This window comes from Fulmarus glacialis, unplaced genomic scaffold (genome assembly GCF_000690835.1).
Source record: "Fulmarus glacialis isolate BGI_N327 unplaced genomic scaffold, ASM69083v1 scaffold7411, whole genome shotgun sequence".
Taxonomy (NCBI): Eukaryota; Metazoa; Chordata; class Aves; order Procellariiformes; family Procellariidae; genus Fulmarus; species Fulmarus glacialis.
In genome coordinates this window covers 1-58,694 of record NW_009193342.1, presented here as the reverse complement: position 1 = coordinate 58,694, position 58,694 = coordinate 1, and the positions used below count along the sequence as shown (strand labels likewise).

General features: G+C 39.4%; 1 protein-coding gene across 3 annotated transcripts; it reads right to left on the bottom strand.

The window, feature by feature from the left end:
* Positions 1-11,048: 11,048 nt before the first annotated feature.
* GRM5 (glutamate receptor, metabotropic 5) lies at positions 11,049-56,527 on the bottom strand. 3 transcript variants are annotated; one of them, XM_009587402.1, is made up of 7 exons: positions 56,284-56,527; positions 50,725-50,893; positions 47,179-47,305; positions 35,937-36,876; positions 21,147-21,242; positions 19,408-19,569; positions 11,049-11,871 (listed from the first exon to the last, which is right to left on the bottom strand). In XM_009587402.1, exons 1-7 carry the CDS (start codon positions 56,523-56,525, stop codon positions 11,049-11,051), a joined length of 2,559 nt encoding a protein of 852 aa, XP_009585697.1. In that variant the 5' UTR covers positions 56,526-56,527. The 3 variants fall into 3 exon arrangements, with proteins under 3 accessions (XP_009585697.1, XP_009585698.1, XP_009585699.1); XM_009587403.1 differs by lacking the exon at positions 19,408-19,569; XM_009587404.1 differs by lacking the exons at positions 19,408-19,569; positions 21,147-21,242.
* Positions 56,528-58,694: the final 2,167 nt, after the last annotated feature.

Here is a 58,694-nt window from a genome sequence, read left to right as displayed (position 1 = left end):
TGTAGGGAACATGCTTCACCTGTCGGGTGCTGTGCAATGTGAGCTGCAGAAATACAGCATCAGAGGTGCTGATCTGCTCCAGAAGGAAGTTGTGAAGACAAACGAGAAAACAAAGGTGATGAACAATTAGAATATTTTTACTGCTATCTAGAGTTTAAAAAATCATAAATAAAAGAAGTCGATTCTAGTGTTTGCATAAATGGCAACTTTAGAAAACACAAAATGCTGTGAGAAAGAGTAGCCCTTATTATTTGCTGAAGGCTGCATAAAATGCCACCTTGACCAGTCATGTACCAAACCCCCTAATGCAAAAAGCATATAACATATACAAAAAGTACATGTTTATTACCTAGCCAGTGAGTGTTAGGAATTAATGACATGTGTTTAACCCAACTAAATACTCTTCCATTCCCTGATAACTCCACTGAAACCATTGTCATCGCATCGCTGAGGAAAATGAGATTTATCTGTTGGACCGATGACTGGGGTTTGATGTCCCAGCAGCTGTAGCAAAAACTCCTTGGGGCTGGGTTTGAATACTGGTTTGGAGCTCTTCCCCTCTTCCCCGTGGGGCAGAAAAAGAGAGGAGACTTGAAATGTCTTAAATTCAGAAAGATTTTGACCACAGAGTGATCATTCCCTTCAGTTTTGATCCAATTGTGTTGACCTCTTAGTGTTCCACCCTGATTTTTTCATGTTTCAAGTCTGAATAAATCCTAAAACAGAGAACATGACTTTATATCTAGTCTATCCTAGTAAATTTAAGATGAATGGGAACATTTTCTGGCACTGAAGCTGACTGGCATGATGTGGCCTTTGGCTATCCTAGTGAACTTACTCTCCAGGAAAACTAGCTTTGTATCAAAGGTAATTGGTGCAGAATAAAACAAGGTATTAGTCAGGAGGAACTCCAGCTCTAGTCGGGAGCTGTATTTCTGTGAACACGCAGTCTGCAGAAAATGATCCCCCTTCAGCTGTTACTTACCAGGACCAGTGCCCCTGCTGATGCATATGGGCTGTTATCAGCTCCAAAACAAATAGGGTTAACAATAAACTTCAGACTTACACACTGGTTAAGTAATTCAATGGCTGAATTCCCACTGGCTTAATTAGAACTGGGATTTGTTTTTCTGGGTTTTAGTTTAAGTAAAAAATAACCAGTACTGGCAGTACTAATACAAAATTACCAAGGGTTGATTAAAATAACAAAAGTAAAAGGTTTTAGGAGATTTCCAATGGAATTCAGGTACACTGTTTTTTGTAGACAACTTTTGTAGGAAAATTCAAAGAAGTTATTGAAAATGATCAAATATAGAAGCTGGGAAAACAAATACTAATTAGCAAAAGCTGCACATTCTCTGGCAAACTTCTGCTATGGAAACATTTTAAGAAAAACCAAATACAGCAAGTATTACACTGCCAGTCACTCTGAACACAGCCTCAGACTCTGATCTGTTACACACTCACAAGTCTCATTCACACTCATCACCAGTATTTTCTGTGAAATTATTCAGGATTGATATTGCTGTAATCCGAGTCTTTTTTTTTTTTTTTACCTTGTTTCGTAAAACATATGTGGTGTTTTGCTTCATTCAGCTGCCTTCATGTTCCCTCTCAGCCAGTGTTGACTCATTGCTTGTATCTCCCGATCTGTTTTGAAGACAACTGCTATCAATGCAGCATGAGATGATCGAACATCCCGTCAGTTATCATGTTGTGAATTTGTTGTCTGCTTGGTGTAGTGAAAGGATAATGAAGGAATTAAAAACTCACTATCCCATGGTCTGTCATCAGCAGATAACTGAGGAATAATAGAGCAAAAGATAATTCCTATATTTTCATGTAATCCATCACAGCGGAGTTGGCCTTTTCTATGCAATCCTTTCCTTTTCTTTGGCATTCAGCCTGTTTTAACAAAGCCACAGGCAAAGTTTTGCCGCATGGTACAAGAAATGTGCACCTTTTGGACTGAATTCAAGCTGTCGGTGCTCGATGAGCTCCCCTTTATTTCTCTGGGTATTTGCAGCAAACGTGACTTCTCTGTAGCTATGTTCAACTATGGATTTTCATCTGTGGTTAGGGGGTTTTAATTCACATACACATCTTGTTATATCTGGGCTATCGTTGTGCTTTTTCCCAGCCTGAACAGATGCTGTTTGCTGTTGGAGCAGCAGTGCAACCAAGAAGCCTGGTATTTTGTAACCTGATGAAGTCATCGTTCCAAGCCTCCCAGGGCTATTTGGGAGGCAGCTGGGATAAACTGTAAGTGGCACAAGCCAAGGCACTTTATTACATTGCTTTAAGATGGAGCTTGGTGAAGCCTTCTGTTTGGCTGAACGCTTTCTGACATTTAGTATTCATATATGGGCAATGCTTGCCAGCCTTATCTTCCCAGAGAAGAATGTGGCAAGTCTTTGTGTTTTCAAATTTGCTGCACTAACTTGATACCAGATTTTCCTATGGCAATTATCTAACTGTCCAGCAGCTTTCTGGTCAGAAAATAACAATGAAAAAGACACAGAAGAGGAAATGGGGCAAGTTAATCTGGAAGGAAATACTGGCATCTCACACAGTGTATAGCTTGTGGTAGGATTTCAGTGTGACACTGGCATGAAAATCTGGCGATCTTATTAAGATCATTATAGGATTTCTCTCCTGCTCTTTAATGCTCTCCCATCCACAATCTGTTTCATGACAATGTGCTACTTAGCGCTTTTGACCAGTCTACCTTCAGGTGGGCCTCCAGAGTAGTGCTGGCCTCTTTAGTTGCTTCCTAAATTCATAGTCTCATGATTACTCTTCCAGTAATATCTCAGCAAGCACTTCTAATACAGTCTTGAATTTTTGGTTTTTTGTGTCCTTTTCCTTATTTGTCTTAGTCAATTTATCTCAATATTCCATATGCTACTTTTATTCTTTCTACATAGATACAGGACATCTCCTTTTCATATTTTGCCTTTGCTGGCATTTCATTTGTAAGCTTGTCATTGACACCTTAGTTTGTCACACACCCTGTAGTGGTTTATTGTCCTTGGAAGCCAATCTTGTCCTTTCAGTCTTAGACTGAGATTCTTAGGAGTCCATGTCCTCTTTGCATCTTCCTCTACAGATTCATCAGTGATGTATCTACACAGTGAGCTAAATCTGAGTCTAAAGTGATTCAAGTTTTGCTGAAACAACTGTCGTGGAATTCTGCACTAAAATAATTTACTTTGGGATGTGGACTTTTCGGTGGTTCAAAGACACGATGTAAATTCACATTATTTTTAGCTGGAGATGGGCACTTTATCTACCATTTTGTCATGAAATTATTCCCCTTAATTCTTCAACAGCAAATGAAACAAATCAGCAGTCTCTATGGAGATGTGTTTAGAAAATAGTATGTATGATAGTCTTTTATCTGAGGGCTGCAGTTCACATTCTGCTGCTTCCCTGCATGCAATGCAATTATTCCAGATTCATGCCAGTCTAAGTAAGACCAGATTTTGGAATGGGTTGGAGAGAATTTTGAAATAGGAAAGCTGCTGGTTTTGTTTTTGGTTTTTTTTTTTTTGGGGGGGGAGGGGGTGTTGGCGTTTGTTTTGTTTTGTTTTGTTTTGTTTTTTCCATTTAGCAGGGGAAGTAAAACAAAATCTATTGGTTGGAAACAGAATGTAGCCAGACTTGAGGTAAGACATTGATTTCTAGTGGTGACAATGGCAAAGCACTAGAAACCAAATTGTTAAAGGATATAGAAAATTTTCTCAGATGTTCTGTTTGCAATTCAAGATTAGATGCGAACCTGCAATGGTAGGAGTAATGTGGTTTCTTACAGCAGCTATAAAAATAACACTTTGATATAGGACTTCTCAGTTGAACAGCTTTGTTTTCTGTTGTTTGAGACTAGATTGTTATACTATTTCTTCTCAACCTGAAAATCCACATATGCCTCATCAATGAGATTGTGTTTTTTTTGAAAGAGAAAGATCAAACTATACTAGAATGGCGTGTAACTATTGTTTATCAAGGTAAAGTTAATCCTTTAAAACAACAGAGAGAGAGAGAGGCAGAGAAAGATTATAATTGTGTATAGGTACACCTGGTTTGCAGAAAAATGCACTGAAAACATAGCTGTAAGTATTTGAGAGAAAAAAAAAAATCCAGTTTTCAGTCATATCACAGAATTTTTTTAATACTGTTCAAAAAGTACCTGACTCTACATAAACACCAACTATAACATGATGTAGACAATCGAGAAACAAGCAAATGTATTTTTCAATGCTAAAATAAATTACATTTTTACAGGTAGAAAGCAAAACCAAAGCTGATAAAAATGTTAAATTTTATGAAAAATCATTTTCAGTTCACATCAAAATAATAACTTTACATTCTCTATTTTTTAATATTATAAGCAGCAACAACATAAAAAAGAACAAACGCTCACAGAATGTTTGAAACCAGTTGTTCATAAATTATTAGCAAATTAAAAAAAATAATTACAAGCACTTGTAGCCCACACAAATCTTTTAGAATTGGCACCGTCTCTCTAAAACATCTATATTCTATATAGATTTCTAATTACAAATACCACCAGCAGCTGCCATATAATCCTATTAGTACATGTAATATACATAGTATATTTGTTCCCATTTGGCAGATCGGAGTGACTTAATGATTATTTTTTATTTGTACTGTCCTTACTTAGATGAGACAAAACCAGCCATATACAACAATTCATCACCTAGATGAATTTTTTACTTACCTTTATGCTTCACTGGTCTATATGTTTTTTCCTTTTCACAGTATAAAATTCTAAGTGGCAATTGCAGAGGTTTGAACAGAGGGTATAATAATAAACTGTAGCAAAAAAAGTGAATTCAGATAATTCAACTGAAGTCTTTTATACGTGCAGTGCACACTGAAATGGGTAGCAGATGAATGATTTTATTGTTCATGAAGAGTATTGACTTCCTTTTATGAGATTCATGAAACTGCCAGAAAACTGTGACCTATTTCTTATTTTTGGACATGTTCTCTCACATCCTTTAACACATTTAGTCAAAGTACGATTTTCCCGTTGGGATACCTGCTAGAGTAGCAATGATAAAGAAGAATGGTGGGGAGGTACTATTCACCAAGCCTAGCAAGTTGCTTCAAGAATGAACCTAATAAAATACATCTGCTGTTTGATTCAAAAGAAAGTGGGAAGAACATCCCGTCGTTATCATTCTCTGCTGAAGCAAATAGCCAAGATCTAGACTTGGTTGGCCACTGTCAAACTTTGATTTTCTTTACATGGATATTAATCTGGAGTGAGTCCATTGACCTCAATAGGTTAAGGGCCAATGCCAGTAAAGGACTTCAGCACTTAAAGTTATGCAGTGTAATACCTATTTTTTTATACTATTTGGCTCTAGTGTGGAGACCAGAACCCTTTGTTAAATGTCTAACCTTACTGTGAAGTTTGTGAGAAGAGTTAGGTGCCCAGGAAAGCGAGGCAACAAGGAAAGAGTTGTCTGAGATTACTCGAGCCAGTATGGAAATGCAGTGCACAGAAAATACTAATTTTCAACTGGGACCCATTTCTGGACATGGCTATAATTTTTGTTTCAAAGATGGATGGCCTTTGTGAAAGATGGCTGGAGGAAAATGAAATGAGTCCCTTTTTTCTGCAGTCTCAGAGAAGTGGGAAGCCCAAGTTTAATTCCTTCACCTATCCAAGAAGACTGAGACTCTCCCTTTCCACGGAGGGGTCTGAGAACTCCAGGTGGAAGACAAGATGGTTGCAGACACAGAGGTAAGGAAGGGCGCATCCTCCCCTCCTGTCACTAAAGCACTTTTCAAGGAAGTATCTAAGGTTTTTTTGAGCCAATACATAGCACAGAAAAAATGTTGTTTCCACTTCTTTGTGGTTAAAATACTCACCTGGTTCCTGCTCCCGAGATTTTTAAAGTATTTTATATTAAATGGTCACATACCATGCCTAATTATATCAAGTGTATGTCCTGTCAGGGTGCAGAGTAGCTGTTCCTTTTCTACTCTGGGACTCTTGAATTTGTTTCTATCTTGTGAAGTTACCTTACCAAGAAGAACAGAGGGTGCCCCAACACAGATCATTAGAGCACTTTCCAGCCAGGAGGAAGATTTCAATCACCTCTGGCAATGGTTGGGTCTGAATTTAGGTCTCTCGCCTTCTGCCTGACTGCTCTAACCTCAAGGCTATTATAAAAACAGCAGCATAACCAAACCGACAGCCTTAAAACAAAGGATGATTTCTACTCTATTTTGTAGGGAGTATGATCCTGTTGGCCTATGTGCTGTGCACTCTGTGTACTCGCTCATGGGATATACAGGGATTTAACCGAGGAACTGCTGTTTTCTGGATACCTGATGGGTTTTAGCATGAGTTACGTGCAAAGATCCTTAGATGTGTCAAGATCAGGGCAGTTCTGAGCATTCACAGACATACAATACTAGGTGCCTGAGTAAGGTGGCAGTTGAATAGTGGTTTTAAAATTGAGTTTTAAATGTAGGTATTAAATTCTGCTGAAATCCTAACTTTAGGCACCAAAGTCCTTTTTTGAGTCAGCCCTAACAGGTCTCCAATACAATAAAAAAGTCACGGTCACATTATTAATCCTGAGCACAGTGCTCTGATTTCCCTAAGGACCCGACATTTTTTGTATGCTGTCTGTTGCTGTCGTGTTTTTTTTCTCTCACCTCATAAATGATGTATTAAGCAGAATAGCAAAGTTGCACACTTTCCTCTACAGATTTACACCCACAGCTATGCTGTCTTTCAGAATGGTCTTGGTCTCTCTAAAGAAAACATCCCCAGGTGAATTCCGCTATTATCCAGAGTCTGAATCATGGATTTGCCTTCCCATTTACTCTCTTTGGAGATCTTATTCTCCCGGTTTTGATCACAAAGTTTTCCTTTTGCAAACACAGCAACTGAATAAACATCCAAGCAAGCTAACATTTTTTTTCGCTTTTAAAACTTTTAAAAGTTAATTTTTAATTAGCATTTAACTTTTAATTTGCTTTTGTAGCTGGAAATCAATGGAAGAAGCCAGCACCTTGTGATCAACCAGGCTCCCATGAAAACTCAGCAAGTGCTTTGTGGACCGTGGTCTAAAAATCTCTGGTCTAAGGTATCTGTATGAGTCTAGGCACCAAATGTTCAGATAGAAGTACAAGGAAGCACATCTCCAAAGTCATGCAATTATTCTTCAGAGCCAATTAAAAAATACAGTTCTTCTTCAGTATTGCTAACACTTCTTCCCAACTGGCCTGCCAGAGTGATTCACTTTATTTCAAAAGCACAGATTCCAGAGGTGGTTACACCTTCACTCTTCAGGGTTGGCCTCAAGCACAAAGGAAACAAGTGATTTTCCGAGGTCCCTGTGGTCAAGAATGACAATAGTTTCAACTCCTTTAATTCCCTTTCTGGCAGCAGCACTAAATGGAAAGGCAATTTCAAGCCATTCAGTTGGTACTTGCACATTCTTTAGTTAGATTGGAAAGTGTTCATGATTGTAACCTTTGCTTTTACATCTGAAAAACCCTGCCTTTATATCTTAATGTCCTAAACAGAGACTAGCATACAAACAGCATAATGAAATCATAATGTCTGTCACTCATAATTTTCTTTTTTCTTGTGTCAAACCCACTGGCTTCTATCAAAGGACTTTCCAGTCTTGCAAATCTCCCACTGGGCTCCTTTGAATCACTACAACAGTCACTACATAATTGTTATCTTCTTCCCCAAAAAACCTTTCCTCCCTTTGTTGAAATCCAAACATATCATACAAGGTGACATTGGCACATTCCAGCCTGTACAATTAAAATGGATTCTGACTTCTTTAAATGCCACTAAGGCTGACCTATCTTTCATTAAAGATAGACTGACAACAGGGAGGTAAAATCTCAGCAGGGTCCATCCTTGGTTCCTTGTGCAATTAAAATTTCTGCTCTGGCTAATGGATATACAAAATATGCATGACTCCTCCCAAAATGAGAGTGAGCAAAAGTGTTTAAAATTTGGGTTGTGTAACATTAGGGTTTTAGCCTCTTAAAACATGTATTCAGGTGTTAGATTGAGGGTTTTGTATGTGTGTGTGTGTGCATGCGTACACACACATACATTTATCATCTTAGCAATATGTATGAAAGTTGTCAAGAAGCTTTGAGCAATAGCAATAGCCAGGATTGTGCAGAATTGCAGTTTGGGAGCAGAAGGGGTATATTTATGCTGAGTCATGGTTTGGCAGTTTCTATTTCTCACTCCTTTTTACTAATCTTATTTTTAAGAAAAGATTTTTATGTCTGTCTGTATAATCCTTATTTCCACTGTTGATTATTTCATAGTGCGGTGAAGCCCACAGATTTTAGCAGGAATACATTAATATTTTGTCCACCAACATAAGAAAAGACTACGGAAATGGGAACCTAAAAGGCTAGGTGAAGATCAAGGTGGAGAATGTTCTAGTAAGGACATTGATCAACAGCTTAAAGTATAAGAGAACAGATAATAATAGAATCCCTTTGAAATTCACATTAATTATCTCAGTACGCTCTGTATATATCAAAACAATATTGCACTGATGGGAAACATATATTATTATATGTCTTCCATGAACAACATTTAAGTGGTCTAGACTCCCTAAATGAGAATGTTTGTGTCACAGACTGATTGGATATGCCCTTCCCTTAAATCTGGGTTGTAACCTGGGAAAGAAGACGCTTTCTCCTAAAGACATGGGCAGGTAGGGAATGATGAGACATGCTAAGACTGTGAACCAGGAGGGCAAAACCAAGCTCTGGTCTGGAAACCGAGTCTGTGCTAATCAGTTGTGTGAGGAGGTCAGAACTACATATAAGCAACAAGGACCTACAGTCATGACTTAGTGTATCCACCTGCCTTCTGGAATAGAGCTGTTTTGTGACCTGCCGGTTCATGCTATTGGCATAGCTAGTAAGCGACTGTAACTGGCAAAATAAGCATGCCCACAGATTGCTGTTGGATAACACTGCCTTGTGCAGGATGTACAGAATCACTAGAGTATCTCTGTGAGGTGTTAGCCTGGATTCAGTCATCTATTACTTTTATTTTTAATGTTGTTGAGCAGCAAATTGGGGTGCAGCACATAATGGTGAAACTAGCTTCCCAAAGGAATAGAAAATGCTTTTTGCTAAAGTATGTGAATGTGCTTTCTTTTTTTTTTTTTCTTTGATCAAATATTTATTATTTTGGACTTGGGGGAGAAAAAGGGGTTATGAATTTTGATTGCAAAATATTTGTTGTCTTTGAAGAAATAAGATCTAAAGGTTTTGAAAATGAAACATAGCAGCCTTATTTCAAGGCTCCCTTCCATGATGCTGTCTTCTATATAAGGCTACATCAACTCAACTTTGAATTGAAGTACATCACTCACCACTTCATACTATCCTTAAATAAAATAAAACAAACCCATAAAAGTTTGGCACCTGAGGACAGCTATGTCATGAAGGAGGGAGCCAATACAGTGTGCGTTTAGGGCCTGAATTACAAGTTCTATGTAACTACACCTATCAAAAAGTATTTAGCTTCTATTCAAACTTTAAAACTCTTCCCTGCCTGTATTAGAAAAGTGCTGTGACAGTATGAAGTGCACTAAACTGTACTACCTTGATATAGGAAAAAAATATGAGGAATCCCCTTGCTTTCTCTGTGAGTTGCTAAGAAACAAAGAAAGACTCTGTTGGTTCATACCTCATTAGGTCTTCTCTGTTTTAACCTTTACTCTGTATTGCTTTGAAAGTATTTTTTCTTTTTTTTTGTCACAGTTCATAGCTGCAAGGCATCAGCAGCTAAATAAAGTTAAAATTGTTGCTTATTAAAGAGTAGCTAAATCACCTCTAAGCAGATTTTGAGACAGGGTTTTTTTTCCCTATATGTGAATTATGACAACATTACCACTGACAGTTAGCATTCATCATAATCCAGATTGGACTCCTAGAATTCTGTCATTCAAAGTATGGAGAAAATCCGTAGGGAGTTTACCTGTTCCTTACAAGCAAAGACTATGGGAGCCCGAATAAGTATTTTAACTGGTAGTGTTAGCATAAGAACGTCCATAAAAAGGTGTTAATTTCAGTAGGGAGTGCGGCTATAATATAGCTTGGTAGTGCTGCTAGAAAGAGAATATTCACCTCAACAACTTGCCCTGATAAGGGAATTACAAAACAGTACTCCAGAAAATATTTTTTGCTACTTCATTATTAGTTGGCAACACGGTGAAATAGTCAGGAAATCTTCCTTGGGGTTTTTGCTGTGAAGGTGAATCCAATGTTAACAAATCAAATTTTTGATACTGATAGAAGAGAACTTCATAAACAAATGTGTAGGTTGAGAAGTCACTTGTAAAGCCCTCCACATTGCAGTCACTCACTGCAAAGCCTCAGCTTAGTGTTATCCACGTGTAACGTATCACGGACACAATATGCTTCAGCAAAAAGTTTGGTAGTTATTGAACATACATTACTGCTTTTTGAGATCTTCATAGAAAAAAAAAGAAAGAAAGCTTGACAGCTTGGTCCCAGATTTGAGTCTGTTAGAAAATGTACATTCAATGTTTGGTCTTCTATTCTTGATAAAAGATCAAGGTTCACTTCTGGGTAAGGAATCAGAGTAAACAAACAAACCATTGTACAGTTGTTTACAATCTAGTTTCCCCCCGCCCCGTATATTGTACACACGGTTCATTGTAATACTAAAGCAAAGCACTTGGTATGTAACTGATTTAACAGACTCCTTATAAGCCCTCAAAAATAGATTCAGTGTTTCTGAAAAGCCCATGTTTTTTTAAGGCCACGATAATCTGCCAAGAGTAATTTTGTCTTTAAAACAGCATAAGTAATCTGATGTTTCCACTTCTTAAGTAATTCCTCTTCTTCCTCTCTGTTTCTCACAAGATGACCCAATGCCTCTCACTCTATCTGCGTAAACACTGGAGGTCTTGAAGGCTTGGTTGTCCCCTCACTACTTGCTTGTAGTCATTGAGATCCAACGTTGTCTTGAACTACATTCACAGCGAAGAAGAACTTTGAGTATAATCTCTGATGAGGAGCGTGTCATACTTTGGGGAGGACGGGATACAGAGAGCTGATTCGGAAACCGGAGAGCTGGGAGATGCACTTCCAGAGTCGATGGAGTCTCTAAAAGGAGAAGGAGGAGTTAAAGCTACCAACTCCTCAAGGTCTTGCTTGGCTGATGGGGTCTCTGAAGTGCCTTCTTTGACACTGCCATTTGAAGGTTTCCTAGCTGACTGCGAAGCGCCATTGACTTCAATGGCAGGAAGCGGTTGGATCTCTGCAAACGTGGTCATTGTCGTAGGGAGCTGGATTTCTCGTGGGATCAGGTATGAAGAGCAAAGAGGAGTGGCCACCATTGTCCCTGGAGTGGCCGTTGAAAGCATCATAGAGTTCAGCTCGCTGATGTTGGCTGTAAAGCGAGTAACCACGCTACTGATCTGCTCCATGAGGGAGCCTTGAGAGGAGCTACTTCGCTGAGGAGGCTCTGACTGGAAGGTAGGGGCATCATCTTCTGTTCGGCTAACAGAGGCAGTTCTGTGGCTCAAGGTGCTGATAGGCGAGGGAGTCTGCGGTCGGTACTGAGCTGGGTATTGCTCTTCTGCTTCCGAAACGTCGTAAAGCGTTTTGGCACTGGCCTCAGGAAATGTAGCGCTGCTACTATGTCGGCTACTATCTGTGCTTTTAGAAAAAGGCTTGATCACTGCAGTTTGATTTGGATTCTCTTTTTTGTTGATGTGGATTGACAGCCGCTGCCAAAGGTGTGCTCCTCTGCTGCTTTTCTCGTTCTGGGCCCAGGAAACTGATTTCCCATTAGAGCTGGAAACAGAAATGAGATAAAATGGTAACTTGCATCAAAGTTAAAAATGTAATCACTGTACCTATACCATGGGTATGTGGTGTCCCCGAGCTTATATGCATCATAAAGCTGACTGTAATTTCATCTATATCTATCTATTGCGATACTTCTATATCTATAATTTATACCTATATGTTCTAGGAAAACCAGCAGAGTGTGCCAGCTCATTTCATTTATGAATTTGGCCATTTGTGCATCCAGCCCTGACCTACTCTGTGCTAGTTCATGGCCACTACTGACGCCTCTGTTGCTGCCCTCGGGACGTAGGCAGTGTCCATCTTGGGGGAGGGAGCAGCTTGATGATTTGCCTTCTGTTGGATTGGTGTCAGGAAGAGGGTCTGTGGGACTGAGGGATGCTTGGAGGAGTGAGGAAGAGGTAAATGATTGAAGGGAATAGATGAGAGACCTGGACTGGCTGGGTTGCAGGCAGCAGGTATGTAGGCTGGCCTGGGAGCTTGCTGTAGGGTGATAGCCATGGATTCCTGGTATGGGGCGGGGAGTGTAGATTGGGAGATGGAGAAGCGTAGTCTGTTATGGCTGGGAAAAAAATCTGTTTATATCCCAGTACTTGGAAGTACTGGAGCAATACTCAGAAAAAGGCTATACTGGTTGTGGGTGGAGAGACGCTTCTAATGGGTGACCTCTTCTTCATCAAGGTACTTGGTAAGTTAGCCACCCCTAGCTTAAAGAAATTAATTTTTTTAATTGCAGGTCAACTCAGAGAATAAAATTATATTCCTAGCAGGAAAGAAATAGTGCATAAGCTATACAAGCAACTCCTCATGATGACCTGAGTTTGGAGACAGCAATAAACATTTTGCTCCACTCTCCGGCAAAATGAGTCCTCTTAGGGTAATTTCTCTTCAGATCCCATCATACCTTACTCTTTATCAAAATTGCTTATTTTTCTCCTTTTGCTACCTAAAGAAAGCTAGCTGGAGCATTTATAAACACATAGTATGAAGCCACTCCTTTCCTTTTATGTCTTCCTTAGGCTGATGAGCTGGTGTTTATATATACATTAACCTGTATTTCTTGGGATTAAGAAAGACCATTAGACATATTTCTTAGCTGAAACAGACAATGACTCTGAAATGATGTCAACAGGAAAAACATAGTTTCCACATGTGAGTAAGTGTGACTTATATATAAAATGCAACAGAACTTTAAACAATTCACTTTGGTTTCCAAAACATTTGCTACAGCCATTTAGGATTTTTGGAAAGACAACCACATTGGAGACCCTGGCAGAGTATCACAAATTTGTTTTGTTTGTTTGTTTGCTTTTTAAGCCTGAAATAGATATACTCAACACATGTTAGCCTGCAGTGTAGCAGTTTGCAAGACACATAGTTTACTAAACACAGATGACTTTATACCAGCCTTCGTGCGGAGGCTTGCCACACACTATCAGTTTAATAGCTCTTTCAGTCATCTAAAAAAACAGTTGTGTGCTGAGTGTAAATAAAGACTTTCTTGTAGGTTCACATCCACAATTACATTACATGGAATTACGATGGATCATGTAACACAACATACGCCAACAGCTTTCTCTTTCAAAAGCAGCGTGACAGAATCCAGCAGACGAACACAACGTAAACCAGTGGTATTTTAAGAGAGGCTAGACTGGGAGATGATCTGTATGCGTATATAAGGGCTCACCCCTTTGCTGCAGTGATCATCAGGCTGTGGTCTGGATCTTGGAAGTTAGCTGTTATGCACCTACCCTCAACATGCCAGGCAGGACAGCTGGTGGCTTGTAACTTGCTCTTCAGACAATCCCTTCCTTTTGCTGTACCTCAATCAGAGCAAGCAGGAAAAGCAAAATCTAACCTGTAGCACTGAGCACTTTGACTCTTTGCGTCTCTGTGGATGTGCTTCTGAGCTGAACAGGAGCTGGGACTAACGTCTTCCAGAGGAAAACTGTTGCCTCTAAGGATTGCGTGCTCCTCTCACTGGAACACATACTCGGTGGGTGTTGAGAACTGTTTGAGAGCCCTTGCTCTTTGGTCATGCTGAGTCCTGAGCTCAGCAGGAGCTCAGTGCCAGCAGCAGGAGCAGGATTTGGATCCTTTGGGAGGCAAGATCTTGCCTCTAGTTATGGTATGATGACCATGAGACCTCCTCCCAGCTCCTGCTGAGTTTGAGCTCTACCAGGAGGCTGGGTGACCTGGCACTCTTAACCTTTATCTGGCAGAAAGAGAGGGCCTAGTTCCAGTCCTGGGTGTCCTACCTGGTGGCGTCTCTTAAATCCTGCTGAGTTCAGAGCTCAGAGGGGTCTTTCACAGAGCCTTCTTTCTTTCTGCCTGCCACAGGGGCTAAATAAATGCCATTAACATGAAGGAGTAGCCAATGCAAATAGAAACGCTTGCCTGAAGAAAGAGGTATATTCTAGCACCCCTCCTGACTTCAGGCACTGGCTTAGTACAGATGTTTAAACCCTATGGCTTAGTGTGTACATGAGCACTAAATGCAGGTAGACATTTTCAGTTGACTGAAGGTCAGATTGTGGTAAGAGGTTGTGAAGGGAACATGTCATTCCCTCCCTGGTCACCGTTCAGGAGACAATTATTAGGGGGGGACACAAGGCTGAGGAGCCTGGGGAAAGGAAAAGGATGAAATCTGGGGATACGTCCAGCCCTGGGCAAGGGCAGCTGACAGTTAAATCTTCAGTGGAGCAGCTGTCACCAGCCCCCCTGAATCCCAGTTTGGTTTTGGGTCAGTCTTGGCTGATGCACTCGTTTACTGACTTTGAGCTGTGCCCAAGAGTAATCAAGCTGTATGCATGGCTCTCGTGGAGATCCTAGGGCTCTAAAGGAGACCCAGTGGCTGTTTGATGTAAATTTTGTGCAAAAGCCTGAAAGACTTGACCCTTATTCGTTGTAAATTCCTTGATATAAAAAACTGAATTGGAAGCAAGCAGCAATTAATCAGTAAGGAATGAACTCTATAGTTAAAATCTCAGTAGTTTGCCCAGCAATAATTGGAATTGTTATCTCAGAAATGTATCATCCACTTTATCATGGTGCACCTACTCACTACAAAGTCAGCACTGGACTGAGGTGTGCAATCATTTATCACCTCTGTGAAAGGAGCACCGCTTGTTTTCATAGTGATAGTGCTTTACGATTGACGGGTAAATTCCAGTGATAGTGCTTTACGATTCTGCTCTAACTGCATATCGCTACTCTGACAAGTTAACTGGAAACCACTGCAATGCACACAATTTAAAAAGAGAGAAATAAAGATAGATCAGAGACATAGACTATGATGTCTACTAATGGAATTGTTTACATTTATTATGCCCAGTTCTGCCATGACCCTTTGATGATGGGAAACGTTAGGTCAGTGAAATTTTACAGTTTTCTTGCAAACAGATTTTGGCTCCCTCACATGAGAACAGCAGAATTACACTTTTGAGCTCCCAAAGGTATTCCACTCTTAAGTTTGGCTGAATACATATTTTTCTACCCCACTCTGCTTTTCTGCTGGCACATTGCATTGAGTAGAGTAGAGCAGAGCAGAGTATAGGTCATATCTGGACAAAAGCAAACTCTAATCAATCAGTGACATAATTTCCAAACCAAAATGTTAGCAAAATACTTTTTTCTTTTTTAGTAAAACAAAACCTTCTGCGTGGCACATTTTTTGTTTTCTTTCACTATAAGTTAATTATGTTCATTTTTATGTATGAGAGGATTTCCTCAGAACCAGTCACACTAATTGTTTCTCCAGTCTCTTTACTAAAAGCTGCTTTGATTTTGATAGCTAGGCTTTTTCCCAGCCTGCTAGACCTACCATGATATAATATGTACAAGAAATGAAAGTGGTATAAACGAGAGAGCTTTTGAAGTGTCTGACATTTCAAATATTTCCTCTACAGTTGTCCACTTGCTGAAAGAATAGCAATTAGTATTCTTTCTCATTTTCTGCCCTTACTTAATCTTTTTAGAGTCCCTTAAGTTTTGTCTTTAGGACTTTGTTCTGTATTCATAAGGGATATTAACTGCTTTTTATCCACTTAGGTGTTAAGAAATTACTTCCACTTTTTTTTTTTTTTTTTTTTACTCTGTAGAATAGATCACTTTGTCCTTTGTTTTGGTTGAGGGAGCAGAAGTTTTGTTTCAGCATATCTTGCTCTGTGGTATAATTATCTATGAGATGGTGCATAGCTCTGCCACAAGGGTTTCTGTAGCCAGATGTTATTAAAGCAAATGTGTTTTGTGAGGTATGCGGAAGAAATGAGAAACGGGAAAAGGAATTGACAGTCACAGCAGCTGAAAACTCTCATATTTTAGCAAGGGTGTCATTCTCATTAATTACCTGAAGTTGCTAAAATTAATTCTGATGATGAGTGCCTAGGGACTAGTATTGGGACAGTTACTGAAAGCATATGTAATTTGAAAATAAGTCACTTATTCTCTTGTTAATATCTCTAAATAAAATAGGAAAATAAGTTTAAAGTTATGGAATTTATTATTTTCTAAGAAAGCTTGGAATGCATAGCTACATAGTATTATTCGCCAGTGGAAACTGGAATACAAGGGGAATCAATAGAGATTAATACAAAAATTTGAGGGAGTATTTGTTCTCTATCACGTAGCAATATCAGTATCTGATTCCAGATTTGAAATGATACAACTGAAAACAGATACTGGAAAATAACTTGATGGAGGCCTGTATGATCTTTTTGCAGTTGCAAACCTGCAAAACTCATCAGTTTGCAACCTGTCCTCACATGAATATAATAAAGAACGATTTCAAATTCTTTAATTTATAAGTCCATGCATGAAAGTTCATATTTCAGAACACTGGTCTAAATTTTATTGAGCTAAAATTGGCAGCAAAGTTATGCTTAGTTATTTCAATGGCTGAAGTAGAGTGTTGCATTCAAACTTGAAGCAGAATCTTGTTTTTTAAGAAGATGACATAGTTAAGTTATTGCTCCAACACTGTGCAGACCAAGCCTGTTTCTTAAGGACAGTCTTCTCCTGTCTTTAAGGGAGAAGTCCTTCTGTCTTATCGACAGAAGCAGCTGGCAATGGTAAGCAGGATAAACTTCTGTACTTAACTTAGTCCATACAACTTTCTGCCAAGGAGAGCTCTTGTTATTAAAAAAAAATAGCAAGAAGCTGTTGTCCTTTTAGAGTCCTCTGCTGAAACCTTATTAAAGACTCAATGATATAATTACTCTGCCTGAAAAGGATTTGTGTGTTATCTGTAGATTTAATTAAAAACTGACTCTTCATAAGGGATGATCTGTGTGTGTGCCTGTGATGCATGCAAGCACGGGCGCATGTGCATTTTATTTCTCCAGTCTTGTCACTTGAGCCAATCTCAGATCAATAGACATTTTGCTTGTAGTGACCCAAGTTCTTCATCCTTGGGAGAACGCAAGTGCCTTGCTAAAAACACTGAAATGAAATAAGTGGTGGAAGTGGCGAACTCCAGTATACCTATATGAAAAAGTCATAGTTTCTCCTGGGACTGTAGGACAGCCTAGATGACTGGCTAAAACTGGACGCAGAACTCTAAAGTGTCTAAACTAGGTCAGTTCTATCACTGTAATGGTTTATGTTGTTGCCATTTTGAATAGCTTTTAAGGAAACCTCTACTTGCCTATATAATTTTTTCCCTGGGTGAAAACCAATTCTGCCACACACAAATAGTCTGCTAGTGATATATCACTCAGGTCATATAGCTTAAATTATTTCCATGTTGCTTGTTCTATGGAAATAAATAACAACAAAGCATAAAAGAAGAATGATACAGGGCAAAGATTCATTTTGTCCTGTCCTGAGTTCTAGAAGTAAACAACATATTTTGCAATTATTTTGCAGAGTGAGTTGTTTTCTGTTAACAGCAGCAAGGGCATTTATTTATATTACTCCATGAACTGTAATCTGTTGATAACTCCTTTCCTTACAAAAATCACAGCTGACATTTATATGAATGACTTTAATCTATAAGGATGAAGGAAACTACAAAGTGAGAGAGAGCCGATGGACAGAAACTTTGCCAATGACCTCCCAGCGCAGCCGCCAGCGACACTAATGTTGGCAGCTATTTCAGGTTAGAATGGGAAATGAAGTGTCTGGTATCTGAATGAAACATTTCTAGGACACCTATTATCATGACCCAAAATGCAAAAATGATTTTGATGCCAGATGTAACTTCTTTCCTCTATTACTGTGACCTCATTGCAATTGTTAATTAAGGCAGCTAGTGCTGGGTTTTGCTTCTCGTGCGAAAAATGTCACTTCAAGCATCTCTGAGCACATCTCTGCTACACTGGAGCATCCTATTCACAGGATGGAGAGTGGACAATGACACCTCTTGAACTGTGAGTTCTGCTTCCTGAGGCACAAAGCTTTAAGATGCTTTCAACATTGCTTAGTCAACATGTTTTTTCATTTTTTTCATTGATAATTTGCTAAAGGTATGAAAGGAAACTGGGAAAACCAGGAACATTCAGCTTACCCAACCTTGAAATTAGGAGCACAAGCAGTGCACAAGAAAAAAACAAAACAAAACAAAACAAAAGAAATAATTAACTCTCCCAATGTATCTCCAGAGTCAAAGGTTGATTTGAATTCTATCCCCTGCAAAGAGCATACAATTGAAGGAATTTCACGTGTTTGGCATGCCTGATAAATAATTACAGAGGTATTTATTCACATGGGACTTACCAGCAGAAAAATTACTCTTGTGAATTATTAAGCAGTTTCTTATTTGTTGCATTTAATCAAATCAGAAATGCAAATATGATGCAAGAAATGCAAAAAAAAAAAGATGTTGTGATGTCTGCTTTGTGAAAGCCCCATAAAACATCCCGTTCCATAACTGATTTTATCAGATATATGTGAATGATGCTGACAGGTGATGCAGGACATAGTAACTTCTCTTAATCAGAAATAGCCTTACAAAGCATCACATAGTGTACCCATAACGGCTATTTTTATGTCACTTTTCATCCTGAAAAATCCCAAGCCATTTGTAAGGCTAATATATAATGATAGTTAGGCCCTGATGCGAAAACTATCCACACTAGGGTTGGAACACAAAAATAATATTGCACGAGGGATTTTAGAACATGAGCTGAACAATACTGCCCAGTATGAAATTGCACAGCATTTTTTAGACTGAAAGGATGTAAGTGGGATTTGGTCAGTATCATGGGACCTCTTCGTCCCATGAGATGATGAGATTTTTTCATTAGTCACAAATGGTCAGACCCCTGCATTTGTCTTTTTCCATCTGCACTTCATCCCAGTGACTTCTAGTGCTGGTCTGATACTGAGACCGGAGAATAGCACCTACTTTACTTGCTGCAACATCTACGTTCTCTCTGGGTGGTTTCCAGGCTATTCCGTGGCAACTCTACTTAGGTCATGAAATTTGACAAGGACCACTGGCCAGGACACTGTGGCTGGAGACAACAAAACACAGCCATCAAATGCAATTGCACTCTCTGTTAAGCAGCAGGTGTTCTTAACTGTTTGAGTAGGTCTTGCAGCTGACAGTCTTGCTGTGGAACTATTAGACTGACACAGTTTCCAGTCTTTTTGACTGTTAGGGCATCCTCTTTAACAGGAACCTTTTTCTCCTTTCTACTTGACTCAGATCGATTACAGTCTGGAATGCAAACAGATTCTTCACTGTGAAGATATAAAATATAAAAAAGAAGTTTTTCAAGTGCATATATATGGCCAGGCAAAACAGAGCTGAATACTGTACGACAAAATACAGTTGTTTGACATTTACATGGACTTTTCTTCTCTTCAAAAGTCTCTTATATAGGACTCCAGATAGCTTTTAAATGAAGAATAAATATCACTGAAGGCAATGCAATGTAGGAAAAAAAAAATCCAGACAACACACAGACAAGAAACAGAATCCCAGCTGACAAAAAATAACAGGCGTGTATACATTTTGTACAACACTCAGCGAAGAATGTTCCTGATGTCACTTAAACAGCAGGAGTCCCCCAGGTGTGTGCTATGTGGCGTTATTGTTGATAGCCTTATGCACATGAGTGAATATTGCTGTACCCAAGGGGAACATAACACTGCGCAAGTGTTTCACTGAACACCCTCCTGGAATGATAAAATTCACCTGTGATGTAACGCTTGGGAAAAGTAAAGGTATAATTTGGTCATGCTGTGCTCTAAGGTTACGTTTATAAATACCTTACAGGGGTCGATAAGGAATGAGTAGATCTTTTAATAAATGGTAAACAAAATGCTTCTAACTTGTAGTAGTGTGTAACACAATGATGCAATCTTATTAAGATCATTGTTTCATGAAAGATTTATAACCATTTGTAACACATGTGGCTTATTCATTTATTAATGGAGATGTCTGGAGAAATGGATTTTCTGTCCTATGGGAGAGTTCAACATTTGGAAATCTGACTGGACTCAAAATGAGATGAATAGCTGAAATCTCCAAGTATTTCACAGACTTAAATAGTTTGAAATATTTCAATACAAAACCATCAGATTGGCCGTATTGAAACAGTCCATCCCAGTTACACTGAAAAATTGTAGTATTGGATATTCATTAAAATTATAACATTGGTGTATATTGTTATGCAATATACAATGGCCAAAAAAAAAAAAAAAAAAAAAAAAAAAAAAAAAAATCTAAATTAAATGAAATGGAGAAGTTAAGAAAAAGATGTTCTGAACTCTATTTAAAATAAGTTTGAAACCTTTCCTTAAAACCATTGTAAAACTCAACACTTTCCCACAAGGTATTTTGATTGAGAAGAACCAACATTTTCATATTGAAAACGTTCTCATCAATCAGCTTTTCCCTGCTCTTTTTAAAAGCTCTTTTGATTAGAGCTAATATGTAGTGGGACCACCATTCCAGGGGAGTTCTGGAGCTGCTTACTCCAAGTTTGAATGCTGCCTCTCTTCAGCTGGTCTACTGGATTAATGAGTCAGGTATAAGGTTTCTCCTCCCCAAAGCACCATATTACAACAACATCACACAGGACACGTGGTTTGGATCACTCAAATGAACACGGTGCAGGTTTTTTTTCAAGGTCAGATGGAACATAGAAATCAGCAGTGGCCATGTGTTTTCTTTTTTCTTTTTATTTTCTAAACATACTGTATGGGATGCACAGGAATTACAGACAGAGGATCTGGCCTGGCATTGTCCCAGGGCTGCTCCTCTTGTTCACAGACATATCACACTGCCCTAAGGCCACTTGCTGTTTGCTTACCTGGTCATTGTAGCTCTCCCACCATTCCCCATACTCCCTTTTGGGGTGAAACACTCTATTTCCGACTTGTGCGGGGCCAGTCTCCTGCCTTTGTACCTAATAAATCACGACAACAACAGGAGCAAACAGAAAGAAGTGATTGTGTGCTCAGCTTTCTGTGACAGCTGCTGTGCAAAGGGCCATGCACATGAACGTTACTGTGGCAGTGGTGGGGTACAGTGCAAAGCAGCCGTGGGAGTGGTGGAATAGCTGCATAAAACCCCAGACCTCTGCTAAAGCAAACAGGGCTATGCAGGAGAGGTGCTCACCATTTTCTCTTTTTTAATATATAGGAGGAGCTAAAAAAATTCTACAGAACAGATAACATGCTAACCTTTTGTCTTTAATACTTTTTGGAATTAGACCAAAATGTTTGGCTAAACAGTTTAAGGGAAACAACACTTAAAGATCAGTGAGAAATCAGTTGGTGGTCACGTTCTCAATTCTAACTTAATCTTTTTCTCTGATCCTCCATCTCTGTAACACTTGACTTGTTCCTCTGCTTGTCAAAGCAAGCACCAGTGTAGTTGAGTGCAGGGATAAAATTTAGGTGGGCTCACAGTTCATGTCGTGAATAGGCCTTTCTCCATTGGCAATAAAAGGAGGCTAGATGACTTGCTGAGATGTAGACATAAAGCCAAGTGAGATCAATCCCAACCCTAGAGCCCAGTGCACTACTTTAAATGTTTTAAATACCATACCTTGCACATGGATGAAAAATTCACTTGGATAAACAGTTTAATACTTGAAGATCTAATTAATCCCTGGATAGGATACTAGGATAAGACCTGGGCATCATTTACTTTCTGAAGCACTTAACTGGGATGTGAGCATTGGAGAGGTCTTATGCTGGCTCTCTTCCCAGTGGTGAATTTCACCCTAATTGTACAAATTCTTGTGCTAGATGTTGAAATACCTATTTAAATGCTTTAATAAAATCTGGACAAAATACCTGCAGATGTCTTCTGAAAGAGTTTGTGATATCCCATTCCCATGTGCTATGAGGTGCATTGTGGGTATTTAACACACTTGTGTGGAGAAGCCTGCACATTTTGACACTGCTAACATTACAGAATAAATGACTTATTTATTGCTTGTCCATTAACCTCATCTAGATAGCAAAAGGTACCTTGAAGAGAACAACCCTGTAAAAGAGAAATAACCTGAGTACACACAAAGTCAGGCTAAACTTTGGATGCAGTTGTAGTAGATCCTCAGAGGCAGTGTATACTGCATAAATAACTGAAGAAGAAGTTTCGTGAATCTGAGAGTGAACTGGAGGCAGCAAAATGAGGTGTGCTCAGTGCAGAGAAGTCCTTTCATTTACAAATTATAACCTTACTGAAAGAAGGAACAACAGGAGCTTTGTGGACTGGCTACCAAGGTTTTAAGGCAATCCAGAGTGCGGTATATGCAGTGCTCCCAGATAGGCATGAAGCTTGCGCAGGACATACATATTAAATGGAAGTCGATTCCTAGAGCAGAGGAAAAAGTGGAGGGCCTTAGAGAGTAGAGAAATTCACTGAAAAATACAAAGGAAGTCAAGCTGGATCATACAAATTCAGTTAGAGTAAAAAGAGAGAAAGAGCAAAGAGCAAAGAGCAAAGAATGTGTAGAAACTTGACAGGAAAGAAAAGGAAATAAAGTTGGGGTGAAGGTGTTAGACATCAAAGAAAGTAGAGTTTAGGGAGAGCAGGAAGGAAACACAGTTACATTTAGACCTGATAACCAAAAGAGGTACTCTGTGCCCAATAAGACAGAAGGAGAAAAAGTCAAGACTAAGAGAAGGAATTTGGAAACTCTAAATGCTCACAGAAAATTGAATACTAAAAAGTAGCCAACAGAAGGAAACAAGAGGTAAGTGTCCTTGGTAACTCCATCCTGAAGAACCCCTAGTTAGGATGCAAGCGACCCAGATTAAAAAAAAAAAAAAAACCAAACCAAAATTCCCCATTCCCCAGTCATTAGCATAAATTTCACTGCCATGAAAGTCAGTGGAACGGATCTCGGAGAGACTGATATGAATCTCTCAAGTTTTTCCATCCACTCAAGAGCAAATTGCAACCTCAGAAATAATATGTGGTCATAGAATGCCTCAAAACCTTGAATCATAATACCTCTTCCACTGCCATTCATGCAGTGCTAAATATCCATGTAATTATGAAAAGAGTGACCAAACTCTAATCAACCCTCCTAATGTGGAAAGTGCATCTAACTAGTGCACGGAAGCTGCAAAGTTCTTTGGGTGACCGTTCTGGAAAGGGACACCAGAGGTTCTGACTAAAAAGGGTTTTCAGCTTTCAGAGCAGATAAAGGACATGATTTTGCTTCAGGATATCTTGCATTAGAAAAATGTCCCCTTTCTGGTTGTTCAAACAAAGGATTGCTTTAAAAGATTTAATCTGAGGAGAAAAAAACCCCTCAAACATTTCTTTGCAGTTGTCATAACAAATGCTAATGTGAAAATTAATTTGGTATTTCAGCTGGTGTATTGGAGGAGGCATAAAACACTACAGTGTGAGCAGTGTTTGCAAGAATAGATTTCTTTTCTCAGGGTCAATTCCAGGACTATGTATTGGTTAGAAAAGGAAGAGAAGACTTTGCTTCTTTGCGGAAAGGCAGCTACTATATTCTGTTGAAGGATTTAAAAGATTTTAGGTAATTTTTAGTGTTTCTTTGGGGTTTTGGGTGTGGCATTGTGGGCTGTGTAATTTTTTTGCACAGGGGTGAGTTGTCTTAAGAACAAATGCTTAATGATACATACTAATCTGTTTTATAAGTGTTGGTCAGCGACAGAAAATTTGGGAAGTAATTCGCAGTAATTCAGTCACTGTGGTGCTTGTCCATTTGCGAAATACTTTGCCACATCACTTTACCTTACACAGCAGTGCTCTGTGCTCTCCAGAGGGGATCCGTAGAGAGAAAGAAATTTACTCCTGGGCTGAGAGAAACCGTGTCTGTACTGCCCTGGCTTTTAGTGCACTAGATGTACATGTGATACATGGCAGGAAACACCAGCGTGACTGCTTGGGTTTGAAGGACTGTTAGACCTTTTCCTTGCCTTCTTCACCTCCCAACAAAACTCCTCTTGTAGACCAAAATTGATGGATGCTATGGGAAATAAAGGGGGAATATGGGAATCATCATCCTGAATGAGACCAATAATCACCCACTACAATGCTGTAGAAACCAGTTTTTGATCTCTTAATGTGTAGATTCCTTTTTTTTTTTTTTTTTTTCCCAGTGAAGGTGTGGGCCCCTGTACTGACAAGAGGTGACAGTCTTTAGATATATTTATTAGACTATGCCTAGACTTTAGAACTAGGTGCTGGTATCCTGGACTTCCTGACTTCATGTTAGGGTGAGACCCAGGAGTGCTCACGACCCCTCCTGCCCTCTCCTGGTTTCCATGCAGAGGGTCTTGGATGCCTTGACCAGCAGTCCATTCCATATGGTAGTACATCCCCTAGCTGGAGGATGTTGGTGGGCCAGATGTGCCATAGCCCACATTTCTGTATAGTTTGGTCAAAGACTTAGTCAAATCCTTGAGAAATAATCTATGGGTAGAATGGGGTAGTAGTACACAGATTATATTAAAATGTCCACACTACACCAGTTGAGAAAGACTAACCGAAAGACAAGTGCTTGCAAAAGCGAAAAGTAATTCGTTTAGATGATCTGTCCTCTGTAAAAAAAATCCCTGCAATTAGAAACTGGCTTTTACTCTTAGACATAAGATTTTTTTCTCCTTTTTCAGTAAAAAGTTTAACTAACTAAAAGATATCTCAGGATATCTTTGGTTTTTTTAATGCAATGCAAAGCAAAGTTAATTTGCTGTGTAGGAGATGGAGAGCTGTCATCAATCCGTATCTCAAATGCAATCTCATACTGTCACGCAGAAATGTTATTAATTATTGAGCACCAAATGTGTGTGTGGCACTGTTAACCCCAGAGGAACAGAAGAGCTCTAATCAGCACAGGAGTAATGTCCTGGTGAAACTGTACTTTGCAAGGGTGGAAAAAGTGATGTTTCCACAGAAACACTTGGAGGACAGAGATTGTACAGCCAAATCTCATTGTAGGGCAATGGCTAATTGTGTATTGGGGACTTAAGTTCAGCATTGCAGCGACTAATTCTGAAGGGCCTTGTTAATTAAGAGGATTCCAATTTTTGGTCTGAGATTCTGAAAATGGTATTAGGTGTCTAAAGCTCTTTCTGAATCAAGCTTTTCCCCATAAGTTAAAAATAAGCAAAGCAGATAATAGCTATTATTTCAGCCCCAAACCTCTCATTTTGGCTATTTTGGAATGAACCTGAAGCAAGACTTTTTTAAAGCCCTGAAAGGTGAAATTAATGAGAGGAGAGGAGAGGAGAGGAGAGGAGAGGAGAGGAGAGGAGGGCGGGTTGAGAAAGCTTTACAGTATATTGATGAAATATTGTCTCTTTGCTTTCCACCACTTTTACAGAGCCTTTTCAATGTGCTTATGTGTGGAACTTGAACACGTTGCTGAATGTTACAAAGCCATCCACCTTTCCAGACCCAGTTACCTATTTTAATTGTCAGATCTTACATACAAGTAGTATTTTTCACCTGCAATATTACTTGGTCTTGATAATAAGAAATGATGAAGAACTTGTATTTCACAGCAGGAGAGTTAAGACTGGCCTTTAGACTAGGTAAGATATGTGTATGAAAATTTCTGCATAAATGGTAAAAAATGAAATATGAAAAATATTTAGCATTGTTACTGTAGGGACTGCTTTGAACTACAAACATACTGTGTTCTTGAAAATCAGTTCTGTGAGACTGGTCATGCTATCTTGACATTGCATCACATTGCACAGAATACTTTTAAAGGGGTCTTGGCTTATTGTGTGACATTTTCCTATTTATATAATGGCTAAAATAAATTATATATTATTAAGCATGGCACATTTTGTTCCTTTTAAAAAAAATCAGCATATAAATATTGTTCGCTTAATAGCACAATTTCAGCAAGCAAAATTACTTTAAAGCCAAACTCACAATTTTTTTTTGCAAGTGCAGCATAATCTTTTTTTTTTTTTTTTACAGCTTATTCTAATTAAGCAATCATGTGTAATTGCAACTGGTGAATTAAAATGACATTTTTGATGGAATGATATACAAAGCACCATACTGGCTCAAGGGAAGATTAGACCGATTGCAAAATATTACCAGTATGTTTATTTACCTTCTTCCAGAAAGGGTATTTCTGAAATGTTGGACAAACCATTGTATAGGATTTTTGTACAGTAGGGTCTTATTTACACAAGACTTTTTGTTCTACTTATTCTATTCACTATGCTGAATTTCTATTCTGTCTTCTTCAGGTATATATAACTAGAGATGCCATAGGAGTGTCTCACTACTTTATTCATTATTTCCTTCATCATGTTAAAAAGGGAAGCTACACCTCATTTGCTCTGAAACATTTTAAATGTTAGAAACTTCTCTAGGTTTGTGAAATGGATGGATGGGGGTTTGCTTTGCAATGCTTTACCTTAGCATCAAGTTTAACGTGACATTTTTCAATTTTGCTGACTTATAAGAAAGAAGTTTCTCTTTTCTAATGCTTTTGATTGCTTGGATCTGTCTATTTAATACATTAACTGTATTTTGTTTTCTAGTGTTTTGCATCTTTAGTGCTTGTTTATTAGATTTTTAACCTTTCTTTTTCTGCTACCTCATTATTGGTTAGTGGACTGTAAAATGACTTAATTTTTTTTTTGGCGGTGTATAATTGTGTTATAAGTCATCAACTGGCAGCAAACCGGATGATCACTGCAATATATGCTATAATCAAAACTACAGCAAATTAAAAGAGAGTTTTGTGTTTATATGTTTTAACAGATACCTGCCTTGAATTTCAGCCACAGTTATTAAAAATCGTCTGTAACCAAATGCAGTTCTATGTCAGCTGAAATTTCAGCTCTTTCACCAGTCCACACCAACTATCGGTATTCAAGTACAAATGCCATTCTTCATAATTCATACAGGTATTTCCATAATGGCAGACTGGCTCATGTCTTGTTTGGACCTTGGAAGGAGGGTGGATGTCCTAGTCTTCTGTTTGTCAAATTAATTACAATGCCAGTTCATATCAAAGTTTGCTCTAGAAAGAACCAGAAGTTCCTTTGGTAGACAAACCTGTGCTGAGGTTTGTCTGTGCTGAGGATCTACATCATGGATGCTAATGGACATGAGACCATCTGCATGGCTTGTCTGGATGCTCTTCAGCATGACTGAAAAGGACAATATTGATATAGTATATGGTGACATTTATTTGTCACCAGAATTTTGGGAGCCAGACTTGAAGATGAAAAAAAATGGTAAAAGGGGTAGACACTGCTGTTAAAAAATAGAAAACTCCTCCTCAGCTCTTTCTTCCCCTAAAAAAAAAATCAAATTGCTGGGTCCCATCTTCGCTGTTTCTTCCTTTTCTTTTTTGTAGTACACTAGCAAGACTGCATTTTGCAATCTAGAGCATATTTGTGTAACAGGCAGGGAACTGTTTACAATGCAATTTAATTTGCACGGTTCAGATATATTTGGTTCAAAATGATTGGGATGCTGTCTTAATATATAAATAATTCCAAAAATTAGGCTTGAATACATGTGCTCAGTTAATGCAGCCAAACAATTTATATCAATCAAACAGGATTTTAATTAAATTTAAGTTGAGGGGAAAATTCAAAACAACAACACTAACACTGCACACAAATGAAAAATCATTGTAATCAGGGCATTCAAGAATATAAATTCATTATACAGATGGAATGTTTTAGCAGCAATTTATCAAAATCTTTTAGACCTAATGCCTTTCACCGTGTTTCATAAAATATTCTTCAGTCATTTCACAATATTTGAAGTTTAATTAATCACAATATCAAGCTTGTCCAAAAAGACACCAAGACTAAATTATTTAGGGAAAAATGAAGGACTCAAACCATTCAGTAATCTCTCAATCTAAATTTTTGTGGCATATTAGATTAAAATAGCTCTGAATGATCCATTTGATTCATTAATAAATGCAGACTAATCAGTCAAAAGGATAATGACTTCCTCTGAAGAGTCAAATATTTTTTTCCTGCATGCATCAAAATTCTTTTCTAGCAAGGCTATGAAGCAAACAAATAATATCTTTTTGTATCACTATGGCTAGATTTTGTTTTTTTAAATAAAAACAATACTCATTGAGCCAAACCTTCACCTCATATAAATTGTTACCTGCTCTAATGACATTACACATGTAAGAAGCTTACCCTTCACTTTTTTGCCATCGCCTCATAGTACAAAGCCAGCTAAGCGCTTTTGTGCAATTTGTAGTCGATGGTCCCCTTAAAAAGCATCTGTAGAAATTAGCTTTTTTTTTGGTACATGATGATTTCTCAGTGACATCTTTTGCCTTACAGTAATCTCTGGTCCTGTTTTGTGCAGCACTTTCACTTTTAAGCTTTCACTGGGATTTATTAAACTGAGATGAGCAATGGCTGAAAGCTGGTCAGTGCTACAGATCAAGGATGGTGCAGGTCATCTCTATAATGTAACTTCTTAAGCATTAGTTCTCCTGATTCACATTCTTCCATAATCTCCTGGTTAGTTCTTCATACACGCGAGAGTTGATTTAAATAATTAAAAGTCACCAATAAATTATTTGTCTATTCTATAAAACTTCAGGATTTCAAATAATGTCCCTTTTTTTCTGCAGCTAAATAAAACCAGAATTGTGATGGTCTTTTAGTGTAAAGCTAGTAATAAAAGCCTGGTGGATGGGGCGCTTGTGGGGTACAAGAGACCCAGGCTAGAATCTCTCCTCTGCCATTGTCTGACATTAAAAATCATTGCCCTTTTCAACAAGCTAGAAAATAACTCTCTGCCTTTTCCAATCAGTGTTTATTTTATACACGACAGAATGGCTCCATCAGGCTCCAGTAGGAAAGCAATCCATGCTGCCATATACCAGGCTGCTGATATAACTCCGTACGAGAGGTGATACACCAGTCTTGAGCTCAGTATTGTGAGGTTACAACCTCTTCTATATCCTGTTTCATGTTTCTGTGAGTAAACCAATGCAACTACCTGCAGAAACTGCAGAACTAGTGATTTTTATGAAGTCTGTGACTGTTATTCTACAGATTGGGAAAGTGGTGTTTTCCCTTGTTTTGCCAGGCAACAGATCTGATGGAGTGTAGTCTTAGTGTACCATATGACCAATCAGATCACCAAGAGCATCTCAGCCCTTTGGCTGTGAAAATTGTGAGTATGAACCTATAACCCATGCCCTGACAAAGTCTGGTAAGTAAAAAGTTTTTACAAATTAGTTTGGAAGAGAAGTGTAGTGTTCTTTTATCATCATTCAAAATGTGTCAAAGAAATTGTTCAAGCTGCATATAAATGAAGACAAAATTGGCACTTGTACTATAAGAAATGTGTCCCAATAGAATGTGCTGTGGCAGAAACTCATGATCAGTATCTTTCTCAATGGGCGTACACGTGAGGAATGCAAGCCAGCTTCAGCTTTCCACAAAACTTCCCCAGATTTTCTTGTATTCCATCTTCTTTACAGGACTGAAAGCTCCATGTCAAATAACAGCCCTGTTTCACCTCTCTCAGGCAACTTATCTTCCTGAGGCATAGGGAAATTGAATCTCTCACATTTACATCTGAAATCCTCATGCTGGTAATGCACACACATATTCTAAAAACATTTGATCACAGCTTGATGGCCATGGCTTCAAATCTACCCACTTATTCATGAATGTGGCTTTCAATCGGTCAAAATTTCATATCTGGGCAATGGGAATCGCATGGACTGCATCTTGGAGCCCCTTGGCATGGTGTGTGTGACAGTGGGAGAGGTTTATTCTGATGGGGATCCCCATTTGTCTGGAAACTCAATGTCTTCCCGGGGCTTTCCTGATAATGGAACATAGCAGTAGTCAGACCTTGAAGAAGTTGTTGTAACAGCTAAGATCTCTCAAGTTAGTTCAAGCCTGAAATTTTTGGTTCAATTGTTTTTTCAGTGCTTTAAATGGATTTCAATCAGAGTCAGAATTAGAAGGGATGTTTGAAAAATTTCCTGAGAAAAAAAGGGTGGGGAAATTGGAGAAATTTCAATTCAGGCTTCTGAAAAAAATAATCTCAAGATTTTGATGCTGAGATACGACATGCTGATGTATGATATAATATTTAGACTGCAATATATTTAAACTGTAACTGGCAGCTTCGAGACTGATCCAAGCATATTTTTCTTATCTTGTGGATCAAAATAGCTCCTGTTTGAATTGTAATGAAACAGATATAGTCAGTCATAAGAGGGGAAAAAGAGATAGAACAGATAAGGGGGAAAACGAGCTGTTCCTTGCATAAAACAGAACACCCAGTGTGATGGTAGACACCTGTTTCCAAAATATTTAATTATGGCACAGTTTGGGACTGTCTGATGTAAACACTAATTATAGCCACTTGGTGGTCCAGGGCTGAATCCAGTCCACCGGAAAAATCTACCTCGCTTAACACGTTTTCCTTATAGGAGACAGGGAATGGCGTTTAACAGCACGTGAGCCTGGATACCCCAACACTTTCTCTGATGCCTGTGCAAGGCAGGCACTCGGTCTCTCAAGCTGATATTACTGTACCAGTGTAGTGCTTGAGAGGGAGAAAAAATGCTCCCAAATGACACCTGATTCTTAGGTGGATGTGTGAGCATCTTTGTCTAAGTTGGGTAAGGAAAAACAAGGTTAATAGCGATTTATACAATAAAAATTCTGTGGTTCACCTGAGGGTGAGTGTTGGCTCACTAGAATTCCCACTCCTGAATGAAAGCTGTCAGTCCTATCACTTCTGCAGATGTATACAGAGCAATGCCCAGTTCTGCAATCACGCGGTGGTAGACAAACTTCTTAAGAGGACAAGATAATACATTAAAAAACAAATGAGTAGTTCATTTGCTTTGACAGCCACAATTTATGTTTAATTATTTAGGAAATACTGCATCATGTAGTAAATCCAGGTGGAATAGAGCATCACTGCCACACCGAGCTATTAAGCTTTAATCTCAATGAGATTTGTGAGTTGCTGTGGATAAATGTCTATGATAAGCTGCAGAAATCAATGTGCATCTTTTTTCTGTTGTCTAGTATTGTGCTGTTCACATCTGTATGGAGAAATTATGCGCAATACCACAAACATCCAATGTATCTTGAATATGGCTAACATTATCTGACTTTGCTGGTGATGATTCTTTCCTGTTAAGTGATCATATCTACCTGGCTGGGTAACAGATTGAAAGTACTGCTCAGTCCTTTTGCTTAAATGAATAGTTACTTTCAGCGATCCTAACTCATTTAGAAGATGATAATCTCTCTTGTATTGTTTCAGGAAAGTGCTTTTGGCTTGTACTCAGCACCTACCAGCTTCTGTCTTTTGAGAACGTGGTAGAAGAAACCTAAATGAGTCCTACATCATCACAGGGAGAATGGCCAACTGGCAGTTAAAAAACACTTTAGCTGCCTAATTCCTTTCTTCTGCCTCTCACTGTCACTGCAAAAATAAATAAAGGGGGATGCATATGAACTAAGCCTCTAATCTCCAAGCGGAGAGCCTTACTTTGGGATTGCAATGGTGTTTTCTGACCTCATGCTTCTTTCAGAGGTTCCCAACAGCTCTGCTGTTTGTGTCCAGGTAACAGCTTGATCTATAGGAGGATGTCAGGTTCCTCTTTATTTTCCCATAACACGTTACAGGCTGGAACAGTGCAGAATTTGCAGCTGAAGCAACTGAGGAACTGTGAAGGTGGGTTGGGGACCTCCAAAAGAAGCAGCTGAGGGCAGGAACCACTGTGGCATCTACAACCAACAGTGAGAGAATTGGAGAGGAGGAGCATTGGCTGCACCGTAAAGATTTGGGAGCAATTTAAAGGGCAGAGGGAAAAATATTGGTAGGATTTTTAAGACTTACTTAGTACATATGTGTGGGAGAGACAGTGTTTAGGGCTGTTTTTAACACTTTGCTGGTCACTCAGAACAGTTTATTACCTGCTTTAAAGGAAAGCAAACTTGCTTTTCTACAGGTAGGTGGAAGGAGATGTATGTGTTTAAAGGGTCAGTATATGTAAGCTTGGAAAATGGAGCATGTGTGGTTTGGGCCATTTAAAGACATGTTCCAGAAGAGATAAACACCTACAGTGGTTAAATTACTGTGTGAAATCCAGGGCTAAAATATTAGAAAGGTAAGAGAAACTTTGGAACATCTGCTTTATCCCCCAGGCTAAGGTAGCATGACTGAGACCTTTTGGTGTGCAGTCCTAGCTAGAAATATCATAGTAGCAGCTCTTGTAGCAGAAATATACAGTCCTTATCTTACCTGGGATACAGTTATTTGAGAGTGAGAGGATAAATTAGCCCTGTATTTTGGACTCTTGCGAAAGGGCTGTGTAGCATATGTGATAAAAGTTACTGGGACATTAAGGTAAGATTTGCTCAACTTATTCATGGCCTTCCTAGTCCCTATGATATTAACTGGTAAGATAACTGGAAGCAGAAGGTCCAGATGCCTCTCCACACAGGTTGTGTGGCTTTGACTCCAGCTATGTAGTGTTCGGCATTCTTCTTCGTGGAGTTGCTTCTGATAATGTCTGATTTGTTAGCCCTACCTTTAAATGAGGATAGAATATATTTTGGTGCGTACTGCTGAATCACAATAGCCTACATGAAATGGTTTTCATTTCACTAGGTAATGAATAGTTTTATTTTCTCCTTCTACATTATTTCAGCACGTGAAGATTCATTCCAACACATATCCACAGCTTGCCTGAGTTCTCTTAATCGAAGAACACCCCATGCAAAAAGTCATTTAGGACTAACAGATGCATTGCTTTATTTAGGCAAAAGCAGTCTTGTTATCTGTCATTTTGCAGCTGATGTGAAAGCTCTGAATGGAGCATTGGCATTATCTGTTTGACAATGATTTGAAGCAATACTACACTGTGCTATAAATTAGTGTCAAGAAGCAAAATGCTAATGGTAGGGGCCCCTCTATGGACTGGTGACTTAAATAGCATGTTTCTTTAAAATTCAACAGTGACTCACTCTCTTTTAAATAAAACCCCTCTGAGCTATTTAAATAATGCCATGTAGTTCTAGTGCATATTTCCTTTGACTCTGAGTACTTCAGTGTTTACTTGAATAACTATCCAACAAGCTTTTGAGCATTGCACTGAATAATGTCTTGAAACATATTACTTTGTGCAACAAGATTTTTTAAAATAAATGTTTGACTATTAAGTAAAATGGTTGGATTGTGTTCGCTCGTGCTCTACAGCAAGCAGAATTGAAGCTGAAAGTGGTTTTCTGTTCTTTCTTGGAGGTGATATCAGACATAGGTGAAGTCCTGAGCAGCATTTTAAATTGGTCAGCTCAGTTCAGGACTGTTTTGTTTTCCTTTATGCAACCAAATAGGCATCGATTAGAGAGAATTTCCCATGATTGACGGACTCAGTTTGCTCGTGGATTCTCAGACCCTTCAGGCACACACTCACTGAGCACTGCTAAACTCACTGGCACCATCACAGTTTAACCAGCTGAGGATTCGGACACATGCATTTAGGAGTGTCTTCTTTGTTGCAGGTTTAAGTGTTGATGAACACTGCTGATGACATGAAAGTTTTTCTCCAGGTTTCAAATGCAATGTTCTAGGTCTTTATATCTAGGTAAATTTGTCAATATATCAGCTTTGTGCTGCGTTCTTCATTCCTACACACACATATCGGGTACTCTCAATGCTCTTCAGGATTGAAGACATTTCCAAGACAGTGCTATTGAAAAAGAAGTCATTGTCGATGATGATCTATTACATTCTGCTAATAACTCTCTACCGCAGGTGTTATCTACACATTGAGGGATATAAAGAAATAAAGAGTCCTCAAAAAGAAGAAAATACACCTTTTCTGTTAGGATATTTAATAGAAGGGTACACTCCTTATTTTTCGGAACAAAACAAAGATTTTAGAGCAATATTTTTCAAAACTGGGCCTTAACAGATGACAAACAAATCCTTCCCAAGCTCGAGATCTTCCCGTCATCTATAACTTCATCTTGTTGAGTAAAAAAGTTGTGAGATGGCAAATGAGCTCTGCAGCAAAAGTGAGGGAAAATAATAATGATCTCAAAGAGGAAGAATGCCCTCCTATTGAGGACATATTATGAAGAACGCCCTCTTAGCTGGCCCAGAAGTGGTTATAGGGCTTCTAACCTGAACACCTCAGGTCATTCAGGCATACAGACAGATGTTGTAGAAAAGGATATTTCAGGTAACCATCACTTAAACTGATAAAGGATTTATCATTTTAAAATAGCATCCTACTCTGCCCCTGGAAATGAACTGGAAGATACCATCATTAGCAGATCATAGGTATAAAATATCTTGTAATAGACTGGCCATTACTGTACCAATTCAAAGTGACTGAAAGAGAAGCATTAGTAATAATCTGACAGAAACAAATCATCACTTTGGCATAATCTTTTGTGCAGGTATTACTAATAAAATCCTCCCTCGTGTCTAAATTGTGGTTCACACAAAAATGGAAGTACATGCACTTGTTCCATGCCAAGTCCAGTTGTGAACAATGGCATGCCTGGAAATATTTGTATTATCAATCCTAAAATCCACGTGTGTTTCAGCAAGGAGGAAAATCTAGCTACTTGTCACTTCCAGGCTAGACATATATAGCAGAGGAATGACAAAACTGTTTCTCTGCACTTTCATGTAGGCAGAACTCTTTGCTCATGCCAGCAATTAAATAGCCCATAGCACCCGTATCAAAAGTGAAAGGGATCAAAAGATGAAAATGAACTACTGAGCTGGGTGCACTTCTACATGCTCTGTCTATGAAGCAGGACAGTATTTCCACTCCAGAGCTCTCCTTTCTCTTCAGTGTTCACTTACTTTAATTTTTACATATTGAACATACAAGTTGTCATCACGATCACTGAATTCAAATAATTCCTTGGGAAGAAACAAAGAAATATCTCACAAGGGAGTATCTGTTCAGTGGCAGGAAGGGAAGCAAGAGCGGGGCCTGTGAGCACCTGAATTTGATGGAGTTAGGAGGATGAATACAGAAAAAGGTATCAAGAAAGGTAAAGAAGAGAAGATAGGTGAGGACAAAAAGAAAGAAAGCAGGAAGAGATAATACAAGAAAGGAAAATCAAGGGAATAGGAGAGAAAAGTATAACAGAAGAGTCATATGAAACAAATCCTCAGATGCCTGAGAGTGGCTGCTCACGATGCCCCTTGCGTTTATTATTCCACCTTGATTTTGTAGCACTAGCAGCAACCCTGTTGTCTTACTGCTGTGACTAGAGGCAAAATACAGACACTATGCATAGAGATTGTAAATGGTTGCATTCAGGACAAGGCAATGAGTTATATTTCTCGTTCGGTTGTTTTTTTCTCCTGAGATCTTGTTTCCCTCCCTACATTAAGTGTACAGTTGACACAGCCAATACTTCCAGCCTTGTAATTGTTTGCCCATTGTTCTGTCCCCTGTTTTTGCACAACGTTTTGACTAAATCAAACCTGAAACTGTTACAGATGTGGAAGAGAGGACTCACTCCTCTCCCAGTGCAGAGGCAAAGGGAATTAATATATTTCCCTTTGTCCTTCCACTGTTAGTAACTCTCAGAAGATCATAATTGCTTCCCCACACTCCCACATTAGCAGACTTTACCTAAGGGTTTCACCAGATGATCCCCTTCTTTTCCACAGGTTCACCAGGCTGCTTGAGCGGCTTGCAGCTGAAGATGACTTTCCATCCCCTACGTGCATGCGGACCACGGTCGATGTGGTGAATGCACTGCGTACGTTCCTCTCAGGCTTAGCAAGGATGATATAGACCTTGGGCACAAACATACAGCCGAGGGCCACCGTGGCACTCAGACTCACTGAGAAACACATGGTGATTATCTTGTAGTTGCTTCCAAAATATATTGGCACAAAAGCCAGCCAAATGATGCAGGTGGTATACATTGTAAAGGCAATATACTTTGCTTCATTGAAATTAGCTGGGACGTTTCTCGTCTTAAATGCATAAAAGGTGCAACTCAAAATTAATAATCCATTATATCCAAGGGGAGTTACAACACCCAAGTTGGTGGTGTTACAAATCAGGTAGACCTCTCGGATGCTTGGGTAATCATGCATTATATCTGGTGGCTCCATTATAAAGAGGGCAACAATTATGCCTAATTGTATACATATCAAGATAAATGCAATAACCAGTTGGGCGCAGGCACTCATGAACCTAGGTTTCTTTGTACAAATTTTCTTCTTGCTGCCAGCCAGGATTCTTGCAATGCGGTTGGTTTTAGTTACTAGAGCAGAATAACTCATAGCTGGGGAAAGGCCAATGCCAATTCGTTGAAGATAACAGTAAATCTGTTGAGGTTTTGCGATGAGACAGAAAGTGCACAAGTAACCCAAGCAGATGCCGGCTAGAATGATGTAGCAAAGTTCTCGGCTGGATGATTTGACCACTGGAGTATCACGGTACATTATGAATATAGCTGTAACAAACAAGGTGGCCAGCAGACCCAGACATGCAAAAACAACTGCTGCAATTGGTTCAGGATCACCCCATCTGAGATACTGGACTGGGATGAGGTCACAACCTACAGAAAAAAAAAAAAAGAAGGTAGACTGAAACACGTAGGAGTGAGATTCTTTAATGATACAGTTACAGATTTTCCTGATATTTCTCTTCTTTTCCTCTTCAAGAAGGTGCTATTGTAATGAGTATAGGCTAAGATTATGTTAATATAATGGCACAATAAATACTTTTCAGTGACAGCTTATTTCAGTAATACAGTTTATCTGGAGTATAACATGATGACCGAAAAAATGGCAAAGCTGATTAAGATAAGTCACCTTTCTTCACAGTGGAATTTTCCTCTTAATTTATTTTAAATATACTAATTTATGAACAAATTTCAGAATCCAGTTGCATTACCTCAGTGCAAAATGCTTCAGAGCTGTCTGCATACTATATGCACTTAAAGGACAAGATGTCAATCCTAATTATTTTGTACACTATGAAGGATATTGGTACTTGTTTAATGATTATGGACAGGAATCTTACAGATTTTAGCTGTCAAGAAAAAGAGAGTGCTTCTTTCTCAGATATGTTACCTTTTTTCTAACAAAAATTTTCTAGGATCAGAGTTGCAGATAATAGGTAATTTGGGATGGCACACCTTGCTCACTTCTTTATCTGTCATTCATCCTTTTGAGACTTCTGAGGAATTAAAACCTCATCTAATTTGTGAAATCAAACTGAATTCAATAAATTAGTGTCAAAGCTGAATTAGCAGTGCAACCTACCTAAGGACACTTGTTTTTCAGTCTATGTATAGGTTTTAATAAGTCATTCTACATATGCATGTCTTAGGAAGTCAAAGAAGCTTTTCATTCCACAGCGTGCAGATTAATGGACAGGAGTAAAAACTGGCAAAAAACTTGTTGCTGGCATCCCTCCTCCATCCCTCCTTTCTTTTTGCACTGTAAAGCCTGGATAGGAATAAGGGGGGAGGACCTTGATGTCCTGGAATGCAACTTCCCAACAATAGCAGACACGCTGGCACTGCCAGCCAGGGCAGGACTGGAAGGAGGCAGGAAGGAGATGATGGAGTGGAGGAAATGCAACTAAAAGCTTTTATTTCCCCTATGTTTGCATTAAGCTTGACTAATCTTGATTACAAAATCTAAATTATCTCAAAATTTAGGATTGTTGTAATCAGGTTGCTGTCTTCTGGTTAGGTCAGACAGAAGAGTGTCAGCCTGACTCGGGGTGGGTGGTGGCAAAGCACTTCACCCCGTGGAGACGGAGCGCTGGGTGCTCGTATCTGTATTTTCAGCAATGAGGGTAACTAGCGCTGTCTGAAGGGCATCTGGATGCCAAGCAATCCCAATTAATTAGGGAACCTGGGACCTCAATGACTTGATGAACAGGAGTAAATGTAGACATCAGGACTATAATTTGGGCATTTCTACATGCAAGATCTACTCTTTGTCTTTTCCTTTATTTTAAGTGGAGCTTAAAGTTTTTCCAAATCTGCCGCTGACATTCTTAGAAGTAAAAATCCTTTCATGAAATGGTATGGGTGGATACTAGGCTTAACTCCTCTCTTCTCCCAGTATTTCTGTATTCTATATCTCTACAATTAATATTATAAAAAATATAATACCTACAATAAGGTGGTATACTCAATAGATTGTGTGGCAAAAGTACAAGGCAGACAGTTCCGTATTCTTGCAGAAAAATCAGAAGGATTAGGGTGAACAAATCTTTGACATCAGTGCAGTTAAAGGATACAAATTTGCAGTCACTCCAGCGTAACAGAATTGTGCTCTTGGTTACTAAATGCAGATTAATTTGCCATCCATATTTTAACTGCTTTGGTGTACAAAGCTTTCTGTTGCAATAATAAAATTATTACCGCATCTTAATGTAACAAAGACGTTTAGATTTTTATGGAACACTGTTATAGCATTAGTTGATTATACTTATTTGACTCTTGTTGGTTTTAAAGTGTTTACTTATTCATTGTGAGGGAGACACTGTATTTCATTCTGACTTCATCAAGATTAAAGAAGCACAGGAATCACATCATTAAAATCAACATTTTATACCAGTGAGAGTGGTGGAAGAAGGGGGAAAACCAGAAAGCATACTCTGGTGTGTGCAGATAACCCCATGTGGGTTCTTCCCCAAGAAGTTTTATGAATAAGTGACCTCTAAATCTATTTCTGATTTTACCAAAATTTAATTAATGTTTTGGGGAAACAAATTGTTACCAGCTTCTAATACTACTATATATTCTTCAACAGGAAATTTGAAGAGAAAAGGTCTTTATCTGGCAGCTGGCCTTTACATGCAGAAAATGATATAGGGGCTGAATTTTGCTCAGTTTCTAATGTTGCAGCAGCGGTGAATCATAACCAAGCATTTCTCATTAGTTTCAGACTATTTCATGCCTCCCTTGCTCTATTACTCTTTTTACATTCTCTTAATAAAACACCTGAGAAAAGAGTTGAAAACTTGTCCCCTTTTTCCCTCATCACTGGGTATACTTTACAAGGAGAATGCTAAGCTGCATAATGATTTATTCCTCAATTAAGATTTAAGGACTGGATAGTCTTCATAAAGCAATGATTGGTGAGGTTTCCATATAATAGCTTTGCAGCTAATGGTTTCTGACAATGGCACTTTGCGGAAGGGGACAACTAGATCAAGCAAGAGAAATATGGGAAAACAGCACTGTGAGTGTTCAGGTTAGGTTGATGGCCAGGATTATACCAAGGCAAAAGCTGAAAAATGGTAACACAAGAAGAACTCATTCCTATCCCCTAAATAGGTGTATGTTCAGTGGTCATTTGGACAAGATCCTGCCCCACAGCCCACCTCTTACATTTCATCAGCATCTCCAAGCATCTGGAAAGTCTCCTCTCCTAGCTGGCTCAGAAACTCCGGGTGGAACAGAGCCAGCAGCTTTGTCTTGTGGTCCCTGCAGTGTGCTGAGGCAATCTTTGGCTTGTGGAAAGGCTGTTAGGAGCCAGTCCAATTTGGAGCAGGTGTAGAGTTGTTCTACTCGGTGCTCAGGAGTGCACTGCTTCTGGGACCGGAGCCCCAGTAAAATTGATATAAACCTACCTCTCTGTTCTTCTGGCCAGAAACATAGCCAGTGGGAGCAAGGTATTAGATAAGCATGTGAATAGCAGGACAAGCAGATATGAAAAATCAGAGTCCCATCCGACACGCTAGGGAAAGGTTTTCTGAAAGGAGCATCAAAAACCACCAACAAATTACAGATAAGGATGTATAATGATCTTCTGGGGAAAAAAAGGGTTTTGATATTTTGGAAAAACATCTGGATACTTCAGGGATGGGCTAAATTGTGCCATAAACAAGGAGAGGAGAAGCTCTTGAAGGCTTGACCACTGCCATAGGTCTATTAGTACCCTGCACTCTTACTAGCGGTAAACTTGTCACTTATTTCTGGTCTTTCATATTGCATTAAAATTAGTTCATCTGGGAGAAGAGTTCACAGATATGAAGCACTGTATTATAGTCCATATTTTCTAGGGATTTGATCTTGACACTGTTTTAATTTGTTATTATAACCTTGACAGCTATGAAACCTTGCCATGCCTTCAGCATCCATAAAACTGTATTAACTTAGCACTGAAAATCCCTTTCATGGTAGGCAATATAAATTATATTATTAGACTAGTTCCAAAGGTAAACATGACAGACTAAGGCTTGTGAATAGGATGCACTCTGGAAAGTGAAGGGAATTCAGTGAAGTCTCTTAAGTCAACATCATGAGCTAAAGCTCACTGAATCTGCACATGGAGACTAAAATTGGCAGAAAATTACTGCTGGTTTAGTAAGTCCTAAATATTTTTCAGTGGGGTTTTGCATCCCGGGCAGTGAGTTCAACCCGTTCACAAAAGACTTGGTTTTCTTGGTAACTTTTCACAGACCCTTCCAAGGATAGCAGAAGTCCAAACACCAAGGCTGAAACCTAAACAACAACCTAGCCACATCTTAGTTGTGAATGAGAGTCTCCAAATAGGATTTGGCACACATTATTCAAAGTGTATTGGTGTTATGCTGTTAGGTATTTTATACTAATGCTTCTGAATGTTTCCCTAAATAATAATCCCAAAAATGGGAGAAGGGATATCTTGATTAGTTATTTGGGTTTTCACATATGGAGAGCTGAGATGCAAAAATGTAGGAGTCAGAATAAAAATCTAGATGAAGCTGGCAAGGTAGCTTTTAGAAATTTTTTTTTTTTTTTTTTTTAATAAAACCGCAACTTGTTACCCAAACTGACAAGGCAAAAGTGAGGATTACACTCTCCAAAGTCCTGGGTGAGAAATCAGCCCCCTGACCTCTACATGGAATGTGGACCAACTGCAGTGAGACAGGACATCTTTAACATTTCAGTACTAAGTTCTGGTGCTATGGTAAATTATTATGGTCACCAGGTCTTTGCCCTGTTCTGGTGGGACCTTTTGTAGTGGCTACAATAGCAGGGCATGTGGAGGTGACCATGTGGTGGCTTCTCAGCTGCTGCAGTTCCCAGGCTGGCACATTTACTGAAATCATCAGCAAAGGCCGGTTGCACAGTCAATGGATGCAGCTGAGGACTGTGCATGTGTTTATTCTGCCACCTCTGCAAGGCAGGAGTTGGGATCGGCCACATCTTAAACCATGAAAGCTGGGGCATCTGAGCTCAGGAGCCTAAGTCCCTAGTAACTCAAATATACTGATTTAGCTATGCATTGCAGTAAAAGGCAAGGCCATGAATCTTAGAATAATACATTAAATTTACTCTGTGACCACGTGGGGAATGATTCCTTAATTACACATATGTGCAGAATGACTGGAACAACTGATGAATTGCAGCAATCAGGTCCATCCTTATGTTAGCTCTAATGTTTTGATTTAAGTTTCGCTAAAAAATGTTGGCTCTCTGTGTTGTAAATGTTATGTTCAGAATATGTCGTGTTCAGCAAACTTTCCATAATGTAAGGCACCATTACAAGTGGATCCTTCTGGCTTTGTTGGCAAGTCCCCCTTCATCTAGCCCAGGAGCCTCCAAGAGCTCAGCATTCTTGAACCAGCTCACTTGAGCCTGAAGCGCTGTGTGGCTCACACTGGAGACTTGGGTTGTAAATGGACTGGAAGCTAAAGTCCACACCTTACCTGGAACAAGCAATTGAGGGAAGAAAAGTCCGCAAACCCAGCAGCAAGGGAGGGGAGAAAATGACACCCAGAGATACTGGTCATAATATTGCCACCTGAACCCTTCACTCATCCTCATCTGCTTTCTCCAAGCAGCTGGTGTGAGAGTGACTTATGGAAATGGTTACATTTCATTTGGAATAAGAAATAAAAAGGAAAGAGAAGTACAGGGCACAGAAAATCAGGGTGAAAATTGGACATTATCTCTGCTGATGTGCATTTATAACGCTAAAGACAACCAAATAAAAATTGTGTCCTTCTTCTACCCTTGGTCTGAATTACAGCCTTACCAATTATGGTCAAAAGCAAGATCCTAGTAATGTTTCAGCAGCAAAATCAATGTCAGCCCAGGCTGAATTGTGTTCTGCCTCGTGCTCACAACTCACAGACAATTGCTGAAATTACCAATGGCTGTAACTTTACTGCAAGGAACAATACAAGAAAGCAGTTTGATGGCAACAAGCAGTTACTGTTTGAAAATATTTTGGGCAAGAGATGAATGATTTTTTTGCTTGGGGGGGGGGCAGGATCCAGTCTTATGAGACACCCGAGCCTCAGATCCTGTGGCTACTGCCACAGCCGGAATCGGCACGCTGCAGGCAGAGCCAACCAAGCCCTTGTGGGGATCCGCCGAGATCCGACGTTGAGCATCGCCCCTGCCCTTGGCCCCGCGGTGGTTTGCATGAGCTGTGGCAGTGGGTCCCAAATGGTGCCCGGAGCCAAGCCAGCAGCGGCTGCCAGCACTGTCTGTTCTCTGCAGCTCTCGCTGACAGTAGGAGCAATGCCCGCAGGATGAGGGACACAGTCGTCCTCGCTTCTCAGTGAGGAATCCAGATCCATACAAGCCAAACGGGATAGAGCATCAGTGTTGTCAGAGCTTTTTGAAATGGCTGTTGTGTCACTTAGAGGTGGGGTGCCCTTTTTTCAGTCCTTTCCATTCAAGGGTTATTTGGATAAACCAGCTCTTATCTGGCACTTTCAGACAGGCAGACAAGATCATGACGCTGGGTTTACTGTACCATATTTGGTGAAAGCATTTTTGTAACTGTAGTAAAAATATATATTTCTGATATATAGCCTTATCCTTGAATGGCAAGAAAACATTTCAAGAGCTGTAAAATATTTCAGCTCTTATTTTCATGGGAATCCAATTAAGAAAATCAAATAGACAGCATATTTGGAGTACACAGAGAATAAGAAAAATGTCAGTACAGCCTGAAGATAATCCAAGTGTCACTGAAATTAATATCATCTACTTTTCTTGCAGTCCCCAAGGTCACTAGACAAAACTTTGTTTCTGTTATTGGTGTATGCTGTCCCTGAATCACAAAAAGAGAGAATAATTGCCTCCTTCCCACCTCAAAAATGTCCTTTAACAAACACTAGTGATAACTGGACCAAAGATGTTCCCATATCCACTGAAAAAGCTCTGAGATGCTGGACAAAACTTATCTGGTCTTTCCAAGGCACCCTTTTTGAATGCAGAAGGCCGTGTCCTTAGAGTCACTTGGGTATTTGGAGAACCAAAAAGCCATTCTCATCAAGCTACTGAAAAATTAATTTCATTTAAGTTTGGTCCTCAGTGTTAAGAAAATCCCTTCATTTTTATCTAAACATGCCTTTTCCCTCCACTGTGAATATAATGCAAAGAAGGGCTTTGAGGAATAGTGGACGGGTTGGCATATACTTCAGGACTTACTTAAACCTGTGAGTTTCTCCTGCCCTAATTGAGTATGTGGCTCAGCCACAGTGGCCATACTAATGGGTGGAGTGCTGCTGTAATGTATGGATGTCACTAACAAAATGCATGGGGAAGAAGGGGAGCTACAGTAGATTGGAAAGCATGTCTTGATACTAAACCAGAAGGAAGAAAATGATTGGGGTGCATGTTGGGATAGTACAGATAAATTTGGAGAAAAGGAAGAGAATGACTGTTTTTTGTCCAAGGAGGAGCCTGGTCCCTGGGGAATGTTGTATGCATAAGCAATGAAACTGAAATTTGTGAAGAAATAAAATATAGGCAGCTAAACATTCCCTTTCTCACCTCAGCTTCACTTCTAGATGGAGATATTTTCCAGTAACTGATTTAATCAAGAGAAACTCTTCCTCCCAGTTGTCTTTCCCACTACCTTTGGACTTCCTGTACCTTTCTGTACTTCAAAACTCCAATGTCTTTTTCTGTTCTGAGAATAACTTCGTTTTCCTACACGTATTGCATCCCTTCTGTCTTCTCCCCTCCTGCGTCTGAATTCTGATGTTCCACAGGTGATTGAAAAAAAGCATTAATCTCTCTTCCTTTCTGTGAGCAACATCCTTGCCATTACACATTTTACCTAGTGAAGTTTGTGGCACAAAACTGATGCTGGTCATTGAGCATAAGAAAGATGGAGCAATGTTTTGTTGTGTGAGCCAAGAAAGGATTCCAAAAATGTTTTTATCCAAGTTCAGATCTCTGGCAAACAGTGAGGTGCAGCTCCACGTTGAAAGCCTTCTCAGGCACGTGGCTGATATACTTACAAGACTCTCGTCTGAAGGTGATCATGCAAGGAAGACTTATTCCAGTGAGCTTTTTATATGTGTAGCCTTGTGGAGCTGACGTTACCTAAGACATGGCTTTATCAAGCAACAAAGAGACATAGACTGCTGCAGTATATCAGATGTAGGGACATTTCAAGGAGATTGGTGTGTGCTTTGTAAAACTGGAGGGAAATTTTCTTGCCAGAATACAAAATACATCTCCCTCTCCTTACTTTTAATTCACATTTATTACTAAATCTTATGTTGTAAACAAGACTGAGAGGCAGTTTTTTACAAGCTGCAAAAGTTGGGAGTATAAATATGATCATTAAAAATAGAGCTCAATATATTGTATGGATAAGCTGGGAATAGACTTTTTAAAATCTGTTTTTGATACAAAGCTAAATAAGACGAGATCCAGCCATCATGTGAATAGTAAGTTAGGTGGGGACTACACAGCCATGAAGCTATGGTGATGGGTGTCCTGTTACCAGGAGTGCATATAATATCATCTGTGCTCATGGAGGCTAAGGCGGGCTTCCGTTTCCAAATAGGTTCCAATTGCTGAATTTGTGCCTGGCTGAGGAACAAGGGTTAGATCTCCTGAGGAACATTGCTTGGCACTGATGTCGAGGGGTTGTTTTGTGTGCATATTGACTTCGGTCCCTATAAAGGCATAAAATGCATGTCGAAAGCCAGATGAACGGTTTGCAAAATGTAGCAGCTCATGTAATACACAAAGCATTTGGCTTGACTAAAAAGACAACTACTTTCCTTTAAAACAATCAGAGCTGAGTGGAAAATTATTGACTTATCCTACAAGAGCTTTCGAGGTGCCACCCCATCCTGCTCTTTCATCCTGAGAGCAAAGTAAGACCTTCAGAGGGTAAATCCTCCCACAAGCCCAGACTGATGCCTTGCCTGAGGCATGGAGATCTGCATGCCCCGGGGAGACAGCTCAAAGCACAGAACCCAAAGGCCAACCTGGTGGCTGTTCGCTCCACTTTGCCTTACATATGATGCTTACAGGCTAATTACCCAAACTTCACCAGGACAATGGGCAGTTCCCATCACTGGTGTTTCAGAAGTGGATCGTCTGTTGGTCTGATGAGGCACTTGGAGCAAGTTCCTTCCTAACTGACTTGTAGCAGCTCCTTTTCCAGCTGATCTACGTTGGGTAAAACCTCAGGTGCTCACTGAAAGAGAGACGTGAGCTGGGATCTCCCACATCTCAGACAAGACACCCAGTGGTTGAAGAGTTAACCATTTGCACTAGCTGACCTTCATAAACTGACCAGCCTGGTGTGGTGGCCTGGTCCTGCAACATGGGCTTTGGAGGCTTCTGGATGGCCCAGCTGGGATGTGAACCTGAGCTTATACCACACCCTCAGGACTCTGCTCTGGGGGACTGCTCTCCCCTTCTCCATTCTCCTGGCACAAGAAAGCTTTCCCTGAGATGAGTCGGCTTTGCTGGCTGATTGCTGAGTGCCCGGGGAGGCAGGGCTGGGGGAGCGGCGCTGGAGGAGCACTTGCAAATCCATTTTATTGCTGTTTCAGTTTTCTCAGATAAAAGTTTTTTTCTCAGGGAAAGTTTCATGTTTGACATTTTCTGAAAAATATCCCATCAGTTTTAAGGCTAAATGTTATTTTTGCAGTAGTTAGGTAACCTAGTTCATCTATTACAGCAATGCAACATTTCTTACCAGGAAAAGATTAACTTTATATACAAAAATGTGTCCATAGGCCAAGCCTTGCCTGACACTCTTCCACTTGTATAAATTCATCCAGCCAACTGTTTTTCCCTTTGTCCTCCCTCTCTTTCACCTCAAAAATTTCTCCCCTCATCCATAGAAATTATACACAAACCAAGCCTGTGAGCTCTTCTGGAAAAAACCTGTCTCTTCTCCCCTTGTCTATACAGAGCCTGGCACAGTGAGAACCTGATCCCTGAACAGCATTTTGAAGTGGTGTGTGCCCTGAGCATTTGAACACTTGAATTCTGTTTATTAGTCATAAAGAAGAGAGGCTGCGGGATACAAATGTTGGAGTAATTTATCTCTAAAGTAGCCAAATTGGTATTCTGCAAGAGCATAGAGATCTACGCCACGGCAAGGAGAACATGAACCCTGTACTCCAGCAGACTCTCTGGTGAACAAAGGACTAATGCAAACCTAAGTCTGTTTGGAGCACTCATGCATCTAGCAGCAGTAACTACAGCAACTAGTGTATAACTTTTTCAGATTAAAAAAGAAAGTATTGCACGACTCTTCTATACCTGCTTGGGAGGAAAATAAACCTCTGAAATTTGACCTCCCTTAATAATTTCTCTGACAAGGACTTAATTTCTCTACCTCTTTGGGGACGGACAAGATCTGCACCACCAGCTAGATGTTAGGATGACATTTTTTTTATTTCTAGATCTAGTAACTCAGGTCTTTAGAAAGCAGCTGAATTACACCAATGATTCTTGGATCAGGTTGAGGCGAGAAGACAAATACCAGCCTCCTTCAAATTTCATCTTTATCCCTGGGTTCGATCTGACCAAAACAGTCCTCATATACTCACTTGTATCTGGCATTTGTTTCTTCAGCTCAGCAGATGAACATTTTCATTGACAACATACGCACAGCCACAACTCATTTACCTGTGAGGTCGTCGTTGGGCCAGGAGCCGAGCTGGCAGGCTTTGCACGTGTATTCATCAAATACGTATTCATTTTCTTTACAAGGAGTGCAGGTCCAACAGCAACTCACTTCTCCTTTACGGATCACCTGAGACAAAAATCGACATTTGATTTAGTTCCTGCTGCCCCAGTTGCTAATTTAATTTTTTAATCTCTTTGTTTTGAGAGAAGGGGTTTTAAAATTTTATTTTAAAGGGAGATCGTTTTCATGATACGTTTGCTTATACAAAGTATGACACAAGTTCTCATTTCTCCCATCATGTATGTACCACAAGAAAGAAACCGTTAACCCCACAGAACTATAAGTGGAGGTACAGAATGACAATAAGATGTTTTTTCCCCTCTTAGAATTAGCAAAACTCAAAATTTTATAGATGCAATGTGCCTACAGAAGCCAGTGCATGACACTCAAGACATATAATTCATTTCATTGTGGTCCATGTCAATGGAATCATGTCAACAGCATTACTTCCCTAAGGGTTCATTACCCAAAGATTTTTGGGTGCTTATTTTTCATCCAATTGTGAGTGATTTGTTAAAACTGATTTTTTCCAGACATTACACTGAGCATGCCTTTTCCAGAATTATTTAATTACTGCATTTCTAATTAACATTTAAGAGTGAGAATGTTATCTTTATCCATTTTAACATCTGACCTGATTTCTTATTTTATAATTTACTGCCAAATGTTATTGCATGCTCATGATTGAGATGCAGATTTTTCAAGATCCTTCTTTATCGTCTCTGGGAACTGAAAACATCTGTGTTTCTTGTCAATATGTCTTTCATTTGAAATAAAGTATTCCCAGTTTCTCTGCTCTTCCCAAACAATTTATAAATGAATACTCCCAATTATAGCATAAGAAGTAGGTTTTGCAATGATGAATTTAGAAGGTGGCTTCAAAACCAAATGTCTTTATTGCAATTTTAATAAATAAAATGTAAAGGAGTTTAATCAAAGAGAACTGGATTGCTTTTTGCAATGCTGCAGTGAAAAAAATGTATATTATATCATTTTCATCAGCAATATGGGGACTTGAAAACTTCAATTTTTGGTTTTGTTTTTAAAATTGTAGAGTGTGAAAAGAAAAAAAGCCACACCTGAATAGCTAAACTGGCAGAAAGGCCATGGGGGAGTACAACTGATTTGCTCTGCAAGTGTTGAGACTAGAGCTACTTGCAAAACAGAATATCTGTCCTCCAGAAGAATTCACATCTTGGGATTTCTTTCCGTTTGAACTAAAATGAAAAGTTGAACAAATGACAAAATTTATTCTGCCCGGGAAAATCAATTCTTAGAAAGCTTGTACTAAGTTTTAGACACTTATTTTGGTAAATTTGGTGCATTATAAAAATCCGTAATTTTCCAATGTATAAAATACTCAAGAAAATGAAATGGCAAAATAGAAACCATATGTTATTATCAAAACACCTAAACTTTTAATCAAAACCATTCATTTACACTTTTCTGTTAAACCTTTCATCAAATCAACATCTTCTATAAAATAGAAGGAATGGAATTCGACAAATCCATCAGAAAATTGGCGCACTGATCGTTTCTCACCAGCACTAACTGGGGGTTAATCCAGAGAAGGATTATGTATCCTTCTTTAGGAATCAAAATAATTGTTCTCCACTACTCAGAATCAGGTCAGACTTTTTTGTATTAAATTGCTTAGTCAGCTATTTCTTCATCCTTTTATTTCACATTTCTTGAACAATTGCTTGTTGTAGCACTTAACTGTAAAACAATCTTTTCTGTCCCTTTTAACAAAAATAATTCTCTTTAAAAGAAAAATTATTTTCCCTTCCCCTTGTCATCTGGGTAATCGTTTGAACCTGTATTTATTTAAATAATCATATGTCCGCACTATTTCAAATGTATAGAATTGGGTTGTGTTTGGATTTTATCAAGTCCTTCAGATGGATGTACCAAATGTTGCTGAGTGTTGGATGTCATTACACTGAATGTTTAAAATTCCTGTATAATAACTCAGTCCCACAGAATTCTACAGGAAAACCACCACGGAGCTTGGCAGGGTCAAGCTCTCCCCATCATCTGTGAAGACCATGAAGATAAAGGACTGTGAAGTAAACTTTGAGATGTATAATCAATAACCTAATGAAAGGCATAAAGAACATTTCAGACACTGGACTTTAAGCATGTGTCTTTGTGTGTGATGAACTGGCTTCATAATGAAGAATCCTCTTGGGAGAATCCTTGAGAGCATGGGCAGAAGGTGGAAGGAGACTGTGTTGATGAAGATCACAAGATACTTCCCATCACCTGTGTTGTGACAACAGATCATAAAGGAACTCAGAGCCACCCAGTTCTGAAGTTATTATCTGTTTGTCCATCTCTATCCTCTCACATATGTGACTTTGTGGCTGGAGCAGGCTAACATCAGACCCCTGTTTAGTTACTGTGGGAGTAATTGATCCCACCTTCCTTTATGTGTCTGCAGAAGGTATGTTCTCATCTGAACCAATTGTCCTGGCTGGGTGCCTTTTACCATCAGCGAAGAGAAAGAAGTGTTTCTACAACAAGATTCACCTTAACTACTTTCAAAGCCTACATGAGGATGGAAAACTGGAAAACTCAGTTTTCTTTCAGACTGAAGAGATTCACTTCGTGTTGCAGAGCATGGTCAGGTTCCCATCAGCCCCTCACTGTAACTCCCTCTCAGTTTTGCAGGCATGCCATGTTAACACTGGCGAAAAGTGATCCAGTTTCCAGTGAGACATGTCAGAAATTACAGCCGCTTTTTTTCAGTCTGAGCCACTCTCTTGTCCATGTCCATCCCCTTAGTCCACAGGCTTTTGTATAAATGACTGCAAGGTAAGCCAAGGACTTGCAGTATTTTAACTGTTCCGCAGTAAGTGTCATGGGATGCTGAAGGATAATAGAGTACAACTAATATACGACAGATTCATCTACCCTCCTTACTTACTGCAACATGGAAAGAGAGAAAGGAAAAATCAAAAACCTGGGAAACAAGCAGTAAAACAGGTATGATTAAAAAAAACCACATTACCTACGTTTCCTGAAGTAGTGGCAGTTATCGATGTTCTCTGACGATACCACAGACTTAAGGTCTGAGTAATAATGTTCCAGTCTAGGTGTCTATGTCTAGCACTGAAATAGTAGCAATTATTATCTATAGTTTACCTGCAATTGTACTGACAAGTCCCAGTCAGGGATTTGCACTCCACTGAATCAGATGCTGGAAAAATATGCAGCAAAAAAACCCCAAACAATATCTGTTCTAAAATGTTTGGAATATAAGTATAAAAAAGTCAGCAGTTCACAGATATAGGAGTACAAGAAAATGGCAACTTATGAAAATAGTGACATGACTATGATACGAGTAAGAACTAAACACATAAGTCTGTACATTTTAATTAAGGTGTGAGATACTGTCTCCATGTAAGAGTCAAGAAAAACTTGCTTTCAAATTTCAAGGCTGTGCATTCTACATGACTGAAGTAAATGGAGAAAATACTTACCTTTATCTGGCCTTTTTCGCAGGGTTCACTGCACACAGATCTGATGATGTTATTTTTCTCTGACCATATTTCATCATCGTCCATTTTCAGCTCACCATTGTCCCAGCTGCCAACATTGATATAATCAAAGTAGTCCTTCCCCATTTTCTTAAAATTCATGATTTCGTATCTTTGGAAACACAAAGGGGAGACATAGCTGAGTTGGGGAGAACATAATGAAATGTTTCAAATTAAAGGAACACTATACAGTCAAAATCAAGCTTGTTGAAATAAAGAAGGCAAAATTTCAAGCATTGTGCTTGCCCTTGATTCTCTCCCAATAATTTTTGTGATATCATAATCTTTCTTTTCCTTTGTATTTTAATATTTTCTTCTACCATCAGGAAAGTTCCCTGAACACTTCGGGCTTAAGTGACTGAGCTTCTGAGAATGACTGTATTTATTTAAGTAAAACAATGAAATGAGCCAGACAGGATTTATCCTTTCAGCACTGAAGCCAACTGCATAGTGAACCCTATTTGTCCTAGGCTCCCTCTATTGCAGATGCAGAGAAATCTAAATCTATAATGGCAATTCCCAACTCTAAGTGCCCCTCACTGCCTGCAGGTGCTTATTCCCCTCCTGAGAAAGGAAGCCTGAAGACAGCTAAGCTCCTAAAGTGAGGTAGAAGCAACTTAGGCCTGTGAGATCAAAAGAAACTTCCTGTGCTGTGAGACTGCAAGATGCAATTTGGTGTGGCACCCAGAGAGGAATCGGGCATCATTCTTCAGGCAGAGACTCCAGGACTCTGGGACTTGCTGGAGGTTTCAGGGAGATCTTCTTACCAAGAGGCACCTTGTAGTCCAGGCATTTGAAGAATGAAGTTGAGACTTGCCTTTTTTTTTGCCTTTTTCTTCTACAGCATTGCAGCAGCAAATGCTATTCTCTCCCATCCTTACAACCCCCTTCATTTTTATATAATTCCTGAGTGATCAGAACACATTGTACAATATGGTAAGGAAGAGAAAGAGTATTCATGCCTCAGCCCTAGGCTGCTTTTGGGTCAGATCACCACGTTATCTGGGAACAGAAGTATTAACAGCAGAGCTAGAGCTGATCAGAGTTTTCAGGTTCATGTTCCTCTTCCTCCTACTTTCTTTTTAGCTCCTACAGAGTCTTACAGAAAGTCTGCGGAGCAGCGTAGGACTCACTAGCCTCCTACTGACATGCTGAGCACCAGGCCACCTTTCTGCCTTACAGGCCAGTTCTTTTAGCACTTATTTGTAAGGCATGCTTGGAAAGTTGGGCAGCTCCTAAAGTGATGATGTCATGCTTTTCTTTACCTCCTCTTCAGTGGGTTTTGCAGCAATCTGACTAAACAACATGAAATTCACTGATGGAAAATAAGCAAATTATATAGACTGAGAAGATGAACACAATCATAGTTTAAAAAACCTGCCTGGTCCATAATCAAGGAGACAAATTTTTCCTGGCAGCAGGCACAAAATTAGACCCCAAGGCAAAGCATATGGACAGGGTTGTACTGGGAGTGATACTGTCAGAGTGTAATTTGTGAAGTCCAAGGGACAGATAAGTAAAAGAACCAGCACATTAAATCAAGATACTGAAGTATCTCTCTCAAGTTTTGAGGAAACATTTTTAAGACTGACAAGCGGTAGCCATACTATATCTAACATCAGTATTTTTCTGAGGCTGACATAAAACTCTTCTATGATATTCTCCATCCATGGATCTCAGAAAGCTTTGCATCAGGAAACAAAGTATAACTGTCACAGTGGAGAAACTATGCCAGGGATTCAATGCTAAAATCACACACAGGTCAGGATTAGCACTGCAAGCAACCTGTAAAAGAAAATGAAAGTGGAGCCTGACTGGATGGGCAATATGATATTAGTCATATCATATGAGTCTTGAGTCTTTCCAAAAGAAGAAAAAATGAGCAATGACACAGGTAGGAAGAAAAATGTATGATACTCCTGGATTTTGGGATATTTTACTTTCCATCCTGTATAAAGAAGGAAATGCCCATAGCTTTGAGAATGATCTCATCAAAGTTGGAGATGTGAATGCCAGACTGACACAAATGAACTGAATCCAGATAACACACACACAAACCCGAATAAACAGGCTTTTATGCATGGTCAGAAAACAAGGGTTTTTTCCTGAGGTTCACAGGCATAGTAACAGTCTGTGAAAGGATTAAACAGACTAACCAAAAAGTTAGCCCAGAAACCACTCTAGGGCCTTTATTCGACATTTTCAGGACATTGTAACACTCCTCTGAGTGTTGCTTTGTTAAAGCTCTCAGATCAGACTTTTATGGGCAGATGAACAAAAGTACTGCCAATGCTTAACAGGCCACAGGAACTAAAACAATTATCCCTCCAGTAGTAGTTCCATGCATACATCCCAAGGGGAATACTGGAAAGAAACTTGACAAATTAAATAAACTATTGACTCAATATGTTGTGTCTCTTGCAAGCCCTCTGTGGAGAACAGCATTGGTGGACTGATAGTAATAGCCAGACTCAGTAAGTCCATTGCTATAGTGGAGGTTCATGAGTCACTGGTTCCCTGGAGCTTCCTTGAGATACCACAGGGACAGTTCGTCACTTTAGGATAGGAGAGACCAGATGGTGCAATAGCACATTTCCAGCAGTGCCCTAATCACAGTGCAAAACACTTGTTTCAAAGCAGAAGTGCCATGAAGTTGCTGAGAATCCATATTCTATTGGTAGCACAGCCAAAAATCAGTAACTTGTTTTTCTTGCATTTTCTTGCCTTCCCGATTTCTTCCTTGGAGTTTCAATAGTATTTACAGGTAGCAAGAAATCATGGCTGTTCCTTCCATAGTAATTTATTTTTTTCCATGTCTTCTGTCTCTCCTAAAACAAGCCCTCCACTAGACTGTCTGTCTGCTTAAAGCTCAACATACACACAAAGGACTTTGGAATAGGTCCAGGAATCAAAGCATCTTGTGGGATTAATCATCTGTTGTATAATATCAAAACCCTTTTGCTATACATCAAAATCCAAAGCTATCTAGGTCAGAAAGGCTTTTTATGTTCTGATTTCCTGCTTAACACCACCACCACAGTACAGCTGTGAGGATTTAAATTTCCATTTTACAAAATGAAGATGCAGCTATCAACGCAAGCAAACAGGGGAGATGAGTTGTTCCAGTATGACTGTACCATCTCCCAGCTGTTGCAAATAGTATATGACAGTGCTCAAAAGACTATAAACTACTCAAAACCCGGGAGTTAGAGATGGATCATCCTACAAAGCCTTCTTAATAATGAAAAAGTAAATTTTGACTCAATGTTGGCTAATTTAAGCACATAGACTGGATCTAATGATGTGACTACTGTAGGAAAAGTGGGAACAAAGAACTATGTTTCGAAGGTAAACAAACTCTGGGAGCATTTTGTCACCACACACAGTCCATTAGTTTGAGTAGACAGAACACCACTGTATCTCACACAAATCCAGTGAGGCTGGACTTTCTTAAAATTGCATTACCCTGAAGTGCACAATCAACATGGTGTCCCCATGTTCTTCAGTGAAACACTAATGTCCTACTGTGACTGAGCAAATGACTGCAGATGATATAATTCCTTCATCATCCTTCTTAGAATTGAATTTTAAAAGACCCAAGACATTCAATTAAATTCCTTGCAACAAATGGAATTAAATCATTATTGTTAAGCATGCCAACACGAGGAAAAGGTAAAGCTAAAGGTCTCTTTGCAACATTCAGATATTGTCATTAGTGTTGTCATGCCACATATCATTTATTTGTGGCAAGCGACATATCATTTATTCGTGGCAGTCTTCAGTCTTTCTGCAAAAAATGAGTGAAACAGATAGGAATAAGGAAGGTTGCAGTCCACTTCATCTGAGCACCATTAAACCCAAATGGGAATCCTTTAAGAGAAGTCTGGGACAAGTCTTTTAGAAAGAATTTAGTCAGAAAAATCCAGACTGAGCACTTTTCTTCAGAATTCATCTATTTGTAAAAATAGAAATGTTTAGCGGAAGACAGCCTTGCTCACCAAAACAGTGCTGAAAATAAATTTCCATCTGAAATTTTCCTGGGTTTCTGCCAGTTTGTGTCTGAGTTCTCCTACTAGCTCACAATGCACTTCCTTAGAGTTAGAGTTTGAAGAGTTCGAAATTTGGGTCTCCAGAGACAGAAACAGACTGCTTTGTAGGTGGCTGTCCTGCTCTCTTTTGGGGAGAATGCTGACTTTACAGGTTTTCAAATAAAATGAAAAAAAATTCAGTTCTGAAATTGCAGAAATTTTTGGAAATGCCAAAATAGTCTGACCAATGGATTTACCTTTTGGTGTTTGGCTGCCTTCCGGGTTAAACCACAACACCTACCCATCTCTACTCGGAAGTTAATGCTTTCCTTTCAGTTCACATTGGTGGGAGAAGACAAAATTTAAATGAGTGTACAGGATGAATAATTTCCCCTCTAGTCATCTGTTTATATGGTGCATCTGTTTGCATCTGTTTACATCTTTTTAAACATCACAAAGATTTTTAAAAACTTCCCATTAATGTAGACAGAAAAGGCTGCCTTAATCAAACTGGAGCAAAAACAGTGAATGAGGCAGGAATCTACCCACTGAAATATTGGGAAAAAAATGTACTTTGCATGTTATCACACTTGCTGTTCACCTTCTGAGAGTTCAGTAGGCAGAAACCCAGGAAAAAACCTCATTACTCTTTTTAATGTGCATTTATATGGATACTACATGTATGTCATAGAAAAACTTGTCTTATATTTCATAGATGTATGTATATACATGTATGTAAGTTATGAGCAAAAGAGTCATAGAATCATAGAATCATGTAGGTTGGAAAAGACCTTTAAGATCAAGTCCAACCGTTAACCTAGCACTGCCAAGTCCACCACTAAACCATGTCCCTAAGCACCACATCTACACATCTTTTAAATACCTCCAGGGATGGTGACTCAACCACTGCCCTGGGCAGCCAGTTCCAATCTAAACCTCCCTTGGCGCAACTTGAGGCCGTTTCCTCTCGTCCCCTTGATCACCTGGTTGTCCTGTACGTGCTGTGTGATGCCACTCAGGATGATCTGCTCCATAACCTTCCCTGCCACTGAGGTCAGACTGACAGGCCTGTAGTTCCCCGGATCCTCCTTACAGCCCTTCTTACAGATGGGCACCCCATTTGCTAACTTCTAGTCAACTGGGACCTCCCCGGTTAGCCAGGACTGCTGGTAAATGATGGGAAGTGGCTTGGTGAGCACTTCTGCCAGCTCCCTCAGTACCCTTGGGTGGATCCCACCCGGGCCCATGCAGGAGGATTGTATACCTAAAAGTTCATGTCTTTAACCTTAAACATCATAAAAAATGTACATTAAAAAAAAAAAAAAAAGAGTTATTTTGGAAAAATAAGCACAGAAAGTCAGGAAATGTGAAAAATAGAAGTATGAGATCTTAGCTCTGATGTCAAGTCTGCATGCACCTACTACATACAGTTAACATGTCTGGTATTAAACGGTTTGACAGATGTCAACATTACCTTCCTGGCGAGTCGCCATTCTCATCAAACAAGATCATGTCCCCAGAGACCCCGGTAAAGTTAGTCTTCATGAGGGATTCCAGGAGCTTCCGACCATCTATGGGCTTCATGGCATCACAGAGGCCCACATAGCCTGGGCACAGCGACATCTGCATGTTGTGGAGGCCGTACGCCATCGAGTATATTGCGTTGATTACAAAGCCCATCTTGGAATCCTGAACGTGCTGCGTCCTCAGAGTCATCTGGCCTGCCGGGGAACATCGCAAAGCGGGTGGTTAGTGCATGGGGCTGAAATACGATCAACTCTTCAGATGTCTGTTGGTGGGCTGGTTATTAATGGTGGAAAAAATCTTTTAAAGTGTCTTAAACAGCTCATAGCAGATGCTTTTACTGGTACATACACTGACTATGTTAAAAAAAAAAAAGAAAGGAATGAAAGAAGAGGTTCTCCTCACGTACATTGTTTTTCGACTACTTCTCTTCCATGTGTTTTTTAAAGCATGCGTCATTAACATTACAATGTTTTGGGGACTCCAGGAACTTCTCTCCATCTGCAGAAATCTCTCCAAATCCTCAGAAATCTTTTATTGAGGTGTAAATGCTAACATGGGATCTATTCTGTAGTGACCTTGTAGACAACACTTTTGTTTCAGAGACATGGGAACCAATCCTGTGCAAACAGACCGACCTAGGCACAACTCCTTTACTGTACCAAAAATTCCTGTGCTAATAACTCTCCTCCTTCTATATCTCTTGCTCCTCTCAATTTATGAAGTGAGGATAATGATGCAACACAGATGAATGCATTAAAATGTCTGTGAAGGGTTTGATTACGTGGGTTAGGCAATGACTCTGTTTAGCCAGAATTGGTTAACCTTACTTTGTTTGGCTTTTAAAACATAATGTCTGGATTTCTATTTTCTGTTTAAGCTTCTGTGAAATGCACAATAAAAATTCATTCAGCAGCACCCTGAAGGCCTTTTTTTTTTTATAACCCAGTGTTATTAATGACACAGATTCGCTCTGTTAGCAGCACCAGTCCAGCTAATGAAGAGTAGGCTGGAGGTTTTCTGCCTCATATGTCATCAGCAAAGCTGCCAGCTGCACTCCAGCCACCAGATCTTCAATACTGGCGAAGTGAGAAGAGTCAGAGATAAAGCAGCAACATCATCAGTGCCGGGAATTTTTCAGACACCTGGAAAGATTTGGCTCTGGAGGGAGGACAAACAAAGAGCTCTACTAGAACATTTGCTCTCCTTTTATCAGGCAAGCAGCAATCCCTAGGAGCTAGGGAGTCCCGTGTGTGGGCAGCCAGGAGCAGAGGGAACGCAAATAACCCTCTCTGTCCACTCTATGAGAGTCCGCCTCCCGTAGAGGCATCGGCCAGCGGCAGGGATGGAGCTTACCCCTGCCCGTCTGAGCTGCAGGGATAGCACAACGTGAGAAGTAATTTATGCCACGAAAAGACTGATGTACAGACAGTTTTTGTCTTGAAAGAAATGAAGATTAATGTATGACTCTGAGGGTGGCACCCATCTAGTTTAACAATATCCATCCAGAAGACAAGCATCCAGCCTGATGTCTAGGCACCTTTTATGGAGATGAGTGAGAATCTCCAGCTGGTGATTGATCCAATCATAAAATAGGCGCATCTACAAGCTCACCCTTTCGGTGGTGATCAAGAACATCACCATGCAGTTCTAATCACTAAAACATTTTGGAGTACTGAAAATATCAGGAAGGGTAGCAAAGATACATAATTTGAACTGAAAATCATTGTGTAGAGGTCAGTAAGTGAATGAGGGGACTGAGAGATTCCTTTTTCCCTTCTGTTTTGTGCGGGAGCTGGCACTCCCGGTTCCAGTCAACCTCAGGAGCAGTGATTAACATTTTGGATAGTTAAGTGATATGAGCTTGAAATATCTGTAATGGAAAAAAAACTTGGGAACAACACACAGTGTTGATCATTTGTTCTGTTCTACCAAGGTATTGCTTTTTCCTAATTAAAAATAATAGGCATAAAAACTGCAACAGTGGAGTACATGTAAAACCCATCTTAATTGAAATTAAGTGGAAAATTGAACAAGTGTATTACATTGCAATACACAAAACTTGGTTTAACCAATTATTCATCCTCAAAATTAACAGCTCAAAAAACATGCAGTTAATTATAGTAGCCATTAGAATGAATCAGATTTGCATCAGCAATAGTATTTATTATGAAACAATATTTCAGCTGCTTTATCGCTCATGATTGCTTAAAAATATAACAACTTAATTCTTACAGGAACACTCTCCACTGGGCTTTGTGCGTCAATTTTATAGAATTATTATTCTGATTTTCTTTAACCATTGAACCTCATTCAGTTCACCTGATGATTTGTAATGAGGCTGCTTAGCTCTTCACAGAA

What these genes read in the sequence shown, in the direction of transcription:
- GRM5 (XM_009587402.1), bottom strand. Translation starts at nt 56,525, where the DNA reads ATGACTCTGAGGACGCAGCACGTTCAGGATTCCAAGATGGGCTTTGTA. An exon ending in AATGGCGACTCGCCAGGAAG is followed by an intron (nt 50,894 to 56,283) that starts GTAATGTTGACA and finishes GTGTTTCCAAAG; the next exon opens with ATACGAAATCATGAATTTTA. An exon ending in TCATCTGGTGAAACCCTTAG is followed by an intron (nt 21,243 to 35,936) that starts GTAAAGTCTGCT and finishes GTGATTTATTAG; the next exon opens with GTACAAAGGCAGGAGACTGG.